At 44.6% G+C, this 60,948-nt stretch overlaps 2 protein-coding genes across 7 annotated transcripts; both read left to right on the top strand.

The window, feature by feature from the left end:
• The first annotated feature begins 8,232 nt into the window (after positions 1-8,232).
• LOC116478415 (zinc finger protein 562) lies at positions 8,233-29,750 on the top strand. Its single transcript, XM_058425313.1, is given in 7 exon segments — positions 8,233-9,255; positions 13,043-13,197; positions 14,411-14,499; positions 15,756-15,882; positions 17,214-17,320; positions 19,969-20,894; positions 20,896-29,750. Coding segments are annotated over 6 exon segments (1,467 nt in total). The 5' UTR covers positions 8,233-9,255; positions 13,043-13,172; the 3' UTR covers positions 21,089-29,750.
• Positions 29,751-40,753: 11,003 nt separating this feature from the next.
• LOC116478414 (zinc finger protein 561) lies at positions 40,754-54,573 on the top strand. 6 transcript variants are annotated; one of them, XM_058425310.1, is made up of 7 exons: positions 40,754-40,811; positions 42,913-43,060; positions 44,179-44,267; positions 45,192-45,318; positions 48,251-48,333; positions 51,312-52,422; positions 54,203-54,573. In XM_058425310.1, exons 2-7 carry the CDS (start codon positions 43,036-43,038, stop codon positions 54,268-54,270), a joined length of 1,503 nt encoding a protein of 500 aa, XP_058281293.1. In that variant the 5' UTR covers positions 40,754-40,811; positions 42,913-43,035; the 3' UTR covers positions 54,271-54,573. The 6 variants fall into 6 exon arrangements, with proteins under 6 accessions (XP_058281293.1, XP_032025473.1, XP_032025474.2 ...); XM_032169582.2 differs by having other exon boundaries at positions 51,312-54,291; XM_032169583.2 differs by lacking the exon at positions 42,913-43,060 and having other exon boundaries at positions 40,762-40,811.
• Positions 54,574-60,948: the final 6,375 nt, after the last annotated feature.

Here is a 60,948-nt window from a genome sequence, read left to right as displayed (position 1 = left end):
CCCAGCTGTTGGAGATAAAAAAATAAAACGCTTGGTGCTGCAAAGTGGAACTAGCACTCAGGCAAAAGTTTTCTCAGCAATGCAATTTATTTCTATAGAAGGGTGAGTCTCGCGGATGGAGTGATGGTGAGAGTACACTGAATAAGGGAGGGGAAGGGATTTTTATTTCTAACCCTGGGTCCCTACCTCTGTGTCACTCCCCGGTGGGTTAGAGTCAGACCACAGAATCTAAACTGACCCTATTGGCTATCTGTGAATATTTTCCCCAAAAAAGGAAGAGTAGGGGGATGTGTGAGTCACGATGGTGGGATGTGCAGTTTCAAAGAGTGGAATAGCTGCAGAATGGGTAGCCAAGGGAAGAGATGTGTTATTGATTAGAGCTGATGGGAAGTTTGTTTACAGTAACTAGAGGCAAGGAGGCATGGAGAACAGGAAAGTTGAGTTTGAGAACAAAGAACAAGGAAGTTAATAGGCTGAACTTTTGAAGAGAAATTCAGAGAAATATATTGTATCTTACACAGCTACTCCGGAGGCTGAGGCAGGAGAATCACTTTAACCTGGGAGGTGGAGGTTGCATTGAGCCGAGATTCCGCCACTGCACTCCAGCCTGGGCGACAAGAGCGAAACTGTCTCAAAAAAAAAAAAAAAAAAGAAAGAAAGGCAATAATACTCAACTATTCTCTTCATCTGAAGTTCTTAGGTCTGTACTTCCCCACAGAGCTTCAAAACAGGGGCCTCCAGGAACCAGGAAGAAAGGATGGAGGCTTTATTACACTGACACTAGAATTATTTACTATTAAAATCAGAATATTATTCTAGTATCAGTGTAATAAAATATCTAGTATCTGTACAATTTATCTTATTATTAAGAGCATGTTTGGACTAAGTGTAGTTTGTACATTTTTTTCTGAAAAAGTTGATCCTAAGGAAAACTTGAACATCTAACACACCCAGTCTAGTAGATTCACCTAATTTTTTTTAGCATTTTTTTTCTTTCTCCTCAGGTAAATCTTATGGTGAATAATTTGAGTGTAAATTGAGCATAAATTGTACACGTGATGCTTGACCTTTAAATACTTCGTAATGCACCTCCTAAAAAAAGGCATTGTCATACTAAAACCACAATACTAGTATTTCACTTAAATAAAAAATAATAATGTCATCTAATGTCCACTTTGCGTAATAACTAAAATTCTCCTCATTGATTCAACGTATGCTCTTGGGTGTTTTTGGATCTAAGATCCATTCAAGATTTTTGCATTGCAATTGTTAGTGTCTTCAGTGTCTTTTTGCCTATAACAGTTATTATTGTCTGTTAAATTGACTTTCAGAGAGTTACACTCATTCTCTTAGAAAGTCGTACAATCAGATATTTCTGATTGGATTCTCATGGTGTGTGTAGATATTCCTTTATTTCATGCGATTTCCTACAAACTTGGATTTGGGTCCAGAGGAGAAGCTGACAACCGTTGTTTGATAATGGGTGACAGTATGTACTTCATGCTTTGGGGACCAGAAAGTCTCAAATTACTCAGTTCTGCCTTAGTTACTTCATGTCCCATGACTAGTTGTTCATTCTCTGTCATGTGCTAGTGGCAAACCACAACCTGTTTCTCAAAAGAAAAACAGTTAATCTGCACAAGAGGGCATGAATTGACTCTGCCATACCGGAGAGCTGTACTCTACATCTTCTGTTGGTGCATGCCAGAGGCTTCCAATAAATAACATGCCATTTAACATGGACATGTTGAGTATCACTGGGTCTGCTGGATCAGGTGGACCAAGTGCTTGGGAAGCTTGCACTGCAGCCTGAAATTGCTCTTGTCTACAGTTGAAACTAGAATCCTTACACGTAACTGTGTGGGGTGTTAAAGTACATGCAAATGTATAGTTTCCTCCAAAATTCAAGAGGTCTACGGATGGTAGTTTTTAAGAAATTTCCATACTGGGTTTTTTTCTTTTTTTTAAGACAAAGTCTTGCGGATCACCGAGGCTAGAGAGCAATGGCATAATCATGGCTCATTGCTCCTTATTAGTGGTAGGTGGTATTAGGTGCAGTAACTTGGAGTGACATCTTGCAGGGATGTCTTTACGTGATCCAGACAAGCCCCAGAATCTCCCACTCCCTATTTTACAATCCAGAAATTTTTTTTTGATTCACAATAGATGAACATATTTTCAGAGTACATGTGATAATTTGATACATTCACATAATCAGAGTAAGTAGCATATCTGTCACCTTAAATATTTATCTTTTCTTTATTGTAGGAACATCAAGTTATTCTCTTAGCTGTGTTGAAATGTATAATAGATGCATATAAAGTGTAGTCACCCTACTGATCTATTGAACACCAGTTCTTATTTCTTCTAACTGTATATTTTACCCCTGAATCAACCTCTTTTTTTTTTTTTTTGAGAGATGGAGTTTCGCCGTCACCCAGGCTGGAATGCAGTGGCATGATCTTGGCTCACTGCAACCTCTGCCTCCTCCTGGGTTCAAGTGATTCTCCTGCCTCAGCCTCCCGAGTAGCTAGGATTAAGGGGTGCACCACCACACCCAGCTAATTTTTGTAGTTTTAGTAGAGACGGGGTTTTACCATATTGGACAGGTTGGTCTCGAACTCCTGATCTCAGGTGATCCACCCGCCTTGGCCTCCCAAAGTGCTAGGATTACAGGCATGAGCCACCTCAGCCTAATCAACCTCTCTTTATCTCCGTTTCCTTCCTACCCTTCTGGCCTCTAGTAACCACCAATCTGTACTCTATGCTCATGAGATCCACTTTTTAACTCCCACATGTGAGAATATGGGGTATTTGTCTGCTGTGCTTGGCTTATTTCACTTCCATGGTGACCTCCAGTTCTATCCAATTGCTGCAAATGACAGAATTCCATTTTTCTTTATGGCTGAATAATAATCCACTGTCTATATATACCATATTTTCTTTATTCATTCTTTCATTGTTGGACACTTAGGTTGATTCTGTATTTTGGCTATTATGAGTAGTGCTGTGGGAAACAAGGGAGTGTATATATATCTTTTCAAATATACTGATTTCCTTTCTTTTGGATATATACCCAATGGGATTCCAGATCATATGGTAGTTCTATTTTTAATTTTTTGAGAAACCCCCATACTGGCTTTTTTTTTTTTTTTTTTGAGATAGTCTTGCTGTGTCACCCAGGCTAGAGTGCCATGGCATAATCATGGTTCACTGCAGCCTTGACTTCCTGGGCTCAGGTGATCCTCCCACCTCAGCTTCCTGAGTAGCCAGGACTAGAGGCCTCCACTAATACACCTGGCTAAGTTTTTTTGTTTTTTTTTTTGATTTTTTGAGACAGTCTCACTCTGTCACTCAGGCTGGAGTGCAGTGGCACGATCTTGGTTCACTGCAACGTCCGCCTCCTGGGTTCAAGCAATTCTCCTACCTCAGCCTCCGGAGTAGCTGGGACTACAAGTGCACACCACCATGCCCAGCTAATTTTTGTATTTTCAGTAGAGACAGAGTTTCACCATGTTGACCAGGCTGGTCTCAAACTCCTGACCTCAAGTGATCTGCCTGTCTTGGCCTCCTAAAAAGCTGGGATTACAGGCATGAGCCACTGTCCCTGACTGGTTGTATGTGTGTGTGTGTGTGTGTGTGTGTGTGTGTGCACGCACGCACACAGGTCTTGCCAGGTTCAGACAGGTTTTGTGTGTGCATGTGTGTACAGACAGGTCTTGCTGTGTTGCCCAGCCTGGTCTGGAACTCCTGGGCTCAAGTGATCTCCCACCGCAGCCTCAAGTTTTGGGATTACAGGCATGAGCCATGACACCTGAATATTGTTCTGTACGGTGGCTGTACTAATTTATATTCCCACCAACTGCATACAAGGATTATCTTTTCACCACATCCTCATCAGCATTTGTTATTCCCTGTCTTTTTTATAAAAGCCACTCTAAATGAGGTGAGATGATATCTCATTGTGGTTATGTGTGATTTGTATTTCTCTGATGATTAGTGATGTTGAGCAGTTTTTTGTATACCTGTTGGCCATTCGTATGTCTTTTTTTTTGAGAAACATCTATTCTGACCTTTTGCCAATTTTTTTATTGGGTTTTTTTGTTATCAAATTTGAGTTCCTTATATATTCTGATTATTAATCCCAGGTGGATAGTTTGTAAATATTTTCTCCCATACTGTAGATTGTCTCTTCACTTTGTTGATTGTTTCTTTTGCTGTGGAGAAGCTTTTTAGCTTGATGTAATCTCATATGTTTATTTTTGCTCTTGTTGCCTGTGCTTTTGAGGTCTTCCCAAGAAATCTTTACCCAGACCAGTGTCTTGGATTGTTTCCCCAGTGTCTTCCTCTACTAGTTTTATAGTTTCAGGTGTTAGATGTAAGTCTTTAATCTGTTTTGACTTTATTTTTTTTATGCTGAGAGATGGCATCTAGTTCTATTCTGCATATGGTTATCCAGTTTTCCCAGCAGCATTTATTGAAAAGACTGTTATTTTCCCATTGTATGCTTTTGGTGCCTTTGTTGAAAATGAGCTGTCTGTAAATGTGTAGATTTGTGTTTAGGTTCTCTGTTCTCTTCCATTGATCTATGTGTTTTTTTCTTTATGTCAGTACCATGCTGATTTGGTTATGATAGCTTTGTACTACATTTTGAAGTCAGGCAGTGTGATAATTCCAGCTTTGTTCTTTTTGGTCAGTGTTTCTTTGGCTGTTTGAAGTCTTTTGTGGTTGCATATAAATTTTAGGATTTTTTTCTATTTTTGTGATGAATGTCATTGCTATTTTGATAAGGGTTGCTCTTAATTGTAAATTGCTTTGGGTGGTATTGTCGTTTTAACAATATAATTCTAATCCATGAGCATGGAATATCTTTCCATTTTTTTCCTGTATCCTCTACAGTTTGTTTCATCAGTGTTTTATAGTTTTCCTTGTATAGTTCCTTCAATCTTTTGGTTACTTTTTCTTTTCTCTTTTTTTCTGAAGTGGGGTCTCACTTTGTTGCCCAGGCTGGAGTACAGTGGTGCAGTTCTAGCTCATGCAGCAGCCTTGAACTCCTGGGCTCAAGGAATCCTCCTGTCTCAGCCTCTTTTGAGTAGCCGGGACTACAGGTGTGTGCCATCATGCCTGGCTAATTTTTTTTAATAGAGACTGAGCCATGCCACGTTGCCCAGGCTGGTCTTGAACTGTCGGGCTTAAGCAATCCTCCCACCTCAGCCTCCCCAAATTCTGGGATTACAATTGTGAGTCATCATGCCTGGTGCTGGCATTTTATAGTCTTTGCAGCTATTGTAAATGTGATTACTTCCTTAATTTCTTTTTCAGATTGTTCACCATTGGCATATATAAATGCAACTGATATTTGTATGTTGATTTTGTGTCCTGAACGTTTACTGAATTCGTTTATCAGTTCTAACAGGTTTTTGGTGGAGTCTTTAGGTTTTTCTAAATATAAGATTATGTCAGCTGAGCATGGTGGCTCATGCCTGTAATCCCAGCATTTTAGGAGGCCAAAGCAAGAGGATCACTTGAAATCAGGAGTTCAAGGCCAGCCTGGGTAATATACTGAGGGCCCCTCTGCCCCTAGTCTCTAAAAAAAAAAAAAAGTTAGCATTGTCACACATGCCTGTGGTTCTAGCTACTCGGGAGGCTGAGGCAGGAGTATCGCTTGAGCCCAGGAGATCAAGGCTGCGTGAGCTGTGATCACAACTGCATTCCAGCCTGGGCAACAGAGGGAGACCCTGTTTCTAAAGAGAAAAAGGTCATGTCATTGGCAAACAAGGGTAATTTGACTTCTTTTTTAGTTGAGATGCCCTTTATTTGTTTCTCTTGCCTAATTGCTCTGGTCAGAACTTATAGTATTATGTTGAATAAAAGTGGTAAAAGTGGACATCCTTGTTCTGTTCAAGAACTCAGAGGAAAGACTTTCAATTTTTCCCTGTTCTGTATGATGTTGGATGTGGGTGTGTCATATATGGCCTTTATTATTTTGAGGTATATTCATTCTATACACAGTTTGTTGGGGACTTTTGTAAAAAAGGGATATTGAATTTTATCGAATGGTGTTTCGGCATCTATGGAAATCTCATACGGTTTTTAGTCTTGGTTCTGTTAATTTGGTACATCACATTTATTGATTTGCATATGTTGAACCATCGTTGTATTTCTAGGATGAATTTCACTTGATTGTGGTGAATGATTTTCTTAATGTGTTGAATTTGGTTTGCTAATATTTTGGTGAGAATTTTTGCAGGTATGTTCATCAGTGATACTGGCCTGTAATTTTGTTGTTGTTGTTGTTCTCTTGTCTGATTTTGATATGAGAATAATGCTCACCTTGTAGACTAAGTTTGGAAATATTCTCTCCTCTTCAATTTTGTTTGAGGAGTTCAAGTAGTATTGGTATTAGTTCTTTAAGTTTTTGGTAGGATTTAGCAGTGAAGTCATCAGGTCCTGGGTTTTCTTTGACGGGATTCATTTTGTTATCACTTCAATCTTGTTATTGGTGTGTTGAGGTTTTCTGTTTCCTCATGGTTCAGTCTTGGTAGGTTGTGTGCGCCCAAGAATTTGTCCATTTCTTCCAGGCTTTTCAGTTTGTTGGCATATAGTTTTTCATAATAGTTTCTAATGATTGGTTGTATTTCTGTAGTTTCTGTTCCGTTTTCTTTTTCATTTTTTATTTTATTTGGGTCATTTTTTTTTCCCTTAGTCTAGCCAAAGGTTAATTTTGTTTATCTTTTCAAGTAGTCAACTTTATGTTTTATTGATCTTCTGTATTGTTTTTTCTTTTCTTTTTTTTTTTTTTTTGAGACGGAGTCTCGCTCTGTCGCCCAGGCTGGAGTGCAGTGGCGCAATCTCGGCTCACTGCAAGCTCCGCCTCCCAGGTTCACGCCATTCTCCTGCCTCAGCCTCTCCGAGTAGCTGGGACTACAGGCGCCCGCCACCACGCCCGGCTTATTTTTTGTATTTTTAGTAGAGACGGGGTTTCACCGTGGTCTCGATCTCCTGACCTCGTGATCCGCCCACCTCGGCCTCCCAAAGTGCTGGGATTACAAGCGCGAGCCACCGCGCCCCGCCCTTGTTTTTTATTTTCAATTTTGTTTATTTTGGCTCTGGTCTTTATTCTTTTGTTCTACTAATTTTGAATCTGGTTTGTTTTTGCTTTTCTAGTATCTTAAGGGATATCATTAGGTTTATTTTAAATTTTTCTACTTTTTTGATGTATGTGTTTACTGCTGTAAAATTCTCCCTTAGTACTGCTTTTATCCCATAGATTTTGGTTTGTCAGCATACCAAAACCAAAACCATGTTCCATTGTGTAATTTTTTTTTTTTTTTTTGAGACGGAGCTTTATTCTTGTTGCCCAGGCTGGAGTGCAATAGCATGATCTCGGCTCACCACAACCTCTGCTTCCCGGGTTCAAGTGATTCTCCTGCCTCAGCCTCCCAAGTAGTGGGATTACAGGCATGTACCACCATGTCTAGCTAATTTTGTATTTTTAGTAGAGATGGTGTTTCTCCATGTTGGTCAGGCTGGTCTTGAACTCCTGACCTCAGGTGATCCACCTGCCTCAGCCTCCCAAAGTGTTGGGACTATAGGCATGAGCCATAGCACCCAGCCTCTTAAATTCTTTTGATTTTTTTTTTTTTTAAGACAAGGTCTCTCTCTGTCACCTAGCCTGGAGTGCAGTGGTGTGATCATGGCTTACTGCAGCCTCTACCTCCCATGCTGAAGCAATTCTCCCACCTCTGTCTCCTAAGTAGGTGAGGTGCATGCCATCACACCTGGCTACTTTTCGTACTTTTTAGTAGAGATGGGTTTTCATCATGTTTCCCAGGCAGGTCTTGAACTCCTGAGCTCAAGCCATCCACCTGTGTTGGCCTCCCGAAATGATTTCCTTTCTTTAAAATTTCCCGGCCGGGCGCGGTGGCTCACGCTTGTAATCCCAGCACTTTGGGAGGCCGAGGCGGGCGGATCACGAGGTCAGGAGATCGAGACCACGGTGAAACCCTGTCTCTACTAAAAATACAAAAAATTAGCCGGGCGTGGTGGCAGGCGCCTGTAGTCCCAGCTACTCGGAGAGGCTGAGGCAGGAGAATGGCGTGAACCCGGGAGGCGGAGCTTGCAGTGAGCGGAGATCGCGCCACTGCACTCCAGCCTGGGTGAAAGAGCGAGACTCCGTCTCAAAAAAAAAAAAAAAAAAAAAATTTTTCCCTAGGTCACTGCCTCCTTTTCAGCACTAGATGAAATCTTAAACCCATGTTTGCCTCTGCTCTAGCAAACAATCAAGAATACTGCCCATCCAGGATTGGGGAGTCCTAAAGGGCATATTCCAGCAATGTGGGAAGGCTGGCTGTGTGTTCTGCCCAGGGGACCTGTGTAGCATACCCCTACAGTATGGTGCTCCCAGGGCTGGGGATGGTAGTCCTGCCTCCCCTCTTCGTCCCTGGATGTCCTCAAGGTATTTCTCCCTTCAGGCTCTTGTGATGCTTCCTGTGGGTTGAGACAGGGAAGGACTGATCTTTTACCAGGGAACCCAGGATGGTGGAGAAGGTGGTTGTCCACCTTGATCTCAGTTTTTTCCAGTGTAGAAACTGAATTGGTAGAAATTTTCCACATTCTTGGTGCTGGATTAAGGAGAAGGGTGTTGTGGATATGGAAATTTGATTCTCTTACCATCTATTTGGAGTTTTTTTCACTTCTTTGTAGCCACAGAAACTACTTTTTTTAAGACAGAGTCTTGCTCTGTCCCCAGGCTGGAGTGCAGTGGCACGATCTTGGCTCACTGCAACCTCCACCTCCCAGATTCAAGTGATTCTTCAACCTCAGTATCCTGAATAGCTGGGACTTCAGGCGTGTGCCACCACACCCGACTAATGTTTGTATTTTCAGTAGAGACAGGGTTTCACCATGTTGGCCAGGCTGGTCTCAAACTCCTGACCTCAGGTGATCCACCTGCCTTGGCCTCCCAAAGTGCTGGGATTACAGGCTACTCCTGGCCTAGAGCTGTTTTATAAAGCACACGTGTGCATATATAGAAATATGTTATATAAACGGTGGTATTTGAGAGATTTTCTTTTCTTTTCTTTTTTTGTGACAGAGTCTCACTCTGTCGCCCAGGCTGGACCTCGTGATCCACCCACCTTGGCCTCCCAGAGTGCTGGGATTACAGGCGTGAGCCACCGTGCCCGGCTGGTCTCGAACTTCTGCCCTCAGGCGATCCACCTGCATCAGCCTCCCAAAGTGTTGGGATTATAGGTGTGAGCTACCGCATCCAGCCCTGAGAAACTTTTCAAAAACGGCAGAAACACAAAAGTCCTCAGATCACGTATATGATTACATCCACAAGCTAAACCGTGCAAGAAATGTACAAGATAATGTTGGAACACATACCCTGTATGAAAACAATCAGTGACTGTTAGGGTCTTGTCAAAAGGAAAGGAGCCATCCTGAAGACAGTCCACTGGCCAGTGGTGGAACAACTTAACCATAACATAATAGTTTTTATAAGTACTGATAATAAATCCAACCCAAAATGTGCAGTCCCTCCTTGGGGAAAATTAAACTTTAAGGAACGTTAAAACAAGTGAACTATAATTCCAGCACTTTTGTAGGCTGGGGTGGGTGGACCACCTGTGGTCAGGAGTTCGAGACCAGCCAGACCAACATGGAGAAACCCAGTCTCTACTAAAAACACAAAAATTAGCCAGGTGTGGTGATGTATGCCTGTAATCCCAGCTACTCGGGAGGCTGAGGCAGGAGAATAGCTTGAACCAAGAGGCGGAGGTTGCAGTGAGCCGAGATCACACCATTGCACTCCTGGCTGGGCAACAAGAGTGAAACTCCGTCTTAAAAACAAACAAACAAACAAATTCATAGGCCAGGTGTGGTGGCTCACACCTGTAATCTCAGCACTTTGGGAGGCCGAGGTGGGCAGATCACCTGAGGTCAGGAGTTCAAGACCAGCCTGGCCGTCATTGTGAAACCCCATCTCTACTAAAAATACAAAAAAAAAAATTAGCTGGGAATGGTGGCGGGCACCTGTAATCCCAGCTACTTGGGAGGCTGTGGCAGGAGAATCACTTGAACTAGGGAGTCCCAGCTACTCTGGAGTCCTGTAGTCCCAGCTACTCGAGAGGCTGAGGCAGGAAAATTGCTTGAACCTGGGAGGCGGTGGCGGCGGCTGCAGTGAGCCGAGATCGTGCCACTGCACTCCAGCCTGGGAGACAGAGCGAGACTCTGTCTCAAAAAAAAAAAAAAAGAAAAAAAAGAACAATAGCTACAGTGGTGGAGATCGTGCTACTGCAGTCTAGCCTGGGCGATAAGAGCAAGACTCCGTCTCAAAAAAAAAAAAAAAACTATCTACACAGTCAACCAGTGTGATGATTTTTGGAATGTCAGGACCCTTGAGGACTATATTTTGGAAGTGAACAGGAAGGAAAATTTATGCAGTCTGGAGGCAATGGTGTGGAGTGATTCTGGCTGTTTCTTTTCTTTTTTCTTTTTCCTTTTTTTTTTTTGAGATGGAGTCTCACTCTGTCACCCAGGCTGGAGTGCAGTGGCGCAATCTCGCTTACTGCAAGCTCCACCTCCTGGGTTCACGCCATTCTCCTGCCTCAGCCTCCCGAGTACCTGGGACTATAGGTGCCTGCCACCACGCCTGGATAATTTTTTTTTTTTTGTATTTTTAGTAGAGATGAGGTTTCACTGCGTTAGCCAGATGGTCTCGATCTCCTGACCTCGTGATCCGCCCACCTCAGCCTCCCAAAGTGCTGGGATTACAGGTGTGAGCCACCACACCCGGCCAATTCTGGCTGTTTTTTCAAATTGGCATAGAGATAAGGCCATTATCTACATTAGTTGTATACCAAGTGTCAACTGTTGTGTTCATTCTTTTCAGTAAAGATACTACATTTAGAACAACAGCTGGCCAGGTGTGGTGGCTCACATCTGTAATCCCAGCACCTTGGGAGGCCAAGGCCGGCACCTCCCGGGTTCAAGTGATTCTCCTGCCTTAGCCTCCTGAGTAGGTGGGACTACAGCATGTGCCACCACGAGTGGCTAAGTTTTCTATTTTTAGTAGAGATGAGGTTTCACCATATGGGCTAGGCTGGTCTTGAACTCCTGACCTCAAGTTCACACCATTCTCCTGCCTCAGCCTCCCGAGGAGCTGGGACTACAGGCGCCCACCACCATGCCTGGCTAATTTTTTCTATTTTAGTAGAGACAGGGTTTCACCACGTTAGCCAGGATGGTCTCGATCTCCTAACCTTGTGATCTGCCTGCCTTGGCACTCCCAGAGTGCTGGGATTACAGGCGTGAGCCACTTCGCCCAGCCTATTGTCTATATTTTCTTTCTCTTTTTTTTTTTTTTGAGATGGAGTCTCGCTCTGTCTTCCTGGCTACAGTGCAGTGGCATGATCTCGGCTCACTGCAACCTCTGCCTCCTGGGATCAAGCAGTTCTCCTGCCTCAGCCTCCTGAGTAGCTGGGATTACAGTCATGTGCCACCATGCCCGGCTAATTTTTGTACTTTTAGTAGAGACAGGGTTTTGCCATGTTGGCCAGGCTGGTCTTGAACTCCTGACCTCAGGTGATCTGCCTGCCTCAGCCTCCCAAAGTAGAGATTACAAGTGTGAGCCACCGCGCCTGGCCTTTTCTTGAATATTTTAAATTCTATTCTTCAGTCATCTTAGGTACACAATGAAGTTATCAATAACACATGTGGCTAGTGACTACTGAGTTGTTCTGTGCAGGTCTGGACTGTCTTCTGGTCATACTGGGGGGTAACAGCATATACAGGAGATCAGGCTCTAGGGTCAAATATCAGACCAATTACTAGGATTATTTGAATGTAGGTTCTTTTCAGTATTAAATAGAGGTAATGGGCCAGGCATGGTGGCTCATGCTTATTATCCCAGCACTTTGGGAGGCCAAGGCGGGAGGATTGTTTGAGCCCAGGAGTTTGAGACCAGCCTGGGCAACCTGGTGAAACCTTGTTTCTACTAAAAATGCGAAAAATTAGATCCAGTGGTGTGCACCTGTAGTCCCAGCCACTTTGGGGGCTGAAAGTTTGAGACCAGCCTGGCCAATATGGCGAAACCCCATCCTTACACATTTCTTTTTTGTTGTTGTTGTTTGAGATGGAGTCTCGCACTGTTGCCTGAGCTGGAGTGCATTGGCACAGTCTCGGCTCACTGCAACTTCCACCTCCCGGGGTCAAGCGATTCTCCTGCCTCAGCCTCCTGAGTAGCTGGGATTACAGGCGCCCACGACCACACCCAGTTAATTTTTTCTATTTTTAGTAGAGATGGGGTTTCATTGTGATGGCCAGGCTGGTCTCGAACTCCTAACCTCGTGATCCACCCGCCTTGGCCTCCCAAAGTGTTGGGATTACAGGCATGAGCCACCGCGCCTGACCAACCCCATCCTTACTAAAAATATAAAAATAGCCAGGCGTGGTGGTGCATACCTGTAATCCCAGCTACTCTGGAGGCTGAGGCCTGATAATCGCTTGAACACAGGAGGTGGAGGTTGCAGTGAGTCAAGATCATACCACTGCACTTCAGCCTCGGCAACAGAGTGAGACTCTGTCTCAAAATAATAATAATAATATAATAGGCTTGATGATGCACACCTGTGGTCCCAGCTATTCAGGAAGCTGAGGTGGGAGGATCACTTGAGCCCTGGAGGTCTAGGCTACAGAGAGCTATGATTGTGCCATTGTACTTAAACCTGGGCAACAGAGTGAGACCTTATCTCAATAAATAGATAGATGGATAGATACATAGATAGATACAGGTAATGATAGCTATTGGGAAGGATGGTTATGATAATTAAGTGAGCATGTATATATAAAGCTACTTCTGACATACTAGTCCTCAGTAAATGTCAGTTGCTGTTATTAATACTGTCATTACTTAGTGGCGATACTGAGTATACAGTTTTCGGTGGCCTTCACATCTGTCACCTGCAGAGAGAAAGCTCATGCATAATGTTCAATGACTGATGTTTGATGCTTGTTGTTTGATGATTGGTATGAACAGGACCTCAGATAACCCTGTACAAAGAGGAATGCAGATTGCCTCTATCCATCTAGATTCATAAGCTGCCTTGAGGTGATCTTGGCATCAAGAAAGAGAGCATTGAGGCACATCTCACAATCAGCTTCAGAGGATGTCAGCCATTGACTTGTCCTTTGGTAAGTCCTTGTTGATTCTCCTTTTCAGAGATTCTGCTTTAGGTCGCCCTCCACAACATAAGAGTCCAGTGAGCTGGGCCTGAACAGGCATGCTGCTTTTTTTTTTCTTTTAGATGAAGTTTTGCTATTATTGCCCAGGCTGTAGTGCAATGGCGCGATCTCAGCTCACCGCAAATTCCCCCTCCTGGGTTCAAGTGATTCTGCTGCCTCACCCGCCCAAGTCACTGGGACCACAGGCTAATTTTGTATTTTTAGTAGAGACGGGTTTCTCCATGTTGGTCAGGCTGGTCTTGAACTCCCTACCTCAGGTGATTTGCCCACCTCGGCCTCCCAGAGTGTTGGAATTACAGGCGTGAGCCACTGCGCCAGGCTGCTGCTAGTTCTTTTAGGAGGAATTCAAGTGAGACACAGAATGCTGTTTTATTTTATTTATATTTTTATTTATTTATTTTTTGAGACAGAATCTTGCTCTGTCACCCAGGCTGGAGTGCAGTGGTGTAAGCTCGGCTCACTGCAACCTCCACCTCCTGGGTTTAAGCAATTCTCTTACCTCAGCTTCCCAAGTACACAAGCATGCGTCACTAGGTTTGGCTAATCTTATTTTTATTTTTTTTGAGACGGAGTCTCACTCTGTCACCCAGGCTGAAGTGCAGTTGCATGATCTTGACTCATTGCAACCTCCACTTCCCAGGTTCAAGCAATTAATTCTCTGCCTCAGCATCCTGTAATTTTTTTTTTTTTTTTTAGTAGAGATGGGGTTTTCCCATGTTGGCCAGGCTGTCTTGAATGCCTGACCTCGAGTGATTTGCCTGTCTTGGCCTCCCAAAATGTTGGGATTACAGGCATGAGCCACTGTGCCCAGCCAGAATGCTGTTTTAGAATTCAGCCCTGGTTTGTGTGCCTTAGGAAATGCTACATAAGCTTCATGAGTGTTAGTAGTATGGGCAGATATAGAGTCACATTTTTCAGGGTGTAAGTTTCCTTGAAAAATGAAACTATCACCCTTTACACAACAGGCAGCTCAACCCACATCTGCTTTTCTGGGTCTAGGTGACACAGCAGGACTACTGTGGCATTTCATGGCAGTGTTGTGTGTGTGCGGTTTTCTCGAGTGTGCAGGAGCATATGGGAATTTCAAGCTAGGATGGAATGACTTCTAGGCATGAGAATGTGGGCAGCTCTGGCTTCTCATGCCTTCTTACTTTTCCACTAGGGTTTTTTTCCAGGGAACCAATCTGCCCTTTTGAAGAAAAGACAAAGATAGGAACGATGATGGAGGACCACCGGTCAAATTCTTACCAGGTAAACAGAAAATGTACTGTTGTACAAAATGACATACTTACATCCAATAGGTATACACATTTCCTTCTAGGCAGACTCATCTCCAGAGTTTTCTTAGTGCAAATGAAGTCTTACTCAATGACTGAGTCCCCAGATGAATTTCCCCAGGGAATGAAGTCTCCTATACATAAAGTGTTAACTTGAAAATCATCCCAGTAACTCGGTAATTACTAATTAAGCTTGGTGCCAACTGCATCTTTCTTCATCGCTGGGTGGGGCGACAGATGATAAAGCAGATGAAAGTGTCCTTTTATCAAATAATTTATTCACTCATCACCATTTATCAGGTATCTGAAGTGTGCTCAGGAGTGTGCTGCATAGACACCAATGGGACAGAAACAGCTCCTAGCCTGGTTGTGCTGAGATAATGTAAGCAGTGTGCAGTGGCTCATGCCTATAATTCCAGCTACTCAGGAGGCTGGGGTGGAGGAGCACTTCAGCCTAGGAGATCGAAGCTGCAGTAAGCAGTGATTGTGCCTGGGTGACACAGTGGGTCCCTGTCTTTATATATAAATAAATAAAGAGATTGGATAGATAGATAGATGCTAGATAGATAAAAATTCATGTTTAGGAAGTACTGTTCTAATCAAAAATAAAAATTTAAAATTAAAAAAATATCAGAAAATTAAAAATAAGTAGATCAGACAAAAAAGATTTTAAGAAATTTTTAAAAAGTACTGTTTGGATGGGTGTGGTGGCTCACGCCTATAATCCCAGCACCTTGGGAGGCCGAGGTGGGTGGATCACATGAGGTCAGAAGTTTGAGACCATCCTGGCCAACATGGTGAAACCCCATTTCTATTAAAATACAAAAATTAGCCGGGCATGGTGTTGGATGCCTGTAATCCCATCTACTCGGGAGGCTGAGGCATGAGAATCACTTGAACTTAGGAGGTGGAGGTTGCAGTGAGCTGAGATCGTGCCATTGCACTCCAGCCTGGGCAAAAAGAGCAAAACTCTGTCTCACACACACACACACACACACACATACACACACACACACACAGGAAAAAAAGTGCTGTTAAAGGCATATGCCTGTAGGAGGTCAACCTTGATTGTTTAGACACAAGAGCTCCTGAGACTTTAAACCCTGGAGTAGATCATGGGAGACCTGAGAACCACGTATAAGTGAGTATAAGTTTCCCCTTTCCTCATTCTCCAGTGAATATTGGTGGAAGTGTTCATTGGCTCAAACCAGCATGTGTTTGATGACTTAGGATTCAGTGACGTTTGATGATGTGGCTGTGGAGTTCACCCCAGAGGAGTGGGCTTTACTGGACACAACTCAGAAATACCTCTACAGAGATGTGATGCTGGAGAACTACATGAACCTGGCCTCTGTGGGTAAGAGTAACATCACTTTGCTTGGCACGGTAGCCTGCACCTGTAGTCCCAGATACTTGGGAGGCTGAGGTGGGAGAATCGCTGGAGCCTGGGAGTTTGATACTCGCATTGGCAACATTGTGAAGCCTCATCTCTAAAAAAAAAAAAAATTCTAAAAATAAAGACTAGGCTGGTCACGGTGGTTCACGCCTGTAATCCCAGCACTTTGGAAGGCTGAGGCAGGCAGATCACAAGGTCAGGAAATCAAGACCAGCCTGGCTAACACGGTGAAACCCTGTCTCTACTAAAAGTGCAAAAAAATTAGCCAGGCATGGTGGCACACACCTGTAGTCCCAGTTACTCGGGAGGCTGAGGCAGTAGAATCACTTGAATCCGGGAGGCGGAGGTTGCAGTGAACCAAGATTGTGCCACTGCACTCCAGCCTGGGTGACAGAGTGAGACTTTGATTAAAAAAAAAAAGATAAAAAGATTTTTAAAGATCCAATTTGCCTGAGAAGATTTAAGCTATTTTTCTCAGAATGTCAGATATCTCTGACTTTTATTTTCTGTCTAGTCAAACAAAACTACTTATTGTGTGTGTTTTTTTTTTTTTTTAGACAGAGTCTCACTCTTGTCACCCAGGCTGGGGTGCAGTGGTGCGATCTCTGCTCACTGCAAGCTCTGCCTCCTGGGTTCTTTCCATTCTCCTGCCACAGCTTCCCGAAGCTCTTCTGTTTTTTTGTTAAGTTTATCATTTTGATATATGCTCTTTATCCTGATCTTTCCTAATTTCCTTTCCTGATAATCTTCCCTTCTGTTCCCCATCAGTTGTAATTTTCACAGAAGCAGTTTGTAATAAACTATCTAAACACATCAGTTGTGTAATAAGCCCCACATCCTTATAGCCAAATTTTTGACATACCAAAATCCTCAAGGTTCTCTTGCTTTTATTTTCTTTTTCTTTTTCTCTTTTTTTGAGATGGAGTCTCGTTCTGTTGCCCAGGCTGGAGTGCAGTGGTGTGATTTCGGCTCACTGCAACCTCCACCTCTTGGGTTCAAGTGATTCCCCTGCCTCAGCCTCCCAAGTAGCTGAGACTACAGGCACACGCCAACACGCCTGGCTAATTTTTTTTTTTTTGTATTTTAGTAGAGATAGGGTTTCACCATGTTGGTCAGGATGGTCTTGGTATCCTGACCTCATGATCCACCCGCCTCAACCTCCCAAAGTCCTGGGATTACAGGCTTGAGCCACCGTGCCTGGCCTGTGGCTTTTATTTTCATACTGTGTTTAATTTGAAAACAAGGACAAATGACTCATTTTAAACTAACACATTTCTTCTCTAAACCCTTAGATTTCTTTTTCTGCTTAACTTCAGAATGGGAAATACAACCTAGAACCAAACGGTCATCACTTCAGCAGGGTTTTTTGAAGAATCAGATATTCACTGGGATACAAATGGTAAGATTCATGAGGGATATTTATTTTATTTATTTTTTCTTCTTTTTTTTTTTTTTTGAGACGGAGTCTTGCTCTGCCAGGCTGAAGTGCAGTGGCACCATCTCAGCTCACCACAACCTCCAAGTCCCAGGTTCAAGCGATTCTCTTGCCTCAGCCTCCCAAGTAGCTGGGACTACAGGCACCTGCCACCATGCCCAGCTAATTTATTGTATTTATAGTACAGACAGGGTTTCACCGTGTTAGCCAGGATCGTCTCGATCTCCTGACCTCATGATCCACCTGACTCAACCTCCCAAAGTGCTGGGATTACAGGTGTGAGCCACTGTGCCAGGCCATGAGGGATATTTCTTAATTTCCTCTCTCAGAAAAGATTGAGAATTCCATTCTAAAAAATCAGCCCAGTTAGTGGTGTGGTTTATGTCTGTAATCCCAGCTACTTGGGAGGCTGAGGTGGGAGCATCATTTGAGCCCAGGAATTCAAGACCAGCCTAGGCAGTATAGCAAGATCCCGTCTCTGATTTTAAAAAGAGGCTGGATGTGGTGGCTCATGCCTATAATCCTAACACTTTAGGAGGCAAAGACAGGTGGATCATTTGAGGTCAGGTGAGACAGGCCTGGCCAACATGGTGAAAACTCTGTCTCTACTAAAAATACAAAATTAGCTGCGTGTGGTGGTGGGCACCTGTTATCCTAGTTACTCGGGAGGCTGAGGCAGGACAATTGCTTACCCAGAGGCCGAGGTTGCTGAGTGAGCCAGCACTGCACCACTGCATTCCAGCCTAGGTGACCAAGTGAGACTCTGTCTCAAAAAAAAAAGAAAGTGAGTCCTGTAATCCTAGCACTTTGGGATGCCGAGGTGTGTGGATCACTTGAGGTTAGCACTTTGAGACCAGCCTGACCAACATGGTGAAACTCTATCTCTACTAAAAATACAAAATTAGCCAGGCTTGGTGATGGGCACCTGTAATCCCAGTTACATGGGAGGCTGAGGCAGAATTGCTTAAACACGGGAGGTGGAGTTGGCAGTGAAAAAGACACAGCACAAGTGAGAGATACTTGAGAGAGAAGTAGCCTGTACCATTGAGGGAGCAGGTTCTCTGCAAAGATAGTCTGAATGTGATGAATTTTGTGATGTTCCATACTTGTATAACTTGTCACTGCAAAATACCCAAAAGTACATATTCCCACATATGTAACTAGACATTGATGATTTAAACAGTTTCATGAAAATCTGCAAAATTTGGCTGGGTGCAATGGCTGACACCTGTAATCCCAGCACTTTGGGAAGCTGAGGCAGGAGAATTGTTTGAGTCTAGGAGGTCAAGACCAGCCTGGGCAACAGGGAGACCCTGTCTCTACAAAAAAATAAAAAATTAGCCAGGCACGTTGGCATGCACCTGTAATCCAAGCTCCTCGGGAGACTAAGGGAGGATGATGGCTTGAGCCTGGGTGTTTAAGGCCACAGTGAGCTGTGATTGTGCCATGGTACCCAGCCTGGGTGACAGTGAGACCCTGTCTCAAACCACCCCTGACAATCAAAAAGAGACAGTTTTTTTTTTTTTTTTGAACAATTAGAGCCAGTGGCATAGAATTCTGGCAAGAAATCAAGAAGGTAGGAAATGAAACCATGGAAGAAAAATTGTAAAAATTATAGTTATCAAAGTAGGCTGACTTGGTAGCTCATGGCTGTAATCCCAGCAGTTTGGGAGGCTGAGGCGGGGTTTCTTGAAGAGTTTGAGGCCAGCCTAGGCTACATACCAAGACCCTGTCTCTATAAAAGTAAATTGAGGCCAGGTGCGGTGACTCACGCCTGTAATTCCAGCACTTTGGGAGGCCTAGGCAGGTGGATGAGAAGGTCAGGAGTTTGAGAACACCCTGGCCAACATGGTGAAATCCCATCTGTAGTAAAAATACAAAAAGCTGGATCTGGTTGTACATGCTACTCGGCAGGCTGAGGCAGAAGAACTGCTTGAACCCAGGAGGCAGAGGTTGCAGTGAGCTGAAATCGCGACACTGCACTCCAGCCAAAGTGAGACTCCATCTCAAAAATAAATAAATAAATAAATAAAAAGATTGGCCAGGCATGATGATGCATGCCTATCGTCCTAGCTACACAGCTTTTAGCTAGGATGATCACTTGAACCCAGCCAGGTGTTTGAGGTTACAGTGAGCCATGATCACTGCAGTGCACTATAGACCAGGCAATGGAGTGAAACCCCAGCTCTGAAAAAAGTAAAACATGCTGTGCATGGTGGGTCACGCCTGTAATCTTACCACTTTGGGAGGCCAAGGCAGGCAGTTCATCTGAACTCAGGAGTTTGAGACCAGCCCGGGCAACTTGGCAAAACCCGTGTCTACAAAGAAATAGAAAAATTCCCTGGTGTGGTAGCGCACACCTGTTATTTCCAGCTACTTGGGAGGCTGAGGCAGGAGAATCACTTGAACCTGGGAGGTGGAGGTTGCAGTTAGCAGAGATTGTGCCACTGCACTGTGGACTGGGAGATAGAACAAGACTCTGTCTCAAAAAAAAAAAAAAAAACATTAAAAAGTAAAATAATTGTCATCAAAATAATGTTTTTGTGTTCAGATGGGTGAAATCTGTTAATATGTCTGAAAACGTTTTAAATCCTTTATCCCCTCACCAGCAGACAAGAAGCTACAGTGGATGGAAACTCTGTGAGAATTGTGGTGAGGTCTTCAGTGAACAGTTTTGCCTTAAGACACACATGAGAGCTCAGAATGGAGGGAACACTTTTGAGGGTAATTGTTATGGAAAAGACATCCTCAGTGTGCACAAGGAAGCCTCTATTGCACAGGAACCTTCCAAATTTAATCCATGTGGAAAAGTCTTCACCTTAACTCCAGGCCTTGGTGTACATCTTGAAATTCTCAATGGAAGACAACCCTACAAATGTAAGGAATGTGGAAAAGGCTTTAAGTATTTTGCAAGCCTTGATAATCACATGGGAATCCACATTGGAGAGAAACTCTGTGAATTTCAGGAATGTGAGAGAGCCATCACACCTTCGTCACACCTAAAGCAGTACGTAACAGTTCACACTGGAAAGAAATCCGAAAAGACTAAGAACTGTGGGAAATCCTTCACTAATTTTTCTCAACTTTCTGCACATGCAAAAACTCATAAAGGAGAGAAGTCCTTTGAATGTAAAGAATGTGGAAGATCCTTTAGAAATTCCTCATCCTTTAATGTTCACATTCAAATTCACACTGGAATAAAACCACACAAATGTACGGAATGTGGGAAAGCCTTCACTAGATCAACTCACCTTACTCAACATGTAAGAACTCACACTGGAATAAAACCCTATGAATGTAAGGAATGTGGCCAAGCCTTCACTCAATACACGGGCCTTGCTATACACATACGAAATCACACTGGAGAGAAACCCTATCAGTGTAAGGAATGTGGGAAAGCCTTCAATAGATCTTCAACCCTTACTCAACATAGAAGAATTCACACAGGAGAGAAGCCTTATGAATGTGTTGAATGTGGGAAGACCTTCATTACTTCTTCTCATCGTAGTAAACATTTGAAAACTCACAGTGGAGAAAGGTAAATGCAAGATATGTGGGAAAGAATTTCTGTATTCCTCACTCCACCTGCGAACTCATACCAGAGAGAAACCCTTTGTATGTAAAGAATGTGGGAAAGCATTTGCTGTTTCCTCGTGCCTAAGTATGTATGAAAGAATTCACACTGGGGAGAAATCCTATGAATGTAAGGATACACATGTTGTTACCATTTAGCCCATTTGTTGCCATCTTTAATTATTGGCAGTGCAAAGATCATCAGATTTGTCCTAAATGCCTTTCAGAGGTTATAATGGCTCATGGATTGGCCTTAGATGCCCTCCCGAGGGTCTGAAATTAAACCTACAGGTTCTGAATACAGCTTCATGGTTGCCTGAGTCTGGGCATCTGTGAAGAAGGGTCATGGATGGTGAGGTCAGTACTGCAGGCTGCCTCACCTTGGTGATTAGATTCCTAAGATCTTAGCATTAACAAGTTCTGCATGAGATAAATCATGCAGATTGATGCTAGCCCCTGTTAGTGGCTGCCAGTGTGGCACATTCATGTCAAAATTTACCAGAAGCCAAGATTATGTAGGCCTCAGAGGTGGATTGTTAAAAAGATGCTCCTCCAAGGTTCTCTTCTGTTCCCATGGATCCTGCAGAGCATGTCAGAAATGAAACCATCCATAAGTGCCAATGCCCTTTCACAGCTGAGTATTTCTGTGTTCCCTTCTTGTAAAATAAGAAGTGTGACAAGCTTGCCTGTTCTGTTATGTCTTCTCTGTCCATTTTAGGTGGCACAATGTAAGTGGCAGTGTCTCTTCTGGTATAATCCAGTCTCTCTTCTCATTTCTGTTAAGATGGCTGATATAGTCCATGAATCCCACTCATGATCTCTTTATCAAATGATTGTTCAGCCACACTTTGAGGATTCTCTTCAGTACAAGTTTTCTAATTTTTGCAGTATGGATAGGCTGAGAATTTTCCAAATCTCCAAGTTCTGGTTCCTTTTTCCTTAACAATTTCTTCTGCAATTCAGGTTTCCTGTTTTACATTTTTGCCGAGACCAGCTGGGTTGTGGAGACCCTAACCCAGCTGCTCTAGAGGAATTAAGACAAAGACACAGAAATAGAGCGCAGAGTGGGAATCGGGGCTGACAGCCTTCAGAGCTGAGCTTGAACAGAGTTTGACCCACATATTTATTGACAGTAAGCCCGTGATGAACATTATTTCTATAGATTATAGATTAGCTAAAATTATTCCTTACGGGAAAGAAAGGGACAGGCTCTGGCTTGTTATCTGCAACAGGAACATGTCCTTAAGGCACAAATCACTCATGCTATTGTTTGTGGTTTAGGAATGCCTTGAGCAGTTTTCCAGTTTTCTGCCCTGGGTGGGCCAGGTGTTCCTTGCCCTCATTCTGGTAAACCAGCAACCTCCAGCATGGGTGTCATAGCCATCACGAACATGTCACAGTGCTGCAGAGATTTTGTTTATGGCCAGTTTCTCATGGCCTGTTTATGGCCAGATTTGGGGGGCCTGTTCCCAGCACATTTTTCCGTAAGCAGTCAAGAAGAATGAAGCTTCCTGTGTCCCTTAACACTTTAATTAAAGATCTTAGTGATACATACCGAGTTTTATCTCTCTCAAGCTCTATCTTCCACAAAGTGCTAGAATACAGTTCTGCCAAGTTTTTCACCACTTTATATCAAGGGTTGTCTTTTCTTCATTTCCCAATAGAATGTTGTTCCCCAATGACATCTCACCAGAATCACCCTTACCAACCTTATTTCCAGCTTGCACATCAGAATTTTTCCAGCATCTACTCATTTGTCAGTTTCAAAGCTGCTTAACATTTTTAGTTTTTTTGTTTGTTTTTAATTGCAGTACCTCACTTCTCAGTACCAAAATCTGCCTTAGTCAGCTCAGGCAACCATAACAGAATACCACAGACCAAATGGCTTACAGATTAATTTAATTTTAAATCAATGAGGTAAAAAACACAGAATTTTTTTTTTTTTTTGAGATGGAGTTTCGCTCTTGTTGCCCGGGCTGGAGTGCAATGGGATGATCTTGGCTCACTGCAACCTCTGCCTCCTGAGTTCCAGCAATTCTCCTGCCTCACCCTCAGTAGCTGGGATTATTGGCATGCACCACAAACCTTGGCTAAGTTTGTGTTTTTATTAGAGACAGGGTTTCTCCATGTTGGTCAGGCTGATCTCCATGTTGGTCAGATCTGACCTTAGGTGATCCACCTGCCTTGGCCTCCCAAAGTGCTGGGATTACAGGCCTGAGCCACCGTATCTGGCCCAAAACACAAATTTATATTCTCACATATCTGGAGGCTGGAAGTCTGAGATCAGAGTGCCAGCATGGTCAACCTCTAGTGAGAGCTCTCTTCCTGGCATGTAAGTGCCCACTTCCTCATGTCTTCACACGATGGAGACCAACAAATAGGTCAGTCCATCTCCCCCCTCCCCACCCCCTTCTCTTTTCACACACAGTCACATTGGGGTTTGGAACTTCATATGAAATTTGGGGGGTCCATATATATATATATCTCCAACTCCTGAAGTGGAAAACTAAGTCATTATTTACAGATTATCTAATTCTCTATGTGGAAAGAGAAAAGAATCAAGTACTTTGGACTGTACAATGACCCCCAAAATTCATATAATGATGAAGCTCTCTCTAAATATTTTCTTGCTTTACTGGACTGATTTCAACCTGCAGTGCAACTCCAACTAAAAGTAGTAATACCAGCATACTTGTCTTTGCAGTTCTGGTGAGATATGCACTCTGTTTTATTGGCTTGGCTATAGGTTTTTATTTCTTTTTTATTTTTTGAAGAGGTTATGTCCTATCAGGGAACCTGCCCCAATATTCATGTAGGTTCTTCTCTATTTTCCCTAAGTGTTGGCCAGCTTGAGAAATAAAGGGACAGAGTACAAAAGAGAGAAATTTTAAAGCTGTGCGTCCGGAGGAGACATCACATGTCGGTAGGTTCTGTGATGCCCCCCAAGCCGCAAAATCCAGCTAGTTTTTATTATGGATTTTCAAAAGGGGAGGGAGTGTGCAAATAGGTATGGGTCACAGACATCAAGTACTTTACAAGGTAATAGAATATCACAAGATAAGTGGAGGCAGGGTGAGATCACAGGACCGAGGCGAAATTAAAATTGCTAATGAAGTTTTGGGCACCATTGTCATTGATAACATCTTATCAGGAGACAGGGTTTTGAGATCAACTGGTCTGACCAAAATTTATTAGGCGGGAATTTCCTCTTCCTGATAAGCCTGGGAGCGCTATGGAAGACTGGGGTCTGTTTCACTCCTGCAGTCTTGACCATAAGAGACGGCTATGCCTGGGGGGCCAGTTCAGAGACCCACCCCCAGGTGCGCATTCTCTTTCTCAGGGATGTTGCTCACTGAGAAAAAGAATTCAGTGATATTTCTCCCATTTGCTTGTGAAAGAAGAGAAATATGGCTCTGTTCCACCCGGCTCACCGGCGGTCAGAGTTTAAGGTTATCTGTCTTGTTTCCTAAACATTGCTGTTAAATCCTGTTCTTTTTTCAAGGTGCCCAGATTTCATATTGCTCAAACACATGCTGTACAATTTGTGCAGTTAATGCAATTATTACAGGGTCCTGAGGCAATATACATCCTCCTCAGCTGACAGGATTAAGAGATTAAAGACAGGCATAGGAAATCACAAGGGAAGTGATTGGGGAAGTGATAAGTGTCCATGAAATCTTTACAATTTATGTTTGGAGACTGCAGTAAAGACAGGCATAAGAAATTATAAAAGTATTAATTTGGGGAACTAATGAATGTCCATGAAATCTTCAAATCCACGTTCTTCTGCCATGGCTTCAGCCGGTCCCTTCGTTTGGGGTCCCTGACTTCCTGCAACAATGTCCTGCAGGAAAAGTTTTTTCTTTATATCCAGTTTTTACATGATGAATGATTTCCCAATATTTCATAATTTATGAGGCTGAATTCCTCTTGAATTTATTAAATACTTCCTGTGCATCCTCTGTGATGATCATGTTTATTTACTGATAAAACTCAATACCTAGAACTGCACCTAGCTCATGATGGTACCTAATAAATTCTTCAATGAAATGATGTGGTGGTGCATGCCTATAGTTTTAGCTACTTGGGAGGATGGCCTGAGCCCAGGGGTTCTAGACCAGCTTAGGCAACATAGCAAGACCCCATCTCAAAAAAAAAAAAAACTTGAAGAAGTGAATGCATGGAAGGGCGCTTTTCTAAAATAAATGTGGTCAGGCTGGGTGTGGGGGTCATGCCTGTAATCCCAGCAATTTGGGAGGTGGGCGTGGGCAGATCATTTGAGGTCACGAGTTCGAGACCAGCCCGGCCAACATGGTGAAACCCCATCTCTACTAACAATACAAAAATTAGCTGGGTGTGGTGACATGCACCTGTAATCCCAGCTACTTGGGAGGCTGAAGCAGGAGAATCGCTTGAACCCGGGAGGTGGAGGTTGCATTCAGCCGAGATTGCACCACTGCACTCCATGCTGGGTGACAGAGTGAGACTGTCAAAAATAAATAAATTAAATTAAATAAATGTGGTATTTGTATTTATTGCTTTTCCAATGTTACATCCACCTTGTATTCCTGGATAAGCTCGACTGTGACATAATGGATCACTTAAAAAGACTTGATTACCTTTACTAATATGTTATGGAGCTATGTTTGAATAACATTGTGATTTTTTTAATTGTCCCTTAATGATATTTATATATAATGACTGTCATATACTGTAGTGGGGCATGTTCCTACTTTTTCTAAATTCTTAATTTATAAGAATCATCTAGGCTGGGAATAGTGGCTCAGGCCTGTAATCCCAGCACTTTTGGAGGCTGAGGCAAAAGGATCCCTTGAGCCAAGGAGTTCAAACCAGCCTGGGCAACATAGCGAGACCACATCTCTATTTTAAAATACTACAAGATATTTTCGTTTTTTTGGTTTGTTTCTTTGTTTTTGAGTTGGCGTTTCACTCGTTGCCCAGGCTGGAGTGCAATGGTGCGATCTCAACTTACTGCAAATTCCACCTCCTGGGTTTCAGTGATTCTCCTGCCTCAGCCTCCCGAGTAGCTGGGATTACAGGCAGCCTCCACCTTGCCTGGCTAATTTTTGTATTTTTAGTAGAGACGGTTTCATCAAGTTGGCCAGGCTGGTCTCAAACTCCTGACCTCAGGTGATCCGCATGCCTCATACTCCCAAAGTACTGGGATTACAGGCGTGAGCCACCGTGCCTGGCCAATACTACATAATATTTTAAAAAGTTAAAATTATCTCTTCTGGCTGGTCATAGTGGCTCACACTTTTAATCCCGGCACATTGGGAAGCTCAGTCAGAAGTATTCCTTGAGGCCAGGAGTTCAAGATCAATCTCGGCAACATAGACCCCATCTCTCCCCCACCAAAAATAAAAGTTATCAGGCTGGGTATGGTGGCTCATGCCTGTAATCCCACCACTTTGGGAGGCTGAGGCAGGTGGATTACAAGGTCAAGAGATCAAGACCATCCTGGCCAACATGTTGAAACCTCGTCTTTACTAAAAATATAAAAATTAGCTGGGCATGGTTGTGTGCCCCTGTAATCCTAGCTACTCAGGAGGCTGAGGCAGGAGAATCTCTTGAACCCCTGAAGTGGAGGTTTCAATGAGCCTAGATCGCACCACTGCACTCCAGCCTGGCGACAGAGGGAGAATCTGTCTCAAAAAAAAAAAAAGACAACTAGGTTGGGCACGGTGCTCCACGCCTTTAAATCACAGCACTTTGGGAGGTTGAGGCAGGCGGATCACCTGAGGTCAGGAGTTTGAGACCAGCCTGGCCAACGTGGTGAAACTTCGTCTCTACTAAAAATTCAAAAAATAAAATAAAATTAGCCAGGTGAGTTGGCGGGCACCTGTAATCCCAGCCGCTTGGGAGGCTGAGGCAGGAGAATCGCTTGAATCTGGGAGGCGAAGGTTGCAGTGAGTTGAGTTCGTGCCACTGCACTCCAGCCTGGGCGACAAGAGCAAAACTCCACCTTATAAAAAAGAAAAAAAAAGACAACTAAGGCTTGCATAAGCATTTTGAGAATATTCTTCTAGGCATGTTTTTATTTTCAAATGTGTAGCAAAAAATTATACTTTTTATATTTTTTATTTTTGCTGGTTGTATAGCTTCAGTCTCCTTTTGCATTCTGGAATGACTTATTAATTGTACATTCTTTCCCTTGTGTTAATCTTGGTAGAAAGTACCCAGGTTTGTGAATTCTTTCAGATAATATTTGGCTTGAAAAATCTACACTATTTCTCCCATGTTTTCTGTTCCACTAATTCTGTTAGCTATTTATATAGTTACATCAGCTTGATTTTCCTCTACTTCCTAGTCTTTCTGTATGCTTTTTTAAAAAATGTGTCTTTTTATACATACTTTAGCTGGAGTTTTAAAAAATCTGTATTGCCACTGGGCGTAGTGGCTGACGCCTGTAATCACAGCACTTTGGGAGGCCAAGGCAGGTGGATCACCGGAGGTCGGGAGTTCAAGACCAGCCTGACCAACACTGAGAAACCCCATCTCTACTAAAAATACAAAATTAGTTGTGCCTAGTGGTGCATGCCCGTAATGCCAGCTACTCGGGAGGCTGAGGCAGGAGAATCATTTGAACCCGGGAGGCAGAGGTTGCAAGTGAGCCGAGATCGTACCATTGCACTCCAGCCTGGGCAACAAGAGCAAAACTCTGTGTCACAAAAAAAAAAAAGAAAAAAGAATACTCGAATAATACCAATTAATAATCCTTTTATGTTGCACATTAGTGCCTTACATATAATTTAATTAGTAATAATTTGGATTAATTTCTAGTATCTTATTTTTTTCTGTTTGTTTCATTGTGTTCCCCTCTCTTTGTATTGATCATACTTTTAATTTATTTTTTTCTTGATGTTTGAAATTTGTATGTTACTTTTCGTTGTTACCATAAATAACAATTTTAAATTTAAATCTTCGTTAATACCTTTTCTTTCTAACTAAGTACACTAGGCTGTTTGAATAAAGTGATTCCCATATACACTTACTACACTTGGAGAGAGACCCAGAAGGAAGTGCATTGTCACACAAGCTATTAGACATCTGGTGGCAGAAAGAATAGGCTCCTTCACAGAGGCCCAATGACACCCTGTGGTAGATTACAGATGGCCCCAAGTCTTTGAGATTACTATCTGAAGGTGGAATCTCTCTTCTTTTTATGTGAGCCAGTCCTTGCTTTGACTAGTAGAAACCAGTACAACTTAGGTTTGCAAGTCCATCCTCAAGAGGCTTCTGCTAATTAAGTAGCTGCTGTTTTCAGCTAGTAATTTTTGTGGCTGTTTATTACACAGTAAAGGCCAACTGATAGATATACCCCTTTGCCCATAAGCCAATAAACTGTGGTTCTTCAGGACCCATTGGGAAATCCTCCAGAACCAGGCCCACTCGTGTTAGCAGTAAAGAATTCTGGGACAGGTACGGTGGCTCACGCCTTTAAACCCAGCACTTTGGGAGGCTGAGGTGGGCGGATCACGAGGCCAAGAGATTGAGAGCATTTTGGGCAACATGGTGAACCCCCGTCTCTACTAAAAATACAAAAATTAGCTGGGTGTGGTGGCACTCACCTGTAGTCCCAGCTACTTGGGGGCTGAGGTAGGAGAATCACTTGAACCTGGGAGGCGGAGGTTACAGTGAGCTGATACTGCACCACAGCACTCCAGCCTGGTGACAGAGTGAGGCTCTGTCTCAAAAAAAAAAAAAATTCTGTCAGTGTTCACAAAGGGACTGGGCATCTCCCACTATGTACTGCGATGAGAAAATCAAGATTTGAATACATATTCCTCTGCTTAGGGACTCAGCAGGCCTGAAGTCAGCAGGACTGAAGGCCCAAAGAAACAGTTGATGTTATGAGATGCAAGCAAGTTGCCAGGTGATATGGTTTGGCTGTGTCCCCACCCAAATGTCACCTTGAATTGAATTTTAGCTCCCATAATCCCCACGGTGTTGAGGGAGAGACCAGGTGGGAGGTAGTTGAATCATGGGGTCGGGTTTTCCCGTGCTGTTCAAGTAATTCTCATGCCTCAGTCGGCCACGTAGCTGGGATAATAGGCGTGTGCTGTTCTTGTGATGGTGAGTAAGTCTCATGAGGTCTGTCAGTTTTATAAGCAGCTCTTCCCCTGGACAGCCTCTCTTGCCTTCTGCCATGTAAGATGGGCCTTTGCTCCTCTTTCACCTTCTGCCATGATTTTGAGGCCTCCCCAGCCATGTGGAACTGTGAGTCCATTAAACCTCTTTTTCGTCATAAATTACCCAGTATCAGCCGGGCGCGGTGGCTCACGCTGTAACAAGGAACACAGCACCTAATCTCAGACTTTGTTTTTTGGTAGAGCAGGTATCTCACTCCATTGCCCAGGCTGTTCTCAAACTCCTGAGCTAGAGTGATCCTCTCTTCTGGGCCTCCCAAAGTGCTGGGATTACAAGCATGAGCCACCATGCCCAGCCACACATCTTTTTTTTTTTTTTTGAGACGGAGTCTCACTAGGTCGCCCCGGCTGGAGTGCAGTGGCGCGATCTCGGCTCACTGCAAGCTCTGCCTCCCGGGTTCACGCCATTCTCTTGCCTCAGTCTCCAGAGTAGATGGGACTACAGGCATCTGCCACCATGTCCAGCTAATTTTTTGTATTTTTAGTAGAGACGGGGTTTCACTGTGTTAGCCAGGATGGTCTCGATCTCCTGACCTCGTGGTCTGCCCGCCTCGGCCTCCCAAAGTGCTGGGATTACAGGCGTGAGCCACCGCGCCCAGCTCAGACATCTTTACATTACATGAAATTTTCAAGGCCCAGTTGGTCCTAATTCTCCGTAAATCCTTTCAGAGTATTAACAATGAAGCAAATCTTGCTAAATCTTTTTATGATCCACTACAAGATAAATATATACATATACATATATATATACATATATATAGTTTTTATCACTGATAAAAACAGTACAATCATTAAAAACTACAGAATTATATTGGTAATGAGTATTGGTACAAATGCACTAAGTAAGACAGGCACGGTGGCTCACGTGCCTGTAATCCCAGCACTTTGGGAGGCCGAGGCGGGTGGATCATGAAGTCAGATCGAGATGATCCTGGCTAAAACGGTGAAACCTTGTATCTACTAAAACTAAAAAAATATAGTTAGGGGTGGTGGCACGCACATGTATTCCTAGCTACCCGGGAGGCTGAGACAGGAGGTTACAGTGAGCCAAGATTGCACCACTGCACTCCAGCCTGGGAGACAGAGTAAGACTCTGTCTCAAAAAACAAACAAACAAAAAAATGCACTAAGTATAATAGTAGTGACTGGGCAAAGTGGCTCATGCCTGGAGTCTCAACACTTTGAAAGGAGGCAAAAGGATTACTTGAGCCCAGGAGTTCGAGACCTGCCTGGACAACATAGCAAGCCCCCCTCTCTACCGAAAACTTAAAAAATGCAGTGAGCCAAGATCATGCCACTGCATTCCAGCCTGGGCAACAGAGCAAGACTCCATTAAAAAAAATAAAAGGAGGGAAGGAGGGAAGGAAGGAAGGAAGGAAGGAAGGAAGGAAGCTAGGAAGGAAGGAAGCTAGGAAGGAAGGAATTAGCAAATAAATTCCAACCCCATGATAAGAAAATAGTAAACCCAGTGGCATTTACTGCAGGAATATAAGGTTGGCTCTGGCTCATTTGTATCTTTGTATTTGTGCATTCACCATTATGGATGATGCCTGGAATTTGCCCACAGGGATGCTCAAGATCCTTTCAGACACATTATTTTTTCTAAACTTATTTATTTATGAATGACAGAGTCTGTTTCATCCAGGCTGGAGTGCAGTGGTGTGATCTCGGCTCACTGCAACATCCAATTCCTATGTTCAAGTTATTCTCCTGCCTCAGCCTCCCAAGTAGCTGGGATTACAGGTGTGCACCACCACACCCAGCTAATTTTTGTATTTTTAGTAGAGATGGGGTTTTACCATGTTGGCCAGGCTGGTCTTGAACTCAGATCCCCTGACTCAGCCTGATTCAACCTCCCAAAGTGCTGGGATTATAGGAATGAGCCACAGCACCCGGTGGTGGTCTTTTTTTTTTTTTTTCAGAGGCAGTGTCTTGCCATGTCACCCAGGCTGGAGTGCAGTGGTGCAATCATAACTCACTGCAGCCTCGAACTCCTGGGCTCAAGCAATCCTCTCACCTCAGCCTTCTGAGTAGCTGGGAATGCAGGCATGTACCACCATGCCTAGCTAATTTTTTTTTATTTTTAAATATTTTTGTCGAGTCTGTGTCTCACTATATTGCCCAGGCTGGTCTTGAAATCCTGTTCAAGTTATCCTTCTGTGTCAGCCTCCCAAAATGCTAGGATGACAGGGGTGAGCCACTGTGCCTGGCCTCTATTTCTAATGTCTAGGCAGCAACTGTTGCTGTGTTGTTTCTCTTACATGGTCTTATTACCCATTTGATACAAAGTTCAGATTGATTGTTCCTGTTCATATTCCATTTTGGGTTTTCCCTCTATCTATGTGGATTTTTTAAAAAATTAAATATGTGAAAGAATAAAGGGCCAAGCACAGTGGCTCACACTTGTAATGCCAACAATGTGGGAGGCCAAGGAGGGATGATCGCTTGAGCCCAGGAGTTCGAGAGCAGCCTGGGCAACATAGATCTCTTCTCTACAAAAAATATTTTTAAAAATTAGCTGGATGTGGTGGTGCACATATGTACTCCCCGGTACTCAGACAGGAGGATTCCTTGAGCCCAGGAGGTAAAGGCTGTAGTGAGCCATGATAATGCCACTACACTCCAGCCTGTGTGACAGAGTGAAACCCTGCTTTTTTTTTTTAAAGAAAAAAAAGAATGTGATTTTAAACATCAGAACTGTAAGGTACTCTGAGCTGGCCATACCATGGTCAAGCCATCATGACATCTCCGGCCCTTGTGATAATGTACTTTGTGATATTCCCCCGCCCTTGTGAATGTACTTTGTAAGATACACCCCCCCCCCACCTAGTGAATGTACCCTGCCCTTGGCCCTTGCGACAATACACCCTCCCTGACCTTGTAAGTGTACTTTGTAACATTCCTCCCCACCCTTGTGATGATACACCCTCCCTGCCCTTGTGAATGTACTTTGTAACATCCTCCCAGCCCTTGAGAATGTACTTTGTAACATCCACCCCCCTGCCTGCAAAAAAAATTGCTCCTAACTCCACCACTTATCCCAAACCTATGAGAACTAATGATAATCCCACCACCCTTTGCTGACTGTTTTGTCAGACTCAGCCCATCCACATCCGGATGTAATACACAGCCATTGTTGTTCGCACAAAGCCTGCTAGGTGCTCTCTTTACTCAGATGCCTGTAACATTTTGTGCTGAAACCTGGGACAGTGGAACTCCTCAGGAGACCCCTCCCCTGTCCTTATACTCCCTCCATGAGGAGATCCACCTATGACCTCAGGTCATCAGACCAGCCAGCCCAAGGACCATCTCACTAATTTCAAATCGGTAAGCGGTTTTTTGCACTCGGGTAAGCGGTTTTTTTGCTCTCTACCTAACCTCTCTCACCTCCCTTCAATCTCTCTCCTTTCAATTTTCAGTTTCTCTCCCTTCCTGGTAGAGACAAAAAGGAGACACACTTTATCCATGCATCCAAAGACTCCGATGTTGGTCACGGACTTGGGAAGACAGTCTTCCCTTGGTGTTTGATCACCGCGGGGATGCCTGCCTTGATCATTCACCCACATTCCCTTGAGGGCAGGTCAATTGCAGGGACGCCTGCTTTGGCTGCTCACCCACATTAAAGCCCAGGACTCAGTCAGGGATACCTACTGGAAGACTGGTGACTGCCCACCTCCATTTCTCCGTGTCTCTACTTTCCTCTTTAAACTTACATTCTCCACTATGGGCAACCTTCTGTCATCCATTCCTCCCTCTTCCCCCTTAGCCTGTGTTCTTAGAAACCTAAAACCCCTTTGACTAACACCTGACCTAAAACCTAAATGTCTTATTTTCTTCTGTAATACCGCTTGGCCCCAATACAAACTTGACAATGGTTCCAATTGGCCAGAGAATGGCACTCTCGATTTGTCTATCCTACAAGACCTAGAGAATTTTTGTTGAAAATTGGGCAAATGGTCTGAGGTGCCTTATGTCCAGGCATTTTTTACACTTCACTTTCTCCCTAGTTTCTGCTCCCAATGCGACTTGTCCCAGATTTTCCTTCTTTCTCTCCCATCTGCTCCTTTGGTCTCCACCCCAGCTCAGAGTCCTCTGAATCCTCCTTTTCCACTGACCCCTCTGACCTCTCTCCTCCTCCCCCGGCTGCTTCTCGCCAGGCTGAATTGGGTCCCAATTCTTCCACAGCCTCCACTACCCCACCCTATAATGCTTCTATTACCTCCCCTCCTCACACCCAGTCTGGCTTACAGTTCTGTGACTAGCTCTCCCCCACCTGCCCAACAATTTCCTCTTAGAGAGGTGGCTGGAGCTGAAGGCATAGTGAGGGTACATGTGCCTTTTTCTCTTATCAGACGGTTCCCAAATGAGCCAGCATTTAGGCTCTTTCTCATCAGACCCCACTAAATATATATAGGAATTCCAATATCTAACTCAGTCCCACAATTTAACCTGGAGTGACTTAAGTGTCATTCTGACCTCTACCCTCTCCCCAAATCAATGAGAAAGAGTTTGTTTTCTAGCCCAGTCAGACAGACACCTGCTATCTTCATGAGCCAGGCCTCCAAGAAGGCACCAGGGCAGTTCCCTGAGAGGATCCCCATGGGCAATACCAGACGGACTCCCCAGGTATAGCTAGGCGAGATTGCATGGTCTCCTGCCTAGTTGAGGGGCTCAAAAAGGCAGCATACAGTGCTGTTAATTATGACAAGCTAAAGAAAACTACCCAGTGTAAAGATGAAAACCCAGCCCACTTTATGGCCCACTTAGCAGCTACCTTTAGACGCTTTACAGCCCTAGACCCATGGCGGCCAGAAGGCCGCCTTATCCTTAATATGCATTTTATCACCCAATCTACTCCTAACATTAGAAAAAGAACTCCAAAAATTGGATTCCAGCCCCCAAACCCCACAACAGGATTTAATCAACCTCGCCTTCAAGGTGTTCAGTAACCGAGAAAAAGCCGCCAAGTGGCAACATATCTTGGGATTCTTTGTAAGCCATGCCCCGTCTGTGTGGGCCCCCACTGGAAGTCGGACTCTCTGACTCACATCACCGCCACTCCAAAAGCTCCTGGAGCTCAAACCCAACGTTCCTTGGCTGACTCCTTCCCAGATCTCCTTGGCTTAGTGGCTGAAGACTGACGCTGCCTGATCGTCTCAGAAGCCCCCTGGACCATGATGGACGCCGAGCTTTGGGTAACTCTTACAGTGGAAGGTAAGTCCATCCCCTGTTTAATCGATACGGGGGATACCCACTCCACTTTACCTTCTTCTCAGAGGCCTGTTTCCCTTGCCCCTGTAACTGTGGTAGGTATTGACGGCTAGGCTACTAGACCCCTTAAAACTCTCCAACTCTGGTGCCAACTTGGACAATATTCTTTTATGCACTCTTTTAGTTATCCCTACCTGCCCAGTTCCCTTATTAAGCTGAGACATTTTAACTAAATTATCTGCTTCCCTGACTATTCCTGGACTACAACCACATCTCATTGCTGTCCTTATGCCTGATTCCAGGCTTCTTTTGCATCTTCCTCTCATGTCTCCCTACCTTAATCCACAAGTATGGGATACCTCTACACCCTCCTTGGTGACTGATCAGGCACCCCTTACCATGCCATTAAAACCTAATCACCCTTACCCCACTCAACACCAGTACCCCATCCCACAACAGGCTTTAAGAGGACTAAAGCCTGCTATCAGTCTCCTGTTACAGCATGGCCTTTTAAAGCCTACAAATTCTCCTTACAACTCCCCTATCCTACCTGTCCAGAAACCGGACAAATCTTACAGGTTGGTTCAGGATCTTCGCTTTATTAACCAAATTGTCTAACCTATCCATCCTGTGGTGCCAAACCCATATAATCTCCTATACTCAATACCTCCCTCGACAACTCATTATTCTGTCCTCAACCTCAAAGATGCTTTCTTCACTATTCCTTTGCACCTCTTATCCCAACCTCTTTTTGCTTTCACATGGACTGATCCTGTCACCCACCAATCTCAGCAACTTACCTGGACTGTACTGCCGCAAGGCTTCAGAGACAACCCCCATTACTTTAGTCAAGCTCTTTCTCATGATTTACTTTCTTTCCATCCATCTGTTTCTCATGTTATTCAATATGTGGACGACCTTGTCCTCTGCAGCCCCTCTTATGAATCTTCCCAACAGGAAACCTTCCTTCTCCTTCAACATCTATTCTCAAAGGGGAATCACGTATCCCCCTCTAAAGCCCAAATTTCTTCCCCATTCGTTACCTATCTCGGCATAGTCCTTCATCAAAACACACGTGTTCTCCCTGCTAATTGTGTCTGGCTAATCTCTGAAACCCCAACACCTTCTGCAAAGCAACAACTCCTTTCCTTCCTAGGCGTGGTTGGATACTTTTGCCTTTGGATACCAGGTTTTGCCATCCTAAATAAATCACTATATAAACTCACAAAGGGAAACCTGACGGACCCCATAGAACCTAAGTCCTTTCCCCACTCTTCTTTTCATTCCTTAAAGACAGCCCTAGAAATAGCTCCCACATTAGCACTCCCTGACTTGTCCCAATACTTCTCCTTACATACGGCTGAAATACAAGGCTGTGTGGTTGGAGTTCTTACAGAGGAACCAGACCCACAACCTGTAGCCTTCCTATCCAAACAACTTAATATCACAGTTCTAGGCTGGCCCTCCTGTCTATGTGCACTGGCAGCCACTGCTTCAATACTTTCAGAGGCCCTCAAGATCACAAACCATGCCCCACTTACTCTCTACAGTTCTCATAATTTTCAAAATCTATTTTCCTCCTCACACTTGGTGCATACACTTTTTGCCCCCAGACTCCTCTAACTGTACTCACTATTCATTGAAACTCCCACAATTACCATTGTTCCTGGCACAGACTTCAACTCGGCCTCTCACCTTATACCTAGCACCAAACCTGAACCTCATGACTGTATCTCTCTAATCCACATGGCGTCCTCCACATTTCCCCATATTTCCCTCTTTTGTGTTGCTAATCCAGACCACACTTGGTTTATTGATGGTAGTTCTTCAAGGCCAAATTGTCAGTCACCAGCAAGGGCAGGCTATGCTGTATTGTCTTCCACATCGGTCATTGAAGCTACTGTCCTGCACCCTTCCACTATCTCTCAACAAGCCGAACTCATTGCTTCAACTGGGGCTCTCACCCTTGTAAAGGGACTATGTGTCAATATCTACACTGATACCAAGTATGCCTTCCACATCCTACATCACCATGCTGTTATATGGACAGGAAGAGGTTTTCTCATGACACAAGCGTCCTCCGTCATCAACGCTTCCTTAATAAAAATCCTCCTTAAGGCTGCTCTACTGCCCAAGGAAGCCAGAGTCATTCACTGCAAGGGGCAGCAGAGGTCACCAGATCCCACTGCTCGAGGCAACGCTTATGCTGATAATGCAGCCAAAGAAGCAGCTAGTATTCCCACATCTGTCCCTCACGGCCATTTTTTTTTCTTTCTCGTCTATCACTCCCACCTGTACTCCCACTGAAACTATTACCTATCAGTCCCTTCCTACTCAAGGCAAATGGTTCTTGGATCAAGGAAAATTCCTCCTTCCTGCCTCACAGACTCATTCTATCTTATCGTCCTTTCATAACCTCTTTCATGTTGGTTACAAGCCAATGACCCATCTCTTAGAACCTCTCATTTCTTTTCCATCATGGAAATCCATTTTCAAGGAAATTACTTCTCAGTGTTCCATCTGTTATTCTACCACCCCATAGGGATATCTTAGGCCCCCTCCCTTTCCTACACATCAAGCTCAATGATTTGCCCCCACCCAAGACTGGCAGATTGACTTTACTCATATGCCCTGAGTCAAAAAACTAAGATACCTTTTGGTCTGGGTAGATACATTCACTGGATGCATAGAGGCCTTTCCCACAGGGTCTGAGAAGGCCACCATGGTCATTTCTTCCCTTCTGTCAGACATAATTCCTCATTTTGGCCTTCCCACCTCTATAGAGTCCAATAACGGACTGGCCTTTGTTAGTCAGATCACTCAAGCAGTCTCCCAGGCCCTTGGCATCCAGTGGAACCTTCATTCCCCTTACCGTCCTCAAGCTTTGGGAAAGGTAGAAAGAACTAATGGTCTGTTAAAAACACACCTCACCAAGCTTAGCCTCCAACTTAAAAAAGACTGGACAGTACTGTTATTGTTTGCCCTCTTTAGAATTAGATCCTGTCCTCAAGAAGCTACAGGGTATAGTCCATTTGAAGTTTTATATGGACATACCTTCTTGTTAGGCCCCAACATCTTGCCAGACACTAGCCCTCTAGGCGACTATCTTCCAGTCCTCCAGCAGGCTAGATAGGAAATTTGCCAGGCTGCTAATCTTCTCTTGCCTACTCCAGATTCCCAGCCATATGAAGACACCCTAGCTGGACGATCAGTTCTTGTTAAGAATTTGACCCCTCAAACTCTACAACCTTGATGGACTGGACCCTACTTAGTCATCTATAGTACCCTAACTGCAGTCCACCTGCATTATTAACATAAAAAGGCAGGAATGTAAGGTCCTCTGAGCTGGCCGCATCATGGTCAAGCCATCGTGATGTCCCTCTGCCCTTGTTATAATGTACTTTGTGATATTTCCCCGCCCTTCTGAATGTACTTTGTAGGATACATCCTCCCCGCCCTTGTGTATGTACCCCACCCTTGTGACAATACGCCCTCCCCACCCTTGTCAATGTACTTTGTAACATCCTCCTCGCCCTTGAGAATGTACTTTGTAACATCCACCCTCTGCCTGCAAAAAAAATTGCTCCTAATTCCATTGCCTATCCCAAACCTATAAGAACTAATGATAATCCCACCATCTTTTGCTGACTGTTTTGTCAGACTCAGCCCATCCGCACCCAGATGTAATACACAGCCATTGTTGCTCACTCAAGGCCTGCTTGGTGGTCTCTTTACTTGGACATGCATAATAAGAACTAACGGAATGTTATGCTCAGAGAGGTCAGAGAGGTTTCCCTTTCCCAATCCTCTACATCTTGTTTTTTTTTTTTTTTTTGGAGACAGAGTCTTGCTCTGTTGCCCAGGCTGGAGTGCAATGGCACAATCTCAGCTCACTGCAACCTTCACCTTCTGGGTTCAAGTGATTCTCTTGCCTCAGCCTCCCGAGTAGCTGGGACTACAGGAGTGCACCAACACACCTGGCTAATGTTTGTATTTTTAGTAGAGACAGGGTTTCACCATGTTGGCCAGGATAGTCTTGATCTCTTGAATTCATGATCCACCCAACTTAGCCTCTCAAAGTGCTGGGATTACAGGCATGAGCCACCATGCCCAGCCTCCATCTTGTTCTTACCCCACCATTCTGCTCTAGCTGTTCCCATCTATCCCCAATAGATTCTGAATCTTATTATTTTCAGAATAATCCTATCAGTGTTTCCCTATACTCAGAATAAACAAATAATTATGTATTTTCTTTTTCTTGTCTTTTTTTTTTTGAGATGGATTCTCACTCTGTCCCCCAGGCTGGAGTGCAGTGGCATGATCTTGGCTCACTGCAACCTCTGCCACCCGGGTTTAAGCAATTATCCTGCCTCTGCCTCCTGAGTAGCTGGGATTACAGGCCCCTGCCACTGTGCCCAGCAAATTTTTGTATTTTTAGTAGAGACGGGGTTTCACCATCTTGGCCAGGCTGATTTTGAACTCCTGACCTTGTGATCCACCTGCCTCGGCCTCCCGAAGTGCTGGGATTACAGGCGTGAGCCACTGCACCTGGCCTTTATTTTCTTTTTTTTATTTGTATTATTATTATTATTTTTTTTTTTTTGAGACGGAGTCTCGCTCTGTCACCCAGGCTGGAGTGCAGTGGCGCGATCTCGGCTCACTGCAAGCTCCGCCTCCCGGGTTCACGCCATTCTCCTGCCTCAGCCTCTCTGAGTAGCTGGGACTACAGGCGCCCGCCACCACGCCCGGCTAATTTTTTGTATTTTTAGTAGAGACAGGGTTTCACCGTGGTCTCGATCTCTTGACCTCGTGATCCGCCCGCCTCGGCCTCCCAAAGTGCTGGGATTACAAGCGTGAGCCATCGTGCCCAGCCTGTACTTTATATTCTTAGCTCCCACAATTTAGTCTAAATATTTGCCCTGACATGCTTATACTGGTCCAAGCAAGCATTAGGTCATAGCCTGTTCCTTTTCCTTATTTGAAGATGTTTTGACCCTTCTCAGCATTCCACAAGTTACTTCCTCCTTCCTTTGTTCTCCTCCACCTTTGCCTCTTTTAAAAAGTTATAAGTTGCTAGCCAATTGGGACAAATACAGAACGTGAGGTCCCATTCCAGCCAATGGAAACTGGACACAGCAGTAGGTTGGAAGCATCAGGTTATAAATGACCCTATCTCCTTTGTTTGGTGTACTCTCGTGGCAAAACTGCTGGTGAGTATACCCTCTCTGCAGGAAGTAAAAATGGCCTTGCTGAGTAAATTAAATTTATGTTCAAGTGCTATTTCTTTACAGCACCAGGGAACAAGGATTTTGAACATATATATATGTATATATTTATATGTTTATATATATATATGGAGAGAGAGAGAGAGGGTCTGCTACTTTGCCCAGGCTGGTCTCAAACTCTTGGACTTGTAGAAAGTGAAATAAATACAGGTTCCTCCTCAAAGGGACTTTCCTCCCAGTCTGACTGAAATAAATAGTAATCCCTCTTAGAAGCCAAATTTTCTCAAAGACCTGTGGTCATATTCTCAAATTCTGCCAGCTGTAATAAAGAAATCAATATACTCTGTGTTCTTAGCTCCCACATTTTAGTCTAGATATTTGCCCTGGCATGCCTGAACTGTTCCAAGCAAGTATTAGGTCATGGCCTATTCCTTTCCCTATTTAGAAGTGTTTTTGCCTCTCTCAACAGTCCACAAGTTACTTTCTCTCTTCCTTTGTTCTCCTCTGCCTTTGCCTTTTTTGGGAAGTTCTAAGTTGCTAGCCAATCCAGTGAAGTACAGAAGGTGAGGTCCTGTTCCAGCCAATGGAAGCCGGACACAGCAGAAGGGTGGACACGTCAAGTTTAAATAACCCTGTCTCCTTTGTTAGTGTGTGCTCTGGTGGCAAGACTGCCAGCCAGTGGCACCCATTCTGCAGAAAGTAAAACTAGCCTTGCTGAGATCCTTTGTCTCAGTGTTGATTTTGCTACACCAAACAAGCACCCATTCCCAGCAGACTCAAGCTATTTACCTACCTTAGCCTCCCAAAGTGCAGGAATTACAGGCGGGAGCCACTGCACTCGCCCAATAAAAGCTTTGGAGGAGCATCCCCAGATATGCGTCCCATCCTTCATCCCCGCCCTTCCAGCCCGACTGGCCACCTGAACCGCGGGCTAGGCCAGGTCCCACCCCTAAATCACCCCCGAGTACGGGCCCCTCCCCTCGCCCACAGTTCCGTCCGGAGGCCCGGTTCTAACCTCACCTTTTTCTCTGGACCTAGTTCTGCATCCCCCTCCCTGAGCCAACCCCAGGCCCTCTCCGCACCCACCCTGGAGGAAACTAGAATTTCTGTGTTCTACCCGGTCCTACGTGGCTGAAACTCGAGCCCACGAGCCCCGCCCGGCCAGAGTGTCGAAGCGGAAGTGATGTCAGTGCACCACCGCCATCTTTTCCGGTGCTGGCTCCTCTTGGTCAGTGCAGTTTCGCCTTTATGGTGGTGGAGTCCGCCCAGGCTGTGGTGAGTTCCGCCTGCTTGGCGGTCCCGGAGATAGCAGGGGGCGGCAAAGGAATGATTGCGCGCTGTCGCCCAGGAGCCTCTCAGATCCGGTTCACTTCACTCGCTTCTCCAGGGACTATCAGTCCTCCCTGTGCGGCCAGTTCCGAGAGGCTGCACGCTCTCTGGGTTCACTGCAACCTCTGCAACCTCTGCCTCCAGGGTCAAGCAGCTCTGCTGCCTCAGCCTTCCGAGTACCTGAGATTACAGGCAAGTGCCACCACTCCCGGCTACTTTTTGTATCTTTAGTAGAGATGGTTTCGCCATGTTGGCCAGGCTGGTCTTGAACTCCTGACCTTAGGTGGTCTGACTGCCTCGGTCCCCCAAAGTGCTGGGATTATAGGTGTGAGCCACTGCACCCGGCCAACTTTTGAAAATTTTAAATTTTGTTCTTTTTTTTTTTTTTTTTTTTTTTGAGACGGAGTCTCGCTCTGTCGCCCAGGCTGGAGTGCAGTGGCGCAATCTCAGCTCACTGCAAGCTCCGCCTCCCGGGTTCACGCCATTCTCCTGCCTCAGCCTCTCCGAGTAGCTGGGACTACAGGTGCCCGCCACCACGCCCGGCTAATTTTTTTGTATTTTTAGTAGAGACGGGGTTTCACCGTGGTCTCGATCTCCTGACCTCGTGATCCGCCTGCCTCGGCCTCCCAAAGTGCTGGGATTACAAGCGTGAGCCACCGCGCCCGGCTAAATTTTGTTCTTAAGTCATCTTAGGTACATAATGAAGTTATCAATAACACACGTGGGTGGTGACTACTGAATTGTTCTGTGCAGGTCTGCACTGTCTTCTCGTCATATGGGGGGGTAACACCATATACAGGAGCTCAGGCTCTAGGGACAAGTATCAGACCAACTACTAGGGTTGTGCGAATGTAGGTTTTTTTCAGTATTAAATAGAAGTAATGGGCCAGGCCTGGTGGCTCATGCTTATTATACCAGCACTTTGGGAGGCCAAGTCAGGAGGATTGTTTGAGCCCAGGAGTTTGAGACCAGCCTGGGCAACCTGGTGAAACCTTGTCTCTACTAAAACTACAAAAAATTAGCCGGACCCAGTGGTGTGCACCTGTAGTCCCAGCTACTTGGGGGGCTGAAGTGGGAGAATCACTTAAGGCCAGGAGTTCGAGACCAGCCTGGCCAACATGGCGAAACCATGTCTCTACTAAAAATGCAAAAATTAGCCAGGCATGGTGGTGCATACCTGTAATTCCAGCTACTGGGGAGGCTGAGGCCTGATAATCGCTTACACCTTGTAGGCAGAGGCTGCAAGGAGTCGAGATCGCGCCACTGCATTCCAGCCTGGGCAACAGAGTGAGACTCTGTCTCAAAATAATAATAATAATAAGGAGTGATGATGCGCACCTATGGTCCCAGCTATTCAGGAGGCTTAAGTGGGAGGATCATTTGAGCCTGGGAGGTCTAGGATACAGAGAGTTGTGTGAGTGCCATTGCACTTCAACCTGGGCAACAGAGTGAGACCCTGTCTCAATAGATAGATAGATAGATATAGGTAATGATAGCTATTGGGAAGAATGGTTATGCTAATTAAGTGAGCATGTATATATAAAGCTACTAGAGCTACTTCTGACATATCAGTCCTCAGTAAATGTCAGTTACTGTTATTAATACTTCGTTACTGGCCGGGCGCGGTGGATCACGCTTGTAATCCCAGCACTTTGGGAGGCCGAGGCGGGCGGATCACGAGGTCAGGAGATCGAGACCACGGTGAAACCCCGTCTCTACCAAAAATACAAAAAATTAGCCGGGCGTGGTGGCAGGCGCCTGTAGTCCCAGCTACTCGGAGAGGCTGAGGCAGGAGAATGGCGTGAACCCGGGAGGCGGAGGTTGCAGTGAGCCGAGATCATGCCACTGCACTCCAGCCTGGGCGACAGAGCAAGACTCCGTCTCAAAAAAAAAAAAAAAAAAAAAAAAAATACTTCGTTACTGAGTGACAGTACTGAGTGGGCAATTTTTGGTGGCCTTCACATCTGTCACCTGCAGAGACAAAGCTCAGGCATAAAGTTTGATGACTGATGTTTCATGCTTGTTGTTTGATGATTGATATGAACAGGACCACAAATAACCCTGTACAAAGAGGAATGGAGATTGCCTCTATCCACCTAGATTCATAAGCTGCCCTGAAGTGATCTTGGCATCAAGGAAGGGATGCACGTCACACCATCAGCTTCAGAGCATGGCAGCCATTTATTTGTCCCGTGGTAAGTCCTTGTTGATGCTCTTTTTCAGAGATTCTGCTTTAGGTCACCCTCCACAACATCCGTCACCCAGGCTGGAGTGCAGTGGTGCAATCTTAGCTCATTGCAACCTTCACCTCCCGGGTTCAAGTGATTCTCTTGCCTCAGCCTCCCATGTAGCTGTGACCACAAGCACATACCGCCAGGCCTGGCTAATTTTTGTTTGTTTGTTTTTGTTTTTGAGACGGAATCTCACTCTGTCTCCCAGGCTGGAGTGCAATGCTGCGGTCTTGACTCACTGCAACTTCTGCCTCCTGGGTTCAAGAAATTCTCTGCCTCAGCCTCCCATAATTTTTGTATTTTTAGTAGAGACGGGGTTTCATAATGTTGGCCAGGCTGGACTCAAATTCCTGACCTCAAGTGATTTGCCCGCCTTGGCCTCCCAAAGTGTTGGGATTACAGGCATGAGCCACTGTGCCCAGCCAGAATGCCATTTTAGAATTCAGCCCTGGTTTGTGTACCTTAGGAAATGCTACATAAGCTTCACGAGTGTTACTACTATGGGCAGATAGAGAGTCACTTTTTTTTTTTTTTTGAGACAGAATCTTGCTCTGTCACCCAGGCTAGAGTGCAGTGGCACAATCTCGGCTCACTGCAAGCTCCACCTCCTGGGTTCACGCCATTCTCCTGCCTCAGCCTCCTGAGTAGCTGGGACTACAGGTGCCCACCACCACATCTGGCTAATTTTTTGTATTTTTAGTAGAGACAGGGTTTCACCATGTTAGCCAGGATGGTCTCATTCTCCTGACCTCATGATCCACCCTCCTCGGCCTCCCAAAGTGCTGGGATTACAGGCATGAGGCACCACGCCTGGCCGAGAGTCACATTTTTCAGGGTGTAAGTTTCCTTGAAAAATGAAACTATTACCCTTTACCCAACAGGCAGTTTGGCCCACGTCCGCTTTTGAGTCTCGCTGACACAGGACTACTATGGCATTTCATGGAAGTGTTGTGTGTGTGCAGTTTTCTGGAGTGTGTAGGAGCATATGGGAATTTCAAGCTAGGATGGAAAGACTTCTAGGCATGAGAATGTGGGAAGGATGGGCAGCTCTGGCTTCTCATGCCTTTTTACTTTTCCACTAGGGATTTTTTCCAGGGAACCAATCTGCCCTTTTGAAGAAAAGACAAAGGCAGAAAGGATGGTGGAGGACTACCTGGCAAATGGTTATCAGGTAAGCAGAAAATGTACTGTTGTTAAAAATGACATGCTTTCATCCAATAGGTAGACACATTTCTTTCTAGGCAGACTCATCTCCAGAGTTTTCTTAGAGCAAATGAAGCCTTACTCAAGGACTGAGTCCCCAGATGAATTTCCCCAGAGAATGAAGTCTCCTATACATAAAGTGTTAACTTGAAAATCAGTCTGATAGCTCAGTAATTACTACTTAAGCCTGACCTTCATGGTGCCAACTGCATCTTTCTTACATTGCTGGGTGTAGTGCCCGATGATAAAGCCAACGAAAGTGTCCTTTTATCAAATTATTCACTTATCAGCATTTATCAAGTATCTGCAGTGTGCTGAGAAGTATGCTGCATAGACATCAATGGGACACGAAGAGCTCCTAGCCTGGTTGTGCTGAGATCAAGCGTAAGCAGTGTGCAGTGGCTCATGCCTGTAATTCCAGCTACTCAGGAGGCAGAGGTGAGAAGACCACTTCAGCCCAGGAGATCGAAGCTGTAGTAAGCAGCAGTTGTGCCTGGGCGACACAGTGGGACCCTGTCTTCATATACAAATAAATAAACAGATTAGATAGATAGATAGATGCTAGATAGATAAAAATTCATCTTTAGGAAGTACTGTTCTAATCAAAATAAAAATAAAATTTAAAAATACAAATATTAAAAAGTTAAAAATACATAGATCAGCAAAAAAAGATTTAAAAAAATTTTAAAAAGTGTTGTTTAAGGCATATGCCTGTGGGAGCTCAACCTTGAGTGTTTAGACAAAAGAGCTCCTGAGACATTAAACCCTGGAGTAGATCATGGGAGACCTGAGAACCACATATAGGTGAGTATAAGGTTCCCCTTCATCATTCTCCAGTGAATATTGGTGGAAGTGTTCATTGGCTCAAACCAGCATGTGTATGATGACATAGGATTCAGTGACGTTTGATGATGTGGCTGTGGACTTCACCCCAGAGGAGTGGGCTTTACTAGACACAACTGAGAAATACCTCTACAGAGATGTGATGCTGGAGAACTACATGAACCTGGCCTCTGTGGGTAAGAGTAACATCACTGCTTGGCATGGTGGCCTGCACCTGTAGTCCCAGATACTTGGGAGGCTGAGGTGGGAGAATCGCTGGAGCCTGGGAGTTTGATACTAGCATGGGCAACATTGTGATACGTTGTCCCTTAAAAAAAAAATTCTAGGCCGGGCGCAGTGGTTCACGCCTGTAATCCCAGCACTTTGGGAGGCTGAGGAGGGCAGATCATGAGGTCAGGAGATGGAGACCATCCTGGCTAACACTGTGAAACCCTGTCTCTACTAAAAAAATACAAAAAAATTAGGTGGGCATAGTGGCAGGTACCTGTAGTCCCAGCTATTCGGGAGGCTGAGGCAGGAGAATGGCATGAACCCGGGAGGCGGATCTTGCAGTGAGCCAAGATCACGCCACTGCACTCCAGCCTGGGCGACAGAGTGAGACTCCATTTCAAAAAGAAAATCCTAAAAATGAAGACTAGGCCGGTTGTGGTGGCTCACGCCTATAATCCCAGCACTTTGGGAGGCCAAGGCGGGCAGATCACATGCGGTCAGGAATTTGAGAACAGCCTGGCCAAAATAGTGAAACCCTATCTCTACTAAAAATACAAAAGTTATCCAGACTTGGTGGTGGGCACCTGTAGTCCCAGCTACTCAGGAGGCTTAGACAGGAGAATTGCTTGAACCAGGATGCAGAAGTTACAGTGAGCCGAGATTGCACCACTGCACTCCTGCTGGGGCAACACGGTGATACTTCATCTAAAAAAGTAAATACATTAAAAATAAAAATAAACACTAGCATCATTTCTTGTAGCCTGTTATAGAGCTGATGTATGTTACATGCTTGTTTGTCAATTCTGAAAACAGTGGGGAATAACAGAAACAGTCCCAAGTAACAGTCCCTGCTGTAGTATGTTTTAAGTTACTGTGGTAATCCTGGAAACAACATCAACAGCATCAGCTTCGTGCTGTAAGAAATATACATCTTTCTTCCCCTATCCTTTGATGTAGTAAATTGGAAACTCCAGGGTTGGAGCCCAGTCATCTGTGTTTTCAGAATCACTGAAGATGAATCTAATATACTATCATGTTTGAGACCCAATGGGAGAGTTTACCCATGAGAGCAAGCATCTTTTTGTTGTACTTACTTTATTTCTGCTTTTTTTTTTTTTTTGAGACAGAGTCTCACTCCGTCGCCCAGGCTGGAGTGTAATGGTGCCACCTTGGCTCACTGCAACTTCAGCCTCCCAAGTAGCTGGGATTAGGTGCACCTGCCACCATGCCCAGTTAAATTTTTTTTTTTTGTATTTTTAGTAGAGACAGGGTTTCACCATGTCGGCCAGCCCGGTTTTGAACTCCTGACCTCAGGTGATCCACCCGCCTTGGCCTCCCAGAGTGCTGGGATTACAGGTGTGAGCCACTGCGCCCAGCCTACTTACTTTATTTATTATTTTCGTGGCAGGGTCTTGCTGTGCCGCCCAGGCTGGAGTTTGGTGGTGCGATCTCTGCTCACTACAACCTGTGCCCTCCCAGGTTCAAGCAATTCTCCTGCCTCAGCCTCCTGAGTAGCTGGGATTACAGGCAATTTTCACTGTGCCCAGCTAATTTTTGTATTTTTAGTAGAGAAGGGGTTTCACTGTGTTGGCCAGGCTGGTCTTAAACTCCTGACCTCAAATGATCCACCCACCTCGACCTCCCAAAGTGTTAGGATTACAGGCATGAGCCACCTCGCCCAGCCTACTTTATTTCTTACTGAAATAAAAGTTTTATTGCTTTACAAGTGTGTACATAAGTCTGAATTTGGGTTTAATGGGTCAGAGACAACCAATCTTTTTCGGGCATAGAAATGGAGATCCTAGCTTTTTTATCCCTTTTGTAATAATTACATTACTTTTATTAGAACTATATCTCCTGGTGAGGCATGATGGCTCATGCCTATAATCCCAGCACTTTGGGAGGCTGAGGTGAGTGGATTGCCTGAGGCCAGGAGTTTGAGACCAGCATGTCCTGCACGGTGAAACCCCTTCTCTACTAAAAATACAAAAAGTCAGCCAGACGTGGTGGCACATGCCTGTAGTCCCAGCTAGTCAAGAGGCTGAGGTGGGAGAATTGCTTCAACACGGGAGACAGAGGTTGCGTTGAGCCAATATTGTGCCACTGCACTCCAGCGTGGGTGACAAAGCGAGACTTCATCTCAAAAAAACAAAAAAAGAAAAAAAGGAGATTTTTAAAGATGCACTTTGCTTCAGAAGATTTATTTTTCTCAAGAGTTTTGGATATCTTTGACTTTTATTTTCCATCTTGTCAAACATTCCTATGATCTAATAAAACTATGTGTTCTGTTTCTTTGTTAACTTTATCATTTTGAACATGCTATTTATCTAGATCTTTCCTACTTTCCTTTCCTGAAAATCTTCTCTTCCTATTTTCCATCAGCTTTAATTTTCTTTTCTGAAGTCTCGCTCTGTCACCCAGGCTGGAGTGCAGTGGCACTATCTCAGCTCACTGCAACCTCTGCCTCCTGGGTTCAAGTGATTCTCCTGCCTCAGCCTCATGAGTAGCTGGGATTATAGGCATGCGCCACTATGCACAGCTAATTTTGTATTTTTAGTAGAGATGGGCCTTCTCCATGTTGGTCAGTCTGGTCTTGAACTCCTGACCTCAAGTGATCCACCCACCTCAGCCTCCCAAAGTGCTGGGATTACAGGTGTGAGCCACCGCTCCCAGCAGTTTTAATTTTTACAGAAGTAGTTTGTAATAAACTATCTAAACACATCAGTTGTGTAATAAACCCCACATAATTATAGCCAAATTTTTGACATACCAAAATCTTCAAGGTTCTCTGGCTTTTATTTTATTGCTGTGTTTAATTTGAAAACAAGTAAAAATGACTCATTTTAAACTAACATTTCTTCTCTAAACCCTTACATTTCTTTTTCTGCTTAACTTCAGAATGGGAAATACAACCTAGAACCAAATGGTCATCACTTCAGCAAGGTTTTTTGAAGAATCAAATATTCAGTGGGATACAAATGGTAAGATTCATGAGGGATATTTCTTAATTTCCTCTCTTAGAAAAGATAGAGAATTCCATTCTAGAAAATCAGCACAGTCAGAGGTGTAGGTTACATCTGTAATCCCAGCTACTTGGGAGGCTGAAGTGGAAGGATCATTTGAGCCCAAGAGTTCAAGACCAGCCTAGGCAGTATAGCAAGATCCCATCTCTGATTTTAAAAAGAGGGTGAATGTGGTAGCTCATGCCTGTAATCCCAACATTTTGGGAGGCCAAGGTGGGTGGATCACTTGAGGTCAGGAGTTTGAGACCAGGCTGGCCGACATGGTGAAACTCCATCTCTACTAAAAAATAAAAACTTAGCTGAGTGTGGTGGTGGACACCTGTCATACCAGTTACTCGGGAGGCTGAGACAGGAGAATGGCGTGAACACAGAGGCAGAGGTTGCAATGAGCCGATATTGAACCACTGCATTCCAGCCTGGGCGACCAAGTGAGACTCTGTCTCAGAAATAAAGAAAGAAAAGAACCTGAGTCTGTAATCCCATCACTTTGGGAGGCCCAGGCGGGTGGATCACTTGAGATTAGCACTTCAAGACCAGCCGGGCCAACATAGTGAAACTTATCTCTACTAAAAATACAAAGTTAGCCAGGCGTGGTGGCAGGCACCTGTAATCCCAGTTACATGGGAGGATGAGGCAGAATTGCTTAAACCCGGGAGGTGGAGTTTGCAGTGAAAAAGAAACTGCACAAATGAGAGATACTTGAGGGAATTAGAGAAGAAGCCTGCAGGCTGGGTGCGATGGCTCATGCTTGTAATCCCAGCACTTTGGGAGGCCGAGGTGGGCGGATCACGAGGTCAGGAGATCAAGACCACGGTGAAACCCTGTCTCTACTAAAAATACAAAAAAAAATTAGCCGGGCTTGGTGGCGGGCGCCTGTAGTCCCAGCTACTCAGAGAAGCTGAGGCAGGAGAATGGCGTGAACCCAGGAGGCGGAGCTTGCAGTGAGCCGAGATTGCGCCACTGCACTCCAGCCTGGGTGACAGAGCGAGACTCCATCTCAAAAAAATAAAAAAAAAAGAGAAGAAGCCTGTATCCTTGGGGGAGGAGGGTCTCTGGAGAGATAGTCTGAATGTAATGACTTTTGTGATGTTCCATATCTGTATAACTTGTCACTTCAAAATACCCACAAATACACGTTCCCACATAAGTCACTAGACATTGAGGATTTAAACAGTTTCATGAAAATCTACACTATTTGGCTGGGTGCAATGGCGGACACCTGTAATCCCAGCACTTTGGGAAGCTGAGGCAGGAGAATCACTTGAGCCTAGGAGTTCAAGACCAGCATGGACAATGGAGACCCTGTCTCTACAAGGAATAGAAAATTAGCAGGGCCTGTTGGCATGCACCTGCAATCCAAGCTCCTCAGGGCACCGAGGCAGGATGATGGCTTCAGCCTGGGAGATTAAGGCCACAGTGAGCTGTGATTGTGCCATGGTACCCAGCCTGGGTGGCAGAGTGAGACCTTGTCTCAAACCACCCTGCACAATAAAAAAAATTACAGTTTTTTTTTTTTTCAACAATTAGAGCCAGTGGCATAGAATTCTGGCAAAAGGTCCCATCATTCAACCCAAAAGAAATCAAGAAATCAGGAAATAAAAACAAGAAAAATTGTAAAAATTATAATTATCCAAGTAGGCTGACATAGTAGCTCACGGCTGTAATCCCAGCACTTTGGGAGGCTGAGGCAGGGGGGTTTTGTGAAGAGTTTGAGATCAGCCTAGGCTACATAGCAAGACCCTGTCTCTATAAAAATAAATTGAGGCTGGGTGTGGTGGCTCACGCTTGTAATCCCAGCAATTTGGGAGGTCAATGTGGGCAGATCACGAGGTCAGCAGTTCAAGACCAGCCTGGCCAACATGGTGAAACCCTGACTCTACAAAAAATAACAAAATTGGCTGGGTGTGGCTACACGTGCCTATAATCCCAGCTACTCACGAGGCTGAGGCATGAGAATCACTTGAGCGCAGGAGGTGGAGGTTGCAGTGAGCCAAGGTCTTGCCACTTGCACTCTAGCCAAAGCGAGACTCCATCTCAAAAATAAACTGAGGTGGGGCGTGGTGGCTCACACCTGTAATCTCAACACTTTGGCAGGCCAAGGCAGGCAGATCATCTGAGGTCAGGAGTTCAAAACCAGCCTGGCCAACATGGTGAAACCCTGTCTCTACTGAAACTACAAAAATTAGCCAGGCGTGGTGACCCATGCCTGTAATCCCAGCTACTTGGGAGGCTGAGGAAGGAGAATCGCTTGAACCTGGGAGGCAGAGGTTGCAGTGAGCCAAAATCATGCCATTGCACTCCAGCCTGGGCTACAGAGCGAGACTCTGTCTCTAAATTAATAAATAAACAAACCGAAAGATTGGCCAGGCATGATGGTGCATTCAAATAGTTCTATCTACACAGGAAGCTAAGGCAAGATGATCACTTGAACTCAGCCAGGAGTTTGAGGTTACAGTGAGCCATGATCACACCAGTGCACTATAGCCCAGGCAATGGAGCAAAACCCCAACTCTGAAAAAAGTAAAACATGCTGGGTGTGGTGGGTGATGCCTGTAATACCACCACTTTGGGAGGCTGAGGCAGGCAGATCACCTGAGCTTAGGAGTTTGAGACCAGGCTGGGTAACTTGGCAAAACCTTGTTTCTACAAAACAGAAAAATTAGCCAAGTGCAGTGGCATGCACCTGTATTCCTAGCTACTTGGGAGGCTGAGGCAGGAGAATCACTTGAGCCTGGGAGGTGGAGGTTGCAGTTAGCTGAGAGTGTGCCACTGCACTCCAGACAGGGAGATAGAACAAGACTTTCTCTCAAAAAAAAAAAAAATTAAACATTAAAAAGTAAAATAATAATTGTCATCAAAATGTTTCTGTGTTCAGATGGGTGAAATCTCTTCATATGTCTGAAAATGTTTTAAAACCTTTATCTCGTCATCAACAGACAAGAGGCTACAATGGATGGAAACTCTGTGACTGTAAGAATTGTGGAGAGGTCTTCAGGGAACAGTTTTGCCTTAAGACACACATGACAGCTCAGAATGGAGGGAACACTTCTGAGGGTAATTGTTATGGAAAAGACACCCTCAGTGTGCACAAGGAAGCCTCTACTGGACAGGAACTTTCCAAATTTAATCCACGTGGAAAAGTCTTCACTCTAACTCCAGGTCTTGCTGTACATCTTGAGGTTCTCAACACAAGACAACCCTACAAATGTAAGGAATGTGGAAAAGGCTTTAAGTATTTTGCGAGCCTTGATAATCACATGGGAATCCACACTGATGAGAAACTCTGTGAATTTCAGGAATGTGGGAGAGCTGTTACAGCTTCCTCATACCTAAAGCAGTGTGTAGCAGTTCATACAGGAAAGAAATCTAAAAAGACTAAGAAATGTGGGAAATCTTTCACTAATTTTTCTCAACTTTATGCACATGTGAAAACTCATAAAGGAGAGAAGTCCTTTGAATGTAAAGAATGTGGAAGATCCTTTAGAAATTCCTCATGCCTTAATGATCACATTCAAATTCACACTGGAATAAAACCACACAAGTGTACATACTGTGGGAAAGCCTTCACTAGATCAACTCAACTTACTGAACATGTAAGAACTCACACTGGAATAAAACCCTATGAATGTAAGGAATGTGGCCAAGCCTTCACTCAGTACTCAGGCCTTTCTATACACATACGAAGTCACAGTGGAAAGAAACCCTATCAGTGTAAGGAATGTGGGAAAGCCTTCACTACATCCACAAGTCTTATTCAGCATACAAGAATTCACACAGGAGAGAAGCCTTATGAATGTGTTGAATGCGGGAAGACCTTCATTACTTCTTCCCGTCGTAGTAAACATTTGAAAACTCATAGTGGAGAAAAGCCCTTTGTATGCAAGATATGTGGGAAAGCATTTCTATATTCCTCACGCCTTAATGTTCACCTGCGAACTCATACTGGAGAGAAACCCTTTGTATGTAAAGAATGTGGGAAAGCATTTGCTGTTTCCTCACGCCTAAGTAGACATGAAAGAATTCACACTGGGGAGAAACCCTATGAATGTAAGGATATGAGTGTTATCATTTAGCCCATTGGTTGACATCTTTAATTATTGGCAATGACACCAAAGATTATCAGATTTGTCCTAAATTCCTTGTAGAGGTTGTAATGACTCATGGATTGGCCTTAGATGCCATCCCAAGGGTCTGAAATTAAACCCACAGGTTCATGGTTGCCTGAGTCTGGGCATCTGTGAAGAAGGGTCATGGATGATGAGGTCAGTACTACAGGCTGCCTCACCTTGGTGATTAGATTCCTAAGATCATAGCATTAACAAGTTCTGTATGAGATAAATCATGCAGATTGATCCCAGCCCCTCTTAGTGGCAGCCAGTGTGGCACATTTATGTCAAAATTTACCAGAAGGCAAGATGATGTAGGTCCCCAAAGGTGGGTTGTTAAGAGATGCTCCTCCAAGGGTCTCTTCTGTTCCCATGGATCCTGCACAGCATATCAGGAATGAAACCATCCATAACTGCCAGTGCACTTTCACAGCTGATTATTTCTGTGTCCCCTTGTAAAATCTAAGAAGTTAACAGCCTTGCCTGTTCTGCCTTGTATGTCTATTTTAGATGGAACAATGTAAGTGGCAATGTCTCTTCTAGTATAATCCAGTCTCCTCACTTCTGTTAAGGTGGCTGATATAGTCCATGAGTCCCATTTGTGATCTCTTTATCAGATGAGTGTTCAGCCACACTTTCAGGATTCTCTTCAGTACAAGTTTTCTAATTTTTGCATTATGGATAGGCTGAGAATTTTCCAAATCTCCAAGTTCTGGTTCCTTTTCCCTTAGCAATTTCTTCTGCCATTCAGGTCTCCTCTTCTGCATTTTTGCCAAGACCAGCTGGGTCATGGAGATCCTAACCCAGTGGCTCTAGATTAATTAAGACAAAGACACAGAAATAGAATGCAGAGTGGGAATCGGGGCTCACAGCCTTCAGAGCTGAGAGCCTTGAACAGAGTTTGACCCACATATTTATTGACAGTAAGCCCATGATAAACATTATTTCTATAGATTATAGATTAGCTAAAAGTATTCCTTACGGGAAAGAAAGGGACGGGCTCTGGCTTGTTATCTGCAACAGGAACATGTCCTTAAGGCACAAATCAGTCATTCTATTGTTTGTGGTTTAGGAATGCCTTGAGCAGTTTTCCAGTTTTCCATCCTGGGTGGGCCAGGTGTTCCTTGCCCTCGTTCTGGTAAACCAGCAACCTCCAGCATGGGTGTCATAGCCATCACGAGCATGTCCCAGTGCTGTTGAGATTTTGTTTATGGCCAGTTTCTCATGGCCTGTTTATGGCCAAATTTGGGGGGCCGTTCCCAGCACATTTTCCTGTAAGCAGTCAGGAAGAATGAAGCTTCCTGTGTCCTTTAATACTTTAATTACAAATGTTAATGATACATACCGAGTTTTATCTCTCTCAATCTCTACCTTCCACAAAGTGCTAGAATGCAGTTCTGCCAAGTTCCTCACTACTTCATATCAAGGGTTGTCTTTTCTTCATTTCCCAATAGCATGTTCCTCATTCCCCAGTGACATCTCACCAGAATCACCCTTACCAACCTTATTTCCAGCTTGCACATCAGAATTTTTCCAGCCTCTACTCATTTGTCAGTTTCAAATCTGCTTCATATTTTTAGTTTTTTTGTTTGTTTGTTTTTAATCTGCCTTAATGAGCTCAGGCCACTGTAACAAAATACCACAGACCAAATGGCTTACAAATTCATTTAATTTTAAATAAATGAGGTTAAAAACAAATTTATATTCTCACATTTCTCGAGGCTGGAAGTCTGAGATCAGAGTGCCAACATGGTCAACTTCTGGTGAGAGCTCTCTTCCTGGTATGTAAATGCCCACTTCCTCATGTCTTCACAGGATGGAAACCAACAAATAGGTCTCTCTCTCTTTCCTCTCTCCTTTCTCCTCTCTCCTCTCTCCTTTCTGCTCTCTCCTCTCTCTGTCTCCCCACCATCTCTCTCCTCCCCCTCCCTCCCCCCTACCCATCTCTTGATATCATTTCTTTTTTTCTTTTTTTTTTTTTTTTTGAGATGGAGTCTCATTCTGTTGCCCAGGCTGGAGTGTGCAGTGGCACAATCTCGGCTCACTGCAAGCTCCGCCTCCCGGGTTCACGCCATTCTCCTGCCTCAGCCTCTCCGAGTAGCTGGGACTACAGGTGCCCGCCATCACGCCCGGTTAATTTTTTTGTATTTTTAGTAAAGACGGGGTTTCACCGTGGTCTCAATCTCCTGACCTCGTGATCCTCCCGCCTCGACCTCCCAAAGTGCTGGGATTACAAGCGTGAGCCACTGCACCTGGCGACATCATTTCATGATACTTCTAAAGACCCTATTTTCAGGCTGGGCACGGTGGCTCACACCTGTAATCCCAGCACTTTGGGAGGCTGAGGTGGGCGGATCACGAGGTCAGGAGATCGAGACCATCCTGGTTAACATGGTGAAACCCTGTCTCTACTACAAATATGAAAAATTAGCTGGACATGGTGGCAGGTGCCTGTAGTCTCAGCTACTTGGGAGGCTGAGGCAGGAGAATGGCATGAACTCGGGAGGCGGAGGTTGCAGTGAGCCAAGATTGCAGCCACTGCACTCCAGCCTGGGCAACAGAGCGAGACTCTGTCTCAAAAAACAAAACAAAAACCCTGTTTTCACATACAGTCACATTGGGATTTGGAGCTTCAACTTAGGAATTTTTGGGGTTATCGTTCAGTCCAGAGTACTTAATATGATTCTTTTCCATTTCCACATAGACAATCACATAATCTGTAAATAATGACTTATTTTTCCACTTTAGTCATTAGGTTATACCTATATATATTTTTTCTTGCTTTACTGGACTAATTTCAACCTCCAGCACAACACCAACTAAAAGTAGTAATACCAGCATAATTGTCTGCAGTTCTACTGAGATATGTGCTCTATTTCATTGGCTTGGCTGTAGGTTTTTATTTTATTTTTTGAAGAGGCTATCTCTTACAGGAAAAGTTTCTTTTTATATCTAGTTTTTACATGATGAATGATTTCCCAATATTTCATAATTTTTGAGGCTGAATTCCTCTTGAATTTATTAAATGCTTCCTGTGCATCGTCTGTGATGATCATGTTTATTTACTGATAAAACTCAAGTACCTAGAACTGCACCTAGCTCATGATGGTACGTAATAAATAATTCAATGAAATGATGTGGTGGTGCATGCCTATAGTTGTAGCTACTTGGGAGGATGGCCTGAACCCAGGGGTTCTAGACCAGCTCAGGCAACATAGCAAAGACCACATCTCAAAAAAACAAACAAAAAAAACCCACAAAAAACTTGAATGAATGAATGCATGGAAGGACTCGTTTCTAAAATAAATGTGGTCAGGTGGGGTGTGGTGGCTCATACCTGTAATACCAGCACTTTGGGAGGCGGGGATGGGCGGATCACTTGAGGTCAGGAGTTCGAGACCAGCCTGGCCAAAATGGTGAAACCCCATCTCTACTAAAAATACAGAAATTAGCTGGGTGTGGTTGTATGCACCTGGAATTCCAGCTACTCAGGAGGCTGAAGCAGGAGAATCACTTGAACCTGGGAGGTGGAGGTTGCATAGAGTGTAGATTGCACCACTGCACTCCAGCCTTGGTGACAGAGTGAGACTCCAAAAATAAAATAATTGTGGTTTTTGTATTTATTATATTTCTAGTGTTACATCAACCTTGCGTTCCTGGATAAACTCAACTGAGACATAATGGATCATTTTAAAAGACTATTTGATTACATTTACTAATATGTTATGGAGCTATGTTTGAATAACTGCAATTTTTTTTCTTATTGTCCTTGAATGAGTTTTTTTTTTTTTTTTTGAGACAGAGTCTGGCTCTGTGCCCAGGCTGGAGTGCAATGGCATGATCTAGGCTCACTGCAACATCCACCTCCCCAGTTCAAGCGATTCTCCTGCCTCAGCCTCCAAGGAGCTAGGACTACAGGCACCTACCAACACACCCAGCTAATTTTTGTATTTTTAGTAGAGACGGGTTTTCACCATTTTGGCCAAGACAGTTTCGATCTCTTGACCTCGTGATCCACCCGCCTCGGCCTCCCAAAGTGCTGGGATTACAGGTGTGTGCCACCGCGCCCGGCCCTGAATGATATTTATATGTAGATTATGACTGTCATATACTGTATTGGGGCATGTTCCTACTTTCTCTAAATTCTTAATCTATCTTTATGCTATAAGAATCTAGGCTGGGAATAGTGGCTCAGGCCTGTAATCCCAGCCCTTTGGAAGGCTTAGGCAAAAAGGTCACTTGAGCCCAGGAGTTCAAGACCACCCTGGGCAACATAGTGAGACCACATCGCTATTTAAAAATACTACATGCTGGGCACAGTGGCTCATGCCTGTAATCCCAGCACTTTGGGAGGTTGGGGTGGGCAGATCAAGAGGTCGGGAGTTCGAGACCAGGCTGGCCTACATGGTGAAACCGCATCTCTACTAAAAATACAAAAATTAGCCAGGCATGGTGGCACACACCTGTAATATAGCTTACATGGGAGGCTGAGGAAGAAGAATTGCCTGAACGCAGGAGGCGGAGGTTGCAGTGAGTTGAGATTGTGCCATTGCACTCCAGCTCTGGGCAACAGAGTAAGATTCCATCTCGAAAAAAAAAATACCACAAAATATTTCAAAAAATAATAAAAGTTATCTATTCTGGCTGATTATGGTGCTCACACACATTCCCAGCACTTTGGGAGGCTGAGTCAGGAGGATTGCTTGAGGCCAGGAGTTCAAGATCAGCCTGGGCAACATAGTGAGATCCCATCTCTACAAAAAAATAAGAGTTGTCAGGCTGGGTGTGGTGGCTCACGCCTGTAATCCCAGCACTTTTGGAGGCTAGGCAGGTGGATCACCTGAGGTCAGGAGTTTGAGACCAGCCTGGCCAACATGGTGAAACTCCATCTCTACTAAAAATACAAAAAAATTAGCTGGACGTGGTAGCTGGCCCCTGTGATCCCAGCTACTCCAGAGGCTGAGACAGGAAAATCGCTTGAACCCAGCAGGTGGAGGTTGCAGTGAGCCGAGGTCGTGCCACTGCACTCCATCCTGGGCAACAGAGCAATACTCCGTCTCAGAAACAAAACAAAAGGCCTGGCGCAGTGGCTCATGCCTGTAATCCCACTTTGGGAGGCCGAGGCGGGCAGATCACGAGGTCAAGAGGTTGAGACCATCCTGGCCAACATGGTAAAACTCCGTCTCTACTAAAAATACAAAAATCAGCTAGGTGTGGTGGCATGCACCTGTAATCCCAGCTACTCAGGAGGCTGAGGCTGGAGAATCACTTAAACATGGAAGGCAGAGGTTGCAGTGAGCCAATATCGTGCCACTGCACTCCAGCCTGGGCAACAGAGCGAGACTGCATCACAAACAAACAAACCAAAAACAAAATTACCCAGTCTCTGTTATTTCTTCATAGCAATATGAAAATGGACTAATACATCAGAGGTTAGAATTTCAAGACCTACCAGGCATTTATTTCAGTGATTCTCAAAAGCAATCTTCCACAGAACCCCCTCCTCTCAGATTTCTTCCATTGGCTTCTGGACCTGGTTGGATGGAGTGACAGAAGGGTGTTCTTGAAGCCCCCAGAGTGACTCTCCCCACCTGAAAGTAGGGACTCAGCCCTATCCAGAGTTGCAGAGGGCCAGAGAATTGATTGGTGTCTGGCAAGGCTGCCGTCTATCCCCCATTGCATTCTCTAGTCCGTCAGAGCCGAGAGTTTCATCTGTCCTCCACTCAGGCTGCAGTTTTACCCCTGAGAATAGGTGAGTGTTCCCCTTTGTGGGAGGATGTGTCTGGAAGAGTCTGGAGCATCGCTGTGGGCAAACTCCAGACATCATCCATAATGGTGAATGCGCTAATACAAAGATACAAATCAGCCAGAGCCAACCTTACATTCTTGGAGTCAATGCCACTGGGTTTACTACTTTCTTACCATGGGGTTGAAATCTGTTTGCTAATTTCTTTGTTTCCCTTCCTCTCTCCCTCTCTCCCTCTCTCCCTCCCTCTCTCTCTCTCTCTGTCTTTCTTTTTTTCTTTCTTTCTTTTTCATCTTTTTTTTGTTTTTTGTTTTTTGTTTTTTGTTTTTTTTTTTGAGACGGAGTTTTGCTCTTGTTGCCCAGGCTGGGGTGCAATGGCGTGATCTCAGCTCACCGCAACCTCGGCCTCCCAGGTTCAAGTGATTCTCCTGCTTTGGCCTCCTTAGTAGCTGGGATTACAGGCATGTGTCACCATGCCCAGCTAATTTTGTATTTTTAGTAGAGATGGGGTTTCTCCATGTTGGTTAGGCTGGTCTCGAACTTCCGACCTCAGGTGATCGGCCTGCCTCGGCCTCCAAAGTGCTGGGATTACAGGCGTGAGCCACCGCACCCGGCTCGCTCGCTTTCTTTCTTTCTCTTTCTTTCCTTCCTTCCTTCCTTCCTTCCTTCCTTCCTTCCTTCCTTCTTCCTTCCTTCCTTCCTTCTTTCTTCCTTTCTTCCTTCCATCCTTCCTTCCTTCTTCTTTCTTTCTTTCTTCCTTTCTTTCCTCCTCTTTCTTTCTTTCTTCCTTTCTTTCCTCTCTCTCTTTCTTTCTCTTTCTTTCTTTCTTCCTTTCCTCCTTTCCTTTTCTTTCTTCTTTCTTTCTCTCTTTCTTTCTTTTTCTTTTTTCTTTCGTTGTCTTTTTCTCCCTTCCTTCCCTCCCTCTCTCTCCTTTTCTTTCTTTTTTCCTTTCTTTCTTTTTCTTCTTTTCTTTCTTCCCTTTTCCTTCCTTCCTTCCCTCCCTCCCTTTTTTCTTTTTTCTTTCTTTCTTTCTTTCTTTCTTTCTTTCTTTCTTTCTTTCTTTCTTTCTCTCTCTCTCTTTCTCCCCTTCCTTCCTTCCTTCCTTACTTTTCTTTCCCCCTCCCCTCCCCTCCTCTCCCCTCCCCTCTTGTCTTGCTTTATCACCTAGGCTAGGTGCAGTGTTGCAGACAGAGCTCACTGTAGCCCTGACCTCCTGGGCTCAAGCGATCTTCCCACCTCAGCCTCCCAAGTAGCTGGGAGTACAGGGGTGCTCTACCACACCCAGCTAATTTTTAAATTTTTTTGTAGAGATCATCGCTTGCTATGTTGTCCAGGCTGCTCTCAAACTTCTGGGCTCAAGCAATCCTGCCTCACCCTCTCAAAGTGCTGAGATTCCAGGCGTGAGACACTTCACCCAGCCACTACTATTATACTTAGTGCATTTGTCTTTTTGTTTTTATTTTTTGTTTTTTTGGTGTTTTTTTGTTTGCTTGTTTGTTTTGTTTGTTTGTTTTTGGATGGAGTCTTGCTGTATTGCCAGGCTGGAGTACAGCGGCGCAATCTCAGCTCACTGCAACCTCTGCATCCTGGGTTCAAGCAATTCTCCTGCCTCAGCCTCCCAAGCAGCTGGGACTACAGGCGCATGACACCACACCCAGCTAATTTTTATGTTTTTAGGAGAGACGGGGTTTTACCATGTTGGCCAGGATAGTCTCAATCTCTTGACCTCATGATCAGCCCACCTCGGCCTCCCAAAGTGCTGGGAGTACAGATGTAAGCCACTGTGCCTGGCCTACTTAGTACATTTGTAGCAATATTCGTTACTGATATGATTCTGCAGTTTTTGATGATTGTACCATTTTTATCAGTGATAAAAACAAGATATACGTACATCTTGTACTGGCATCATAAAAAGCTTTAGCAAGATTTGCTTCATTTTTAATGCCCTGAGAGGATTTATGGAGAATTAGGACCAACTGGACCTTGAAAACTTCATGTAATGTAAAAATGTCTGGGCTGGGCATGCTGGCTCATGCTTATAATCCCAGCACTTTGGGAGGCCCAGAAGAGAGGATCAATCTAGCTCAAGAGTTTGAGAACAGCCTGGGCAATGGAGTGAGATACTGTCTCTACCAAAAAATAAAAACAAAAAACTCAAGTTTAGGTGCTGTGTTCCTTCCATTGCAACTACTAAGTACACTGAGGCAGGGGGATTACATGAGGCCAGGCATTCAAGGCAATAGTGTACAACAATTACATATCAATTTTTTTTTTAGTTGAATTCACTGTCATCCAGGCTGGAGTGCAGTGGCATGATCTCGGCTCACTGGACCCTTCACCTCCCCAGTTCAAATGATTCTCCTGCCTCAGCCTCCTGAGTACCTGGGATTACAGGCATGTGCCACCTCGCCCAGCTGTTTTATTTTATTTTATTTATTTAACTTTATTTTTTTTTTTTGAGACAGAATCTCATTCTATCGCCCATGCTGGAGTGCAATGGTGCGATCTCAGCTCACTGCAACCTCCTCATCCTGGGTTCAAGAGAATCTTCTGCCTCAGCCGCCTGAGTAACCAAGAGAATCTTCTGCCTCAGACTCCTGAGTAGCTTGGATTACAGGTGTGTGCTACCAAGTCCAGCTAATATTTGTATTTTTAGTAGAGACAGGGTTTCACCATGTTGGTCAGGCTGGTGTTGAACTCCTGACCTCGTGATCCCCCACC

The sequence above is a fragment of the Hylobates moloch genome, unplaced genomic scaffold, assembly GCF_009828535.3.
Source record: "Hylobates moloch isolate HMO894 unplaced genomic scaffold, HMol_V3 SCAFFOLD_12, whole genome shotgun sequence".
Classification (NCBI taxonomy): Eukaryota; Metazoa; Chordata; class Mammalia; order Primates; family Hylobatidae; genus Hylobates; species Hylobates moloch.
This window is presented reverse-complemented; position numbering and strand designations above follow the sequence as displayed.

Excerpts from the sequence above, each read along its gene's own strand:
- LOC116478414 (XM_058425310.1), top strand. The coding sequence starts at position 43,036 with ATGGCAGCCATTTATTTGTCCCGTG. Across the intron at positions 44,268-45,191 it reads ACCTGGCAAATGGTTATCAG|GATTCAGTGACGTTTGATGA; the intron begins GTAAGCAGAAAA and ends ATGATGACATAG. Across the intron at positions 48,334-51,311 it reads TATTCAGTGGGATACAAATG|ACAAGAGGCTACAATGGATG; the intron begins GTAAGATTCATG and ends CGTCATCAACAG.